This window comes from Pseudophryne corroboree, chromosome 8, assembly GCF_028390025.1.
Source record: "Pseudophryne corroboree isolate aPseCor3 chromosome 8, aPseCor3.hap2, whole genome shotgun sequence".
Classification (NCBI taxonomy): Eukaryota; Metazoa; Chordata; class Amphibia; order Anura; family Myobatrachidae; genus Pseudophryne; species Pseudophryne corroboree.
In genome coordinates this window covers 165,566,256-165,634,454 of record NC_086451.1, presented here as the reverse complement: position 1 = coordinate 165,634,454, position 68,199 = coordinate 165,566,256, and the positions used below count along the sequence as shown (strand labels likewise).

Sequence of the window (68,199 nt, the reverse complement as noted above, 5' to 3'; positions counted from 1 at the left end):
GGACTATTAGTAATGTTCTGTAGTATACTGAGCACCACAATGCAGCACAAGACAATGAGCAGTGATACTGAGCACTGATGAGGATACTAGAACTGACACTGAGCAGCAAGATGCAGCACTGGACTATTAGTAATGTACTCTAGTATACTGAGCACCACAATGCAGCACAAGACAATGAGCAGTGATACTGAGCACTGATGAGGATACTACTGAGAACTGACACTGAGCAGGAGAGACACACTACAATTTCATCTTGCGCCTCTTTTTTAATTTATCTTTGCATCATGTGCTGTTTGGGGCTATTTTTTTAAGTGCCATCCTGTCTGACACTGCAGTGCCACTCCTAGATGGGCCAGGTGTTTGTGCTGCCCACTTGGGTCGCTTAGCTTAGTCATCCAGGGACCTTGGTGCAAATTTTAGGACTAAAAATAATATTGGGAGGTGTGAGGTGTTCAGAATAGACTGGAAAGGAGTAGAAATTATGGTTATTGAGCTTAATACTATAGGATCAAAATGACCCCCAAATTCTATGATTTTAGCTGTTTGAGGTTTTAAAAAAAAATCACCCAAATCCAAAACACGAAAGGGTAGTTTTGCCAAAACGCGTCCGTATCCAAAACACAACTGCGGATCCGAAACCAAAACATGAAACACGAAAAATGCCCGCTGCACATCTCTAGTTAGGGGAGAAGCATGTAGCCTTGTAGACTATGCACAGCTATATCTAGAAAAATATACGATCTAATCTTTAACCAACCAATGCAAGAAAGTATTTAATGTGAAAATACGAAACACTAGACTAATTGGAGGTGCGCCCTAAAGCAAATTACAATGTTAGGATTAGGGGGTTCGGAAAGACCTCTAGTGTATACACTACTATATACATTTTAAGATAGGAAGGTACAAATTACATATTCACATTGCATCTATGGGCTGGATTCAAATGTCCCTTTCCTCCCTCAATCGTGCCCGTCAGCAGCTATTCTAATGTTGCTGCCAACGGGTGCGACATGTTTATTTCAGCTCGCTACCCCCAGGGGAAACAAGCTGAAATGTGAGCAAAGAGACCCATTTGGGCAACCAAACGGTGTCTTTTCACGATCGCGCCCATTACTTTATTCAGGTTTAGGTGCTTTGTGCACCTAAACCAGAGTGTAATGGGCGCAATAATTGAGGGCATTTGAATTTCCCTTATATGTGTGTGTGTGATATACACACAGACACACATACTGTATTTCTTTATATAATGGACACCTCAGTTTCTATTCATTCATGTCCTGCCCCCTACTCTGTCAGACCCCTTCCCCTCTACTTTTCTGACCCCAAACGCCACTCATTCTTGTTGAGTGCTGGTGGGCCCATTCAGAATTTTGCTATGGGGCCCACAAAGGTCTAGTTACGCCACTGGGCAGGGTTATAGAGGAGGCGGTGCAAGGCATCCTGGGAACAGTCAAAGCTTTAGCCTGTTGGTGCCTTGGATCAACATCCAACTCTACACCCCGATGTTAGTGTAGTGCCTTTTGGGGTTAAGGTTTTACAGAAAGTTACAGGTTTTTTTAATTTAGTAAAATATGCCCCATTTTAAAGATAGGGCATTTAAATTTGTTGCACCTGTGCAGTACATAGCAGCCTGCAGGGCATGTACAGTGGCTTCATTTGGGTGCACATACATTGCCGGCTCCTGGTCGCAAACTGAAATTATTGTGTGTAAGTGGAATTAGCGGTGTTTATGTCATACAGGGGGGTGGGGGAGGTTTGTGGTTGGCGGGGGGCACGCTGTGCGATTATTATCCTGCATCTATACATACATGCGCTAACACCTGGACATACACTGATGTACCCACACCTAATATCCATACATACACGCCCTGACACCTGGACATACACCAACATTCCCACACCTGCATCTATACATACACATGCTGACACCTGGACATACACCAACATACAAGCACCTGCATCTATATATACACGCGCTGACAAATGGACATACACCGACGTACCCACACTTGCATCTATACATACATGCACTGACATCTGGACATACAAGCACCTGCATCTATACATACACGCGCTGACACCTGAACCTACACTGACGTTCCCACACCTGCATCTATACATACACATTCTGACACCTGGACATACACAGACGTACCCACACCTGCATCTATACATACACGCGTTGACACCTGGACGTACACTGACGTACACACTGTGTGTTATAAAGAATTCGGCAGTTATAATCATTAACTATGGTGGAGATAGGAACACGTGGAGCTGAATGGATTAGGTGAAAAAAGATAATAATTTATTAAAATACATGTAATGTATAGATAAAATTAATAACAAATGGAAATGATAAAATTGCAGCAGAACAGAATCACCATGGAGCTACCTTAATTACACTTATCCGTATTTCTTAATTTATGTGGACTTATTGTTGATATTGGAATTAGGTAAACTTTTTAGCACAGTCCTAATGGCTGCAATGCCACAGTATATTACCGCTGGAGGAGGGGGTTCTCTGGATAGCGTCCCTTTTAGTGGGTAGAACCAAAACACTCTTATATCCTCACCAGTGTGCGGAGTCCTCAATGCTGAGTAGTAGGGCTGTGTTACCAATTGGCAAGTTGTTCACCTGTTCCTTTTGGCGTAGTTCGTATAAGTCCACTAAAGATCCGGATATGGTAAGTGTAGCAGAACCTGCAGCTAAATAAAAAGTAAAAAATAATAAAAAATAAAAAATAAAAAATAAAAAACAAAAAATTAAAAATAAATAATAAAATTAAAAATAAAAATCAAAAGATGAGATCTCTAAAGCTCAAAAATATATTTATATAAAAAAGGGAGAGTCGAATATTCAATTACTAGGAGAATATATCAAAATTGATTAGTATTATTATCTACTGTTGGGATCTGGATGAATGTAGGATACTGTAGAATTATAGTACTCAGTGAGAGTCATAAAGATTAAACTGTAGACATTTAAAATGATAAAGGTTGTCCAGTGAAATTATATCTTAAATATCTCATGCCCCGGTTTTTGTGAGCCAAGTCTGGAGAATTATGCAGACATCACAGTTCAAAATACCAGGCGACCAATTGTTTATATGGTTGCCAGGTTACATATCGAGTGGTTGGTCTGTGTGCGGAAGTGACATGGTCCGGCCAGGCTGCCTTCATTAGACACAGACACGGATGTGCCGTGTTTATATGGTTGCTAGGTAACGGACCGGGGATTTGGTCCGTACGCGGAAGTGACGTGTTCTGTGCCCGAGGTCTGTTTATTAGACACGGACACAGATACGTCGTAAATGATCGGCTTCACTCTCTATATAAGAGCCGGGGTTACTTAACAGGCGGGAGATAATTGATTAACTAGCAATGGTTAAATGAATTTTAGATCTCTGTGCTAATGAGATCTTTAGAAAAGTCCCTGAAATGGAGGTTGCTAAGCAACAGTATGGTTTGACCCGGAAGGGATTTAAGATCCTGAAGTCATAGGAAGTCTGTGATTAGTAAGAAATAGATTAACCTGGAAATAATTGATATGAATGAAATTGTTTTATTTCTCAGTTTTAGATATATTATGAATTAAACCATATAGTTTGACTGAGTCTGTCTTGTACTAAATTATACACATATTCTGTACGCATTATGTGGAGGAGATTGACCATTTTTTGGAGCTGAATGGATTAACAGGTGGAGCCAATCAGCAGCCATCTTAGGGTATAAAAATAGAAGCCCTCACACTGTTTAGATCATCTTTGAGAAAGCTGCAGGTTCTGCAGCGAAACGCGTCAGCTGTTTTGAATTCTGGATCACCTTCATCAACTGGGAGCTACACTTACCATATCCGGATCTTTAGTGGACTTATACGAACTACGCCAAAAGGAACAGGTGAACAACTTGCCAATTGGTAACACAGCCCTACTACTCAGCATTGAGGACTCCGCACACTGGTGAGGATATAAGAGTGTTTTGGTTCTACCCACTAAAAGGGACGCTATCCAGAGAACCCCCTCCTCCAGCGGTAATATACTGTGGCATTGCAGCCATTAGGACTGTGCTAAAAAGTTTACCTAATTCCAATATCAACAATAAGTCCACATAAATTAAGAAATACGGATAAGTGTAATTAAGGTAGCTCCATGGTGATTCTGTTCTGCTGCAATTTTATCATTTTCATTTGTTATTAATTTTATCTATACATTACATGTATTTTAATAAATTATTATCTTTTTTCACCTAATCCATTCAGCTCCACGTGTTCCTATCTCCACCATAGTTAATGATTATAACTGCCGAATTCTTTATAACACACAGCGCTGCTATCTTTGTTTGTTGTCTATCGTCTACAGTGTTCACAGGATTGACTATACCTGTTATATAGCAGCTGCTACAATTAGAACACCAGCCCAACTTGCGCCCGATTCTTTAACTTCGGTTAAAGTTTTCCCATTTCTACTGACGTACACACACCTACATCTATATATGCATGGATGCAAATGTGGTTACGTCTGTATACGTCCAGTTGTTAGCATGTGTATGTATAGATGTTAGGTGTGGGTACATCAGTGTATGTCCAGGTGTCAGCACATGTATGTATAGATTCACATGTGGGTACATTGGTGTACGTTTAGGGGTCAGCGTGTTTATGTATAGATGTTGGTGTGTGTATGTCAGTGTACGTACAGATATAGGTGTGTGTATGTATGTATGTATGTATGTATGTATGTATTGTAACACTGTAGGGGTGCAAGGTGCCTTTTCCTGGGGAATATGGCAGCACGCAGCAGCTGAGGAACAACACAAGTCCAGTTTCTGGTACAACTGACCCCGGCCAGTTTTATTGAAACAGAAAATAAAACAAACCCCAAAATAAAAATACCTTGCCTGTCCGGCACTAACTAAACATAAGACGTTCCTAACTGTCACTAAACAAAACACAGAGTTCTTCAGTACATACTGTATAGCTTACTTGCATCAGAAAGCGTGTCTCTCACACACAGATCCTGCAGCCTTCCCAGGCAGTCTGCCCATACTAATCAGGTTAGAAGCACTATATCACTCTTACACAGCTGAAACCCTGATTAGCCCTCTGTGAGGCCAAAGACCCGAACTGGGCCCAATGTCTAGAACTCGCCTTATCTCTCTCTCAGAGCCTTTACCCAGCTTTTACAGCAAACTGAAAAGGTTCAGACAAAACAAAAAGCATTTTTCCTAGAAGTTATCATTTTCTAAAACATGTAAGACAAGAACCTGGGACAAATATACCTGCCCTCAAACACTATCCCAGTGTTCTTGTCACATATCCCCCTCCCCTGTTTCGACCTAGGGGCCGGAACACTTGTAGCCCCCAAACAGAAGATGCGAGACAATGCATCTGCGTTGGCCAATTGTGTTCCCGGTCTATGTTCGACAGTAAATTTAAAGTCCTGCAACGCTAGAAACCATCTAGTTACACGAGCATTCTTGCCTCTATTTACATACATCCATTTTAAAGGGGCATGGTCTGTCACTAGTCTGAATTGTCTACCCAAGAGGTAATATCTCAAGGTATCTAGTGCCCACTTAATGGCCAAAGCCTCCTTTTCCACAATGGCATACCTTTTTTCATGCTCATTGAGTTTCCTACTCAAATAAATGATAGGGTGTTCGTCCCCATCTCTGGTTTGGGACAGCACAGCACCTATCCCTACCTCTGAGGCATCTGTCTGTACCACAAATTCTTTTGAAAAATCTGGTGTTATCAACACCGGTTGTGAACACAAAGCCACTTTTAACGCTTGGAACGCCTTTTCTGCATCAGGGTTCCATTTCACCACATTTGACTGCTTCCCTTTGGTAAGGTCTGACAACGGCACCGCTGTGGTCGCAAAATTAGGAATAAACCGTCTATAGTACCCAGTAATTCCCAAAAAAGCCCTTACCTGTTTTTTATTCACTGGACGAGGCCAGTTTTGAATAGCATCAACTTTATTCAATTGGGGCCTAATCAGACCTCTGCCTATGGTGAAGCCCAAGTATTTGACCTCCTCCATTGCGAGGCAGCACTTCTTTGGGTTAGCAGTTAACCCTGCCTCTCTGATTGAGTCCAGTACTGCTTGTACTTTAACCAAATGTGACCCCCAGTCTGTACTGTGAATTACCACATCATCCAAATAGGCAGCTGCATATTTTCTATGGGGCCTCAAAATTTTATCCATCGCCCGTTGAAAGGTTGCTGGAGCCCCATGCAACCCAAAGGGTAACATCTTATACTGGTACAGCCCCTCCGGAACCGAAAAGGCTGTTTTTTCTTTGGCGCTATCAGATAAAGGTATTTGCCAGTAACCTTTGGTCAGGTCCAATGTGGTGAGAAACCTGGCTGTTCCCAGCCTTTCTACAAGCTCATCCACACGGGGCATGGGGTATGCGTCAAACTTGGACACCTCATTTAACTTACGAAAGTCATTACAGAAGCGTATGCTACCGTCGGGCTTCGGGATGAGCACTATGGGACTGGACCACTCACTGTTAGACTCCTCTATGACTCCAAGTTCTAACATGGTTTTAACTTCCTTAGAAATAGCTTCTCGCTGAGCTTCAGGAATCCTATATGGCTTTAAATGAACCCTGACCCCTGGTTCTGTGACAATGTCATGTTTTATTATGGTCGTTCGGCCAGGCAGCTCTGAAAATACCTCCCTATTTTGGATGAGAAATTCTTTAACCTGATTGTTCTGATCAGCTGATAATGTCTCTGACACCTTCACTGCGGGAAGCAACCGGGGTGAAGACACCGAAGGGCAAGGCTCCGCTGACAGAGACAACCTATCTTTCCAGGGTTTGATTAAGTTAACATGGTAGATCTGTTCGGGTTTTCTCTTTCCCGGCTGGTATACTTTGTAATTAACCTCATTCATTTTTTCCCTAATCTCAAATGGACCCTGCCATTTAGCTAGGAATTTGCTTTCCACAGTGGGTACCAAAACAAGAACTCTATCTCCAGGAGCAAATTCCCGTATCTTGGCACTCCGGTTATAGACCCTCTGTTGAGCACTTTGGGCCTGTTCCATGTGCTCTCTGACAACAGGTACCACGGCTGCAATCCTATCCTGCATTTGTGTTACATGCTCAATAACGCTTCTATAAGGAGTGGGCTGTCCTTCCCACGTCTCTTTGGCAACATCCAACAGCCCTCTGGGGTGTCTACCATACAACAAATCAAATGGAGAAAACCCCGTAGAGGACTGAGGAACTTCTCTGATGGCCATTAACAAGTAGGGCAACAAACAATCCCAGTTTTTCCCATCTCTCTCAACAACCTTTTTTAACATACTTTTTAATGTTTTATTAAACCTTTCCACCAACCCGTCAGTTTGGGGATGGTAGATGGACGTCCTGAGGTGAGTGACCTTAAATAACTTGCACAATTCTTTCATGATCCTTGACATAAATGGAGTACCTTGGTCAGTCAAAATTTCTTTTGGTATTCCCACTCTACTAAATACCTGCACCAGCTCCCTAGCTATCGCCTTGGTTGTGATAGTGCGTAAAGGGACTGCCTCAGGATATCGAGTGGCATAGTCCATAATTACCAGGATATACTGATGGCCCCGAGCAGACTTTAACAAGGGCCCCACGAGATCCATGGCTATTCTGTCAAACGGGACCTCTATAATAGGCATGGGAACTAGTGGGCTCCTGAAATGGGGTCTAGGGGCATGATACTGGCATTCAGGACAGGAAGAACAATATTCAGACACTTCTTTATAAACCCCTGACCAAAAGAACCTTTGTAAAACTCTTTCAGTGGTTTTTTCTGCCCCTAAATGTCCTGCGGTAACGTGACTATGAGCTAAATCTAGTACCGTTCTCCGATAAGGCTGGGGAACTACCAGCTGTTCCACCACATCCTCACCCCTTTTGACAATGTGGTACAAGAGCTCATTACAGATGGCCATGTGGGGATACTTAACCCTGTCACCTGGTACCACAGGTTCCCCATTAACAATCTTAACATTCTCTCTAGCCTTTATTAAGGTAGGATCCTTTAACTGTTCAGACACAAACAGATCCTTCTTTACCTCCAGGTCAGGCACGCTTTCAGTTCTAACTACTATGTCTCTGTTCCCGGCAAGAGGGTCCTCACTGGACTCCCCATCTGTCACTTCCCCAGCCAAACTAGCAAAAGGCAAAGGGCCAGAAAGTTCCGAAGACCCACGTACATCCATAAAATCACCGGTATTATCAACTGGCTTTTTACTTCTCACATCTGTTGATAACCGTGATTCCCACAGTTTCCAAAAATGAGGAAAATCCCTCCCTATTATGGCCTCATGCACCAAGGTAGGGACCAGTCCCACTTTAACCATTGCTGACCCACAACAAGTTTCTATATTCACCTCAGCAGTGGCATAATGTTGGGTATCCCCATGTATGCAAGTTACCCCAATAGGTATTTGCTGGACCTTTAAGGGGTTCACTAACCCAGCTTTCACGAGGGTAACTAAACTTCCTGAATCTAGCAAGGCCTCTACCCGGTTACCTTCTAAGAACACATCACACATTTGTTTTTCCAGCTCAGGTGAAGGTACCACAGTACAGGCTAACCTAGCAAAGAAAGACATTCTGCGACATTCAAAGGCAGCATCACATTGCATGGGTTCTTGCGTGACTGGGCAATTGGCAATAACATGACCTGGCATACCACACCTAAAACATTTAACCACACGATTATCAACCCATTTGGGCAGCATAGACCGTTCTAGCCCCATTGGCCTGTTTCCAGGGCCAGTGTTTACAGTCTCTCCAGCCTTGCGTTCTCTTAACCGCCCAGCAACGTTTTCCCACGGAACAGTCTTACCAGTCTTTACTGAAGGGCGCTGTCGAGGATCTATGGGTTGCTGGGTGGTCATCAGTAGTTCCTCTGCTGCCAAATACCTCTCTACCATGTCCACTAATTGGTCAGCAGTACCCGGGTTTCCATGGCTCACCCACTTGCGCAGGACCATGGGCAAAGATCTCAAGTAGCGGTCCATGACGACTCTTTCCACCATCTGGGGACCAGTTAATGTCTCTGGCTGTAGCCATTTTTTTGTTAGCTGAATAAGGTCGTGCATCTGGGAGCACGGAGGCTTCTCCATGGCGTACAGCCAACGGTGCACCCGTTGTGCTCGTACTGACAGCGTGACTCCCAGGCGGGTCAGGATCTCAGTCTTTAGTTTATCATAGTCCCGAGCCTCAGCAGGGCTTAAATCAAAGTAAGCTTTTTGGGGCTCACCTGACAGTAAAAGGTGCCAGCAGACTGGCCCACTGTGCTTTCGGCCAGTTCTCACGCTCGGCAGTCCTTTCAAACGTGGTCAGATAGGCCTCCACATCATCAGCCTCTGTCATTTTCTGCAGGAAGTGACTGGCTCGTATAGAACTAGAGCTGGTTGGAGCACTGACGGCCACATCTCCAACCCGAGCTGCAAGTCTCTGCACCACTTCTGCTAAGGCCTCTCTATCCTGACGCTGTTGCCTGTAAAGTTCATCAACAACTGCCTGCTGTTGTCTCTTATTTTCCTCCATTGCCACCTGCTGCTGTCTGTTGGCCTCCTGCTGTAGTCTCCAATTTTCCTCCATTGCCACCTGCTGCTGTCGGTTGGCCTCCTGCTGAGCCGCTGTAGCTTGCAGCAAGGCTTTAAGCAGATCCTCCATGTCAACAGATTTTTCAGGCGGCTTTGCAGCTGCTTTCACCCAGGACATATATCAAACCCTCAGGGGTGAGTCTCAGTAACTTCACACTGGGCTGTATCTGCATAAACCACCGTTTTCTGCAGGCCTCACAAAGCTGCTGCTTTCACTTATGCGCAGAACGGCCTGCTCGCATTCTCCACCAAGTTGTAACACTGTAGGGGTGCAAGGTGCCTTTTCCTGGGGAATATGGCAGCACGCAGCAGCTGAGGAACAACACAAGTCCAGTTTCTGGTACAACTGACCCCGGCCAGTTTTATTGAAACAGAAAATAAAACAAACCCCAAAATAAAAATACCTTGCCTGTCCGGCACTAACTAAACATAAGACGTTCCTAACTGTCACTAAACAAAACACAGAGTTCTTCAGTACATACTGTATAGCTTACTTGCATCAGAAAGCGTGTCTCTCACACACAGATCCTGCAGCCTTCCCAGGCAGTCTGCCCATACTAATCAGGTTAGAAGCACTATATCACTCTTACACAGCTGAAACCCTGATTAGCCCTCTGTGAGGCCAAAGACCCGAACTGGGCCCAATGTCTAGAACTCGCCTTATCTCTCTCTCAGAGCCTTTACCCAGCTTTTACAGCAAACTGAAAAGGTTCAGACAAAACAAAAAGCATTTTTCCTAGAAGTTAACATTTTCTAAAACATGTAAGACAAGAACCTGGGACAAATATACCTGCCCTCAAACACTATCCCAGTGTTCTTGTCACAGTATGTATATGTATAGAGGAAGGTGTGATACATACATATAACACATACATGATAGATACATACATATATCACACACACGATAGATAGATAGATAGATAGATAGATAGAACACATACATACAAGATAGATACATACATACATGATAGATACATATATACACACACATACGATAGATAGATAGATAGATAGATAGATATCACAAACATATATGATTCATACATATATCACACACACATACATGATACATACATGAGAAAGACCTGGGATGGTGATGAGGCCCGGGCCCCCTGCTGATGTTGCGTTGAGGAAGGCAGTGTTCCAGGGCGGATGCCAGTCGGGGAGAGCGCCGCGCAGCCCGGGAAAAATACTGCTGAGGAGCTACATCTGGAAGAGCCCCAGGGAGGGAGAGTGTCACATGCCCCATCCTGCGCGGCACACTCTGCAGGCCTGCACATGGGAAGGGAGGTCTCTGGCCACACATACTCACCCTGCTGCTGAAGCCCCGCTGCTGTCCCCATCAGCGCTCTCCAGCGGGGAGCGGGGCCAGGATGAACCTCAACCTGTGAGAACTATCTTCATGATCAAGAGATCTCATATGCAAGATAAGTATGTGTTGGGAAAGGGCTGGGGAGGGCGGCTGCTCGGGCACACCCTCGTCAAGTTAAGGAGATTTAACTGAGGAAGCACAAGGGAACTCTCGTCTGAGGACAACAACTGCAGGGAGACCACATCTTTTCAGATGAACATGGGAGGGCGGAAGGCTGCCTAATACTGAAGCACCCTCAGACATTAAACCATATGCAACAACTATTGCAAGCATTCCAGGGGGAAGGTCTGCAGCAGACGGATTTGCATTCGGTGATGTCATCCAAGCAGTGGGCCAAAGTTGGCTGGAACCCTCATCTGTATATGAAAAGAGAAAAGGGGCATGCGGGGCATGGCGGTCTTTTGCGGCGCTTGGATAACCCCAAGTTTGCATTAAACACCCCCACCCTCCTTCGGTGTGGGGCTCATGTTGGCCATGCCCAAGCCCCTGAAGCATTCAAGCTGATTTCTTGCAGCAGCTGGGCACTGTAACAGCTTCAGAGCTGCTCTACAAGACAAGTAAAAGGGTGTGGGCCCTGCAGCCCCACCGGTAGTTTGCATACACACATATATAGGACAGCATCTCTTATATGCCCCAGGGTCAATAAAATAGTATCCTTGTCTAGGCTATCCATCCCCTCAGATAAGGCATTTGTCCATGCCGCTACAGCACTACACACCCAGGTCGACGCAATTGCCGGTCTGAGTAAGGTACCTGAATGTGTATAAATGGACTTCAGGGTAATCTCCTGTTTGCGGTCAGCACACTCTTTGAGGGTAGCCGTATCCTGGGACGGGAGGGCTACCTTCTTGGATAAGCGTGTTAATGCTTTGTCCACCCTAGGGGAGGATTCCCATCGTAACCTATCCGTTGATGGGAAAGGATACGCCATAAGAATCCTTTTGGAAATCTGCAGTCTTTTATCTGGAGATTTCCAAGCTTTTTCACATAACTCGTTCAGCTCGTGTGAGGGGGGAAAGGTTACCTCAGGCTTCTTTCCCTTGTACATATGTACCCTCTTGTCAGCGACAGGGGGTTACTCTGTGATGTGCAAAACATCTTTTATTGCCATAATCATAAATCGAATGGATTTTGCCAATTTTGGCTGTAACTTTGCATCATCGTAATCGACACTGGAGTCAGAATCCGTGTCGGTATCTGTGTCAACAAACTGGGATAGTGGGCGCTTATGAGACCCTGACAGTCCCTGCAACATAGGATCAGGCATGGGTTGAGACCCTGACTGTCCCAAAGCTTCTGCCTTGTCTAATCTTTTGTGCAATGAGTTTACACTAGCATTTAAAACATTCCACATATCCATCCAATCAGCTGTCGGCGGAGACACCATATTCATTTGCTCCCGCTCCTCTCTAATATAGCCTTCTTCCTCAGACATGTCGACACACGTGTACCGACACACCACACACACAGGGAATGCTTTTTCTGAAGACAGTTTCCCCACAAGGCCCTTTGGAGAGACAGAGAGGGAGTATGCCAGCACACACCCCAGCGCTATATAACCCAGGAATAAAACAGTAACTTAATGTTTGCCCAGTAGTGCTGCTGTATGTAATTTGCGAATTATGTGCCCCCCCCCCCCCCCCTCTTTTCAACCCTCTTGTCTAACGTGGTATAAGCAGGGTAGAGTCCGGGGAGCTTCCTCTCAGCGGTGCTGTGGAGAAAAAATGGCGCTGGTGAGTGCTGAGGGAGAAGCCCCGCCCCCTTGGAGGCGGGCTTCTGTCCCGCTTAAACTGTAAAATTGGTGGGGGCTCATACATTTATACAGTGCCCAGCTGTATATATGTTATATTTTTGCGAAAGAGGTTTATATTGCTGCCCAGGGCGCCCCCCCTGCGCCCTGCACCCTTACAGTGACCGGAGTATGTGAGGTGTATGGGAGCAAAGGCACACAGCTGCAGTGCTGTGCGTTACCTCAGTGAAGATCATGAAGTCTTCTGCCGCCTCTGAAGTCTTCTTTTCTTCTCATACTCACCCGGCTTCTATCTTCCGGCTCTGCGAGGGGGACGGAGGCGCGGCTCTGGGACGGACGGCGAGGGTGAGATCCTGCGTACCAATCCCTCTGGAGCTAATGGTGTCCAGTAGCCTAAGAAGCAGGACCTTGCAACTCAGAGAGTAGGGCTGCTTCTCTCCCCTCAGTCCCTCGATGAGGGAGTCTGTTGCCAGCAGTGCTCCCTGAAAATTAAAAACCTAACAAAATACTTTCTGTCAGAAAGCTCAGGAGAGCTCCTGAAAAGCACCCAGTCTCCACTGGGCACAGTATCAAACTGAGGTCTGGAGGAGGGGCATAGAGGGAGGAGCCAGTGCACACCCAGAACTAAAGTCTTTCTTAAAGTGCCCATGTCTCCTGCGGAGCCCGTCTATCCCCATGGTCCTTACGGAGTCCCCAGCATCCTCTAGGACTTTAGAGAAAATAGGATTTTAATACCTACTGGTAAATCCTTTTCTCTTAGTCCGTAGAGGATGCTGGGCACCCGTCCCAGTGCGTACTGTGTCTGCAGTTATTAAATGGCCCTTAACTCCAGAACATTTATGTGGAGACAACTTTCCTGACTTGACCATCTTCCTTGGATGTTTTCCCCCTGTGTGACTGCTCCCCAGCCTCGGAGGGTTGCATCCGTGGTCCCTAGGATCCCGTCCTGGATCCCAAACCATCGCCCCTCTAGGTGGTGAGAACTGTGCAGCCACCAATGGAGTGAGATTCTGGTCTTGGAAGACAGGATTATCCTCCGGTGCATGTGTAGGTGGGATCCGGACCACTTGTCCAACAGGTCCCACTGGAACACTCTGGCATGGAGCCTGCCAAACTGAATGGCCTCGTAGGCCGCAACCATCTTCCCCAGCAACCGAATGCATTGATGGATTAACACTCTTGCTGGTTTCAGAATTTGTTTGACCAGACTCTGGATCTCCAGAGCCATTCCACTAGAAAAAAACCTCTTCTGTGTCCAGTATCACTCCCAAAAACAACAACCGCGTCATTAGGACCAACTGCGATTTTGGCAAGTTTAGGAGCCAACCATGTTGTTAAAGAACTGTCAGGGAGAGTAGATGTTTTGCACCAACTGGTACCGGGATCTCGCCTTTATCAGGAGATCATCCAAGTACGGGATAATTGTGACTCCTTGCTTGCGAAGGAGAACCATCATTTCCGCCATCACCCTGGTGAAAATCCTCGGAGCCGTGGACAGACCAAACGGCAACGTCTGAAATTGGTAATGACAATCCTGAATTGCAAACCTCAGGTAGCTTGATGCAGTGGCTAAATGGGAACATGTAAGTAGGCATCCTTTATGTCTACCAAAACCATGAAATCTCCTTTATCCCCCGGACTGGAGATCACTACCCTGAAAGATTCCATCTTGAAATTGAATTTCTTTAGGTAGAAATTAAGGGATTTCAGATTTAAGATTGGTCTGACTGAGCCGTCCGGCTTCGGGACCACGAAGAGGCTTGAATAAAAACCTTCTCCCTGCTGACTAAGGCTGATTTGAACAATCGGTGAGGGGGAACTTCTTGAAACCCCAGTTTGTACCCTTGGGACACTATTTGTAAAACCCACGAGTCCAGGTCCGAATGAATCCAGAACTGACTGAAGAGTTTTAGACGTGCCCCCCAGTGGCGGAACTAGCGAGCAGTTGGCCCATGTGCGACAAAATGGCTTGGGCCCCCCCCCCCATCCCATCCCATCCAAGTCCACCCCCTCACCCCTGGAGAGGATCTGGTGAGGGGGGCCTGCTCAGGGAAGTGGATACCTAGCAACAGTGCCGTAACTAGACATTTTAGCAGTGTGTGCAAGAAACGGCATTGGAGCCCCACCCCTGCATGCAAAACAGGGGCAGTGCGCGCCGTAGGCGCGCGCAAAAAAACATAGTGGCGTGGCTTCGTGGTTAAGGGGTGTGGCCACAAAATAATACCAATTCATAAAACGGTGCACAGTAGTCTCCATTATTCAAATTACGCCGCACAGTAGCACCACTACACCAGGTAGAGACCCTTTTACACCTTACGGCGGACAGATTCCTCTTTTTACACATTACAGCAGACAGCGTCCTCTTTTTACACATTACAGCAGACAGCGTCCCCTTTTTACACATTACGGCAGACAGCATCCCCCTTTTTTACACAACGGCAGACAGTGTGCCCTTGTTACACATAGCGGCAGACAGCGTACATTTTTTTCACATAACGGCAGACAGCCTGCCCTTGTTAAACATAGTGGCAGACAGCGTACACTTTTTACACATAACGGCAGACAGCCTGCCCTTGTTAAACATAGCGGCAGACAGCGTACACTTTTTTCACATAACAGCAGTCAGCCTGCCCTTGTTACACATAATGGCAGACATCGTACACTTTTTACACATTACAGCAGACTGCTTGCCCTTGTTACACATTACAGCAGACAGCTTGCCCTTGTTACACATTATGGCAGACAGCGTGCCCTTGTTACACATTACGGCAGACAGCATCCCCCTTGTTACACATTACGGCAGGCAGATTCCCCCTTGTTACACATTGCGGCAAGCAGATTCCCCCTTTTTACACATTGCGGCAAGCAGCTTCCCCCTTTTTACACATTGCGGCAGGCAGATTCCCCCTTTTTACACATTGCGGCAGGCAGTCCCCCTTTTTACACATAGCTGCAGGCAGATTCCCCCTTTTTACACATAGCGGCAGGCAGATTCCCCCTTTTTACACATTGCGGCAGGCAGTCCCCCTTTTTACACATAGCTGCAGGCAGATTCCCCCTTTTAACACATAGCTGCAGGCAGATTCCCCCCTTTTACACATAGCTGCAGGCAGATTCCCCCTTTTTACACATAGCGGCAGGCAGATTCCCCCTTTTTACACATAGCGGCAGGCAGATTCCCCCTTTTTACACATAGCGGCAGGCAGATTCCCCCTTTTTACACATAGCGGCAGGCAGTCCCAACAAAGAAAGAAAGAGACGAAAGAAAGAAAGAAAGAAAGAAAGAAAGAAAGAAAGAAAGAAAGAAAGAAAGAAAGAAAGAAAGAAAGAAAGAAAGAAAGAAAGAAAGAAAGAAGAATTATACTTACCCTCTCCGCTGGCTCAGGCTCCTCGTGCAGCTTGACGATTCCCGGGCAGTAGAGAAGGAGGAGGAGGGAGGTGGAGGAGGGAGCCGCAGCAGCGCTGTGTTATTGGTGGAGGCGCTGCTGCTGCTGCCCCTCTGCTTCACTATAGGCTGTTCTCGGAAGACAGCCTATAGTGAAGCAGAGGGGCAGCAGCAGCGCCTCCACCAGTAACAAAGCGCTGCTGCGGCTCCTTCCTTCACCTCCCTCCTCCTCCTCCTCCCCCCCGTGCCGCTGCTCCTCTCATCTCCAAGCGACCCTCCTCCCTCTTCGTGTGTTACAGAGGTGGCAGCGTGTCTGGTGCTGCGGCTGCTGCCCGTAGTGCCCTAGCCTGATCTGTTCGTTACGACGGGCGGGCGGCGGGAGTCGCAGGACGCAGACCCGACGGGAGCGCTGGTGTGCGGCTGCGGCATGATACAATGAGTCATTGTGACTCATTGTAATGCCGGCGGCTGTGGGCCCTTGAGTGCGGCGGGGCCCCAGTGCAATGCACTGCCTGCCCTGCCAGTAGTTCCGCCCCTGGTGCCCCCCACTGGTGTGGGCTCCTGCAAGAGAGCCCCAGCGTCACGCAGTGGATTTGGCAGAAGCAGAGGACTCTGCTCCTGCGATCTTGAAGAGGCTTCTTGGAGTCAGCATCAGCATTCCCTTGGTGAATCCACAATGCCCTCCTATCCGAGACTGCCATGAAATTGGCCCGTGAGCACTTGTGCCCGGTGTAGGATTTTTAAATATGTGTAGTTTACTGTATGCAAGGGTTTAAAACCTTTTAGGAACTGATATCTAAGGTGTATTACATGTAGTTTAAAAAAAACAAAAAAGGTTTATTTTATGGCAGTAGTTTCCAAACTGGGGTTCTTGCACTGGTAGCATAGTTTGGTGGTCCAGGACCAATTAAAATTATTTATACTTTATTAAATTGGCAAAACCATTCCCTCACAACATAACTGAACCTGAGGATGACATGCTATAAACACAATTTACTTAATTTTATATTTTTTTCTGAATTTCTCAATAAAAAAAACTTTGGCCTAGGGGTGCTGTGAAACAAATTTTGATACTATTTATTTATATAGTGCTCTTTCTCCAACAGGACTCAAGGCGCTTGAGATATGGCTTCTGGAACTGAACACAGGATTCTAAATGTGGCTGTACCAAGGACCTATACAGTGGCATTACAGGTTGAGTATCACTTATCCAAAATGCTTGGGACCAGAGGAATTTTGGATATCGGATTTTTCTGTATTTTGGAATAATTGCATACCATAACGAGATATTATGGTGATGGGACCTAAATCTAAGCACAGAATGCATTTATGTTTCATATATACCATATACACACAGCCTGAAGGTCATTTTAGCCAATATTTTTTATAACTTTGTGCATTAAACAAAGTGTGTGTACATTCACAGAATTCATTTATGTGTCATATACACCTTATACACACAGTCTGAAGTTCATTTAATACAATATTTTTAATAACTTTGAGTATTAAACAAAGTTTGTGTACACTGAGCCATCAAAAAACAAAGGTTTCACTATCTCAGTCTCACTCAAAAAAGTCCGTATTTCGGAATATTCCGTATTTCGGAATATTTGGATATGGGATACTCAACCTGTATTACTTTTTTCTGCTACTGGTTCTTTACCTATGCAAACAAGCATCTGACTTGCCTTTCCTATTGCTTTGTTACATTGCTCACCTGAAATAGTAATACTTAGATAGCTTTCCTCTTGCCATTATAATGCCCTTAATATTATAGTTAGCCTTTGTATTTTTGAGACGTGTATGATTTTGCATTTTTTGGCATTAAATGTTGCCATGTTCTTGACCATTCCTCTAGTGCAGGGGCGGAACTGCCAGAGACAACGGAGTCAGTTGCCGCCGGGCTCCAGCCCTAAAGGGGCTTCCTCCATTGCCCTCCGGCTGTTACGTGCCCTTCCTACTAAATAGACAAAGGCGCTACCAGCAGGGTCTCGCAGTTTGTACATTCCATGCCGTAACACCCTTCTTTCCACCTTTTTAAAGACCCAGCCCAGCAGCCTCGCCGCTGCCACCACCGCTAGCTGCAGCACTGCCAGCGGTGGGGTGCCCCTGCTTCTTCTCACACCACAGATAGCTGGGCAGCACTGCAACTGCCTGCCTGATTGCTCCGCCCCCTTCCGGCTCCCAAGCACCTCTGCTGCCCAGTGATCCAGGAGCCTGCTGCTAGGAAGAAGTGGCCGAGCTTCAGCAAGCGAGTCTGGACACTGGCGGAGGAAGCCATGATAACCAGATAATGGGGAGTGGAGAGCCAGTTCCAAGGTAATACTTTATACAGCTGGTTGAGATCCTGGTCGGTGGATATGGATTCCAAGAAAACCCTGGAGGTGCTTCCTTTCAAGGGAGACACTCTCTTTGGAGAAGACCTCAATAAGATTGTAGCTGATCTGGCTACTGCTAAAACAGCTTGCCTACCTAGTATGACTCCTACCACGCAGAAGGCTAAAAGTACTTTCCCTTGGCCCTTTCATCCTCAAGGTAAAGCGTACCCAAGGTCAGGCATACCCAAAGCAAGCTCATGCTTCCAGACCTGCCAAGCCCAGACTGAAGCAAGCCTGGGCTGCCCATCAGCCTGCTTCCAAAACGGACAAGCCTGCCGCATGACGGTGCAGGCCTCCCTCTGGGGGATCCCAGGGTGGGGGGCCCGACTTCTAGGTTTGGCATAATTCTAAGCTAGAGAATTCTGTTTGGAGCTCACCTTGTACTTTGTGAAGAAATAATCAGCATTGTGGCTGAGCAGATACATGTAGTGTGTGGCTGCAAACTGCATGGATCTGCTGCGTTGTAATGCTGATACTTTTTTTTTCAAAGTACCAATAGCTTCATATAATGTTCACAATTTTTATGCAGGATCAAATAGCTCAATAGGTAGGGTGTTTGATTAGAATTCAACAGGTTATAGGTTTGAATCCTGGGTATGGTAGTTTGAGATGTGTTATTTAATAAAGTATGTTGTTCTGACTGCCGGCATCCTATCACCTGGGATATCATACTAAATAAATGGAGTTGATCAATTTTTTTAAATTTTTTTTTTAAACTAGGGACAATTTCCAGATACTTTTCTTTATAACTGAGATTGCCCCCTGGAACTTCACATCAGTTGACAACTATGCATGAGTGGGCAGTGCTTGCTCTGGATCTGCCCACCCATTTATGTGCCGTCATAAAAGAAAGCACAACTGACAGTTATCCTGGGCGTACACTACACAATTATCTGTCAGGCTATCTATCCAGTCTGGATGGATGGAATGAAAATCTGGTAATGTATAGGAGCAAATGTCAATTAACCATTTGCTCCCAAACACTAGAAAAGTGGTCAAAAATGGTCATTACACAAATTGGTTAAACCCAAAATTTAACCAATTTGTTTAGGGGACCATTTTTGTCCATTTTCTAGTGTTTGAGAGTAAATCGTTGATGGTCATTTGCTCACATAGATAACCGGATTTCTATTCCAACCAGCCAGTGTTGGAGATATGGTCTGCCAGATTACATAATGCATACCAGAGCCATAACTAGACTTTTTGGTGCCCTGTGACAGATAATTATATGCCCCCCCCCCCTCCCCATTTTTGCAATATGGACAAAAGGCGCATGCCTTGTGGGGAAGGGGCATAACAAGATTGGTCTCAGAGAAAGCACATGAGATATGAAGATATATCTAGTATACTTGACACTCAATGGTTTGTGGTATTGCCGGGGTGCCCTCCTTAAATGCATATACAGTCACACATGGCGTGTTTGTGCAAATGGCATATCAGCAGTCAGCACTAACTGGTGACATGCCATTTGTACAAGTAAGCCATGTGTGACTAGTATATAAACATACTTTATTAAATAACACCTCAAACTATCATACCCAGGATTCAAACCTATAACCTGTTGAATTCTAATCAAATACCCTACCCATTGAGCTACTTGATCCTGCATCTATTCTAACCTCCAAAAACAGATTCAATTGCATTTTCCAGCGTGTTTTGTTTGCGCCTTTGCAAATGTCTTACATCGACAAACTTATTTAGTACTATTTTGCAAATAGGGTTACATTGTCGCAACATTGTGTTCCCTAATTGCTTGATTTTTTTAAATGCAACAATTGATAAAGACACCTGATAATTGCTCTGTGGAGTCTTATTTTGTGTCTACTTCTTATCTACATTTAATTCCCTACCTCTAATCAAGGCATTTTTAAATGCTGGGGGCTGCCAGGACGTGAGGCCTACCTAGACTTTAGATCTGAATTTGAATGTACTTGTGAACTAACTTAATTTCCTACTTCTAAATTCATTCCTAAATTCACTACTTACATTAATCCTGTAGTTGGGCATTTTGAGCCTTCAATTGTGGGCATTGTTTTGTGTCCAAATCAGCAGCTGGTGGTGTGCATTTGCTGGAAAGGCATCGAAGACCTCCGATATGCTGCATCTCCTGATGTGTGTCTCCCTCAAGTGGCTGTCAGCAAATGCATGCTAGACACCCCATTCCAAGCTGATTGTGACATCACGGAACATGCATCATAGAACAGGCATGCTAGAATATGGGTCTTCAACCTGCGACCCTCCAGCTGCTGTGGAACTACATATACCAGCATGCCCTGCCTCAGTTTTAGCATACCTTAATAGCAAAACTGTGGCAGGGCATGCTGGGATGTGTAGTTTCACAGCAGCTGGAGGGCCACAGGATGAAGACCCATGTGCTAGAGCCAAGCCGCAGGTACATTGAATGCTAGCAAGCTGAATGTTTAAATCATTTTTGTTCCGCAGCATTCCAATGCGGAAGATTCCATGGAACCAGAGATTATTCCATTGAGAAGGACATGCTGCCTGGATGACTGCACTGTGCAAATTAAATCACGGAGCCAGTTGGCTTGTGGGTGGCTCTGGTGACTGGGTGGTTGGGTGGGCGGTGTGTCGGAGGTGGAGCACATGCAAATGAATGTGTATCATCCAGCTAGTGAGAGTGAAAACTCATGCAGGAGTGTGCCTGCTTGTCAGTGGGTTATGCACCTTGCCAGGCGTCAAATCTACATGGAGCAGCTGGAGGGGACAAGAGCAGGTTTGCAAAATATAGATAGAAGAGCATATATGCTGGCGCATTCTCCATGATTGTGTCAGCTTATGTTTTGGTGCACTGCACTTTCCTTCACTAAGTTTTAGCCATTTTGGTTAAATGCAAGTGTAGTTGCTTCTCGCCCTTTTGGCTGTGATCTTGTATCGTGGTTGAAGAGTCTGCTGGAGGGATTGTTTTCTTCATTGGCGAGAGACTGAAGATATTCCAGGATGGAAGGCTTGGGAACACTATCCGTTTTTCAGTTGTGGAAGAGTTGAAAGACCGGATTGGACTACATTCTATAGTAAAGGATACCTTTCTATTTATTGCCCCTCCCCTTATATGTGTCTGTGTTACAATAAAGCTTCGGTCTTGTGATTCCCTCACCCTCTTACACTCCACACACATAGCCTTATTAACTGTTGTATTATTGTATAGTTTAAATGTATAGTGCAGTTCATGATTTATAGTGTAGGCTGGCCTGTGCTGTAGTTCTTGAACTGTACTATACCGACAGCATTTTTATTGTGTTTTGGCTGTGCTGCAACACAGTACTTATGTGTGTAATGTTTATGTATGTTTTTTTGCTTCTTTATGTCAATAAAGACTGCTTTTTCAATCCAATATCTGAAAACAATCAATGTTTATCTTTGATGGCAATAGAAGTGGTATGATATTTGCTGCTTTTGAAAGGCAATATCTGATATGTCCCCTATCTGGGAACCATATATTAAATGGCTTTTCAGAAAAGGAAGATGGTAGAAGAGCTTTCAGTACTTGTTGGACCGATGCACATTTCCTATTCTAGCCTCCAAAAACAGATTCAGTTGCATTTTCCAGTGTGTTTTAAATGCGCCTTTGCAAATGTCTTACATCGACAAACTTATTTAGTACTATTTTGCAAATAGGGTTACATTGTTGCAACATTGTGTTCCCTAATTGCTTGATTTTTTAAATGCAACAATTGATAAAGACACCTGATAACTGCTCTGTGGAGTCTTATTTTGCGTCTACTTCTTATCTACATTTAATTCCCTACCTCTAATCAAGGCATTTTTAAATGCTGGGGGCTGCCAGGACGTGAGGCCTACCTAGACTTTAGATCTGAATTTGAATGTACTTGTGAACTAACTTAATTTCCTACTTCTAAATTCATTCCTAAATTCACTACTTACATGAATCCTGTAGTTGGGCATTTTGGGACTTCGATTGTGGGCATTGTTTTGTGTCCAGACTAGCAGCAGGTGGTGTGCATTTGCTGGAAAGGCATCGAAGACCTCCGATATGCTGCATCTCCTGATGTGTGTCTACCTCAAGTGGCTGTCAGTAAATGCCTGCTAGATACCCCATTCCAAGCTGATTGTGACATCACGGAACATGCATCATAGAACAGGCATGCTAGAACATGGGTCTTCAACCTGCGACCCTCCAGCTGCTGTGGAACTACACATCCCAGCATGCCCTGCCTCAGTTTTAGCATACCTTAATAGCAAAACTGTGGCAGGGCATGCTGGGATGTGTAGTTTCACAGCAGCTGGAGGGCCACAGGATGAAGACCCATGTGCTAGAGCCAAGCCGCAGGTACATTGAATGCTAGCAAGCTGAATGTTTAAATCCTTTTTGTTCCGCAGCATTCCAATGCGGAAGATTCCATGGAACCAGAGATTATTCCATTGAGAAGGACATGCTGCCTGGATGACTGCACTGTGCAAATTAAGTCACGGAGCCAGTTGGCTTGTGGGTGGCTCTGGTGACTGGGTGGTTGGGTGGGCGGTGTGTCGGAGGTGGAGCACATGCAAATGAATGTGTATCATCCAGCTAGTGAGAGTGAAAACTCATGCAGGAGTGTGCCTGCTTGTCAGTGGGTTATGCACCTTGCCAGAAGTTAAATCTACATGGAGCAGCTGGAGGGGACAAGAGCAGGTTTGCAAAATATAGATAGAAGAGCATATATGCTGGCGCATTCTCCATGATTGTGTCAGCTTATGTTTTGGTGCACTGCACTTTCCTCCACTAAGTTTTAGCTATTTTGGTTAAACGCAAGTGTAGTTGCTTCTCGCCCTTTTGGCTGTGATCTTGTATCGTGGTTAAAGAGTCTGCTGGAGGGATTGTTTTCTTCATTGGCGAGAGACTGAAGATATTCCAGGATGGAAGGCTTGGGAACACTATCCGTTTTTAAGTTGTGGAAGAGTTGAAAGACCGGATTGGACTACATTCTATAGTAAAGGATATCTTTGTATTTATTAATCCTCCCTTTATATGTGTCTGTCTTTCAATAAAGCTTCGGGCTTGTGATTCCCTCACCCTCTTACACTCCACACCCATAGCCTTATTAACTGTTGTATTATTGTATTGTTTAAATGTATAGTGCAGTTCATGATTTATAGTGTAGGCTGGCCTGTGCTGTAGTTCTTGAACTGTACTATACCGACAGCATTTGTATTGTGTTTTATCTGTGCTGCAACACAGTACTTATGTGTGTAATGTTTATGTATGTTTTTTTGCTTCTTTATGTCAATAAAGACTGCTTTTTCAATCCAATATCTGAAAACAATCAATGTTTATCTTTGATGGCAATAGAAGTGGTATGATATTTGCTGCTTTTGAAAGGCAATATCTGATATGTCCCCTATCTGGGAACCATATATTAAATGGCTTTTCAGAAAAGGGAGATGGTAGAAGAGCTTTCAGTACTGGTAGGACCGATGCACATTTCCTATTCTAACCTCCAAAAACAGATTCAGTTGCATTTTCCAGCGTGTTTTGGATGCGCCTTTGCAAATGTCTTACATCGACAAACTTATTTAGTACTATTTTGCAAATAGGGTTACATTGTTGCAACATTGTGTTCCCTAATTGCTTGATTTTTTAAATGCAACAATTGATAAAGACACCTGATAACTGCTCTGTGGAGTCTTATTTTGTGTCTACTTTTTATCTACAGTTAATTCTCTACCTCTAATCAAGGCATTTTTAAGTGCTGGGGGCTGCCAGGACGTGAGGCCTACCTAGACTTTAGATCTGAATTTGAATGTACTTGTGAACTAACTTAATTTCCTACTTCTAAATTCATTCCTAAATTCACTACTTACATGAATCCTGTAGTTGGGCATTTTGGGACTTCGATTGTGGGCATTGTTTTGTGTCCAGACCAGCAGCAGGTGGTGTGCATTTGCTGGAAAGGCATCGAAGACCTCCGATATGCTGCATCTCCTGATGTGTGTCTCCCTCAAGTGGCTGTCAGCAAATGCCTGCTAGACACCCCATTCCAAGCTGATTGTGACATCACGGTACATGCATCATAGAACAGGCATGCTAGAACATGGGTCTTCAACCTGCGACCCTCCAGATGCTGTGGAACTACACATCCCAGCATGCCCTGCCTCAGTTTTAGCATACCTTAATAGCAAAACTGTGGCAGGGCATGCTGGGATGTGTAGTTTCACAGCAGCTGGAAGGCCACAGGATGAAGACCCATGTGCTAAAGCCAAGCCGCAGGTACATTGAATGCTAGCAAGCTGAATATTTAAATCCTTTTTATTCCGCAGCATTCCAATGTGGAAGATTCCATGGAACCAGAGATCCTTCCATTGAGAAGGACATGCTGCCTGGATGACTACACTGTGCAAATTAAATCACGGAGCCAGTTGGCTTGTGGGTGGCTCTGGTCACTGGGTGGTTGGGTGGGTGGTGTGTCGGAGGTGGAGCACATGCAAATGATTGTGTATCATCCAGCTAGTGAGAGAGAAAACTCATGCAGGAGTGTGCCTGCTTGTCAGTGGGTTATGCACCTTGCCAGACGTCAAATCTACATGGAGCAGCTGGAGAGGACAAGAGCAGGTTTGCAAAATATAGACAGAAGAGCTCTCCAGCCTAGTTTGCTGTCTGTTTCCACTTCTCTTTTCTTGAGCCGCTCCCTTCTATGCCCTTGCGCACTATCCTGACTTCTCCCATCTGCTTACTTTGTGCCTTCCAGCGCACAATGCGAACTACAGGTAGTGCTGCAGGGCCCACACCCTTTTACTTGCCATACAGAGCAGCTCTGGAGCTGTTACAGTGCCCAGCTTCTGCAAGAAATCAGCTTGAATGCTTCAGGGGCTGGGGCATAGCCAACATGAGCCCCACACCGAAGGAGCGTGGAGGTGTTTAATGCGAACTAGGGGTCATCCAAGCGCTGCAAAAGGCCGACATGCCCTGCACGCCCCTTTTCTCTTTACATATGCAGACGAGGGTTGAAGCCAACTTTGACCCACTGCTTGGATTACATCACCATATGCAAATCCATCTGCTGCAGGCCTTCCCCCAGGAATGCTTGCACTAGTTGTTGCATTTGGTTTGTTGTTTGGGGGTGCTTCAGTATTAGGCAGCCTTCTGCCCTCCCATGTTCATCTGAAAATATGTGTTCTCCCTGCAGTTGTTGTCCCCAGATGAGAGTTCCCTTGTGCTGCCTCAGTTGAATCTTCTTTACTTGACAGAGATGTGCCTGAGCAGCGGCCCTCCCCAGCCCTATCCCAAATCATACTTATTTTGCATAGGAGATACCATGGTCATGAAGATTGTTCTCCCAGGGTGAGGTTCATTCATTGCATTCTGGGTATGCTGACCCCTGTGATTTCCCCAAATGTGGGAAACTTGACTGCATTATTTGTGGTAGTGGGGGACTGTGTTTGTGCTTTCCTCTGGTCAGCTCTGGTAAAAGTCAGATTTCTTTGTCTCAGATCTTCCTCTAGCCTTGTTCTTCTTTCGAGAGTTCCCTTGTGCTGCCTCAGTTGGATCTCCTTTACTTGACAGGGGGGTGCCCAAGCAGCGACCCTCCCCAGCTCTAGCCCAACTCCTACTTACCTGCCAGGTGAGATACTATGATCATGAAGGTGCTTCTCCCAGGGCAAGGCTCACCCATTGCACTCTGGGTGTGCTGCCCCTGTGATTTCCCCAAATGTGGGAAACTTGACTGCATAATTTGTGTTTCCACTGGTCGGCTTTCATATAATTCAGATCTCTTTGTCTCAGGTCTCTCTCCAGCCTAGTTTGCAGTCTGTTTCCACTTCTTTTTTTTTGAGCCCCTCCCTTCTATACCCTTGTGCACTATCCTGACTTCTCCTCCTGTCTGCTTACTTTGTGCCTTCCAATGCACAATGCAAACTACAGGTAGTGCTGCAGGGCCCACAAACTTTTACTTGCATTACAGAGCAGCTCTGGAGCTGTTACAGTGCCAAGCTGCTGCAAGAAATCAGCTTGAATGCTTCAGGGGCTGGGGCATTGCCAACATGAGCCCCACACCGAAGGAGGGTGGGGGTGTTTAATGCGAACTAAGGGTCATCCAAGCGCCGCAAAAGGCCGCCATTCCCTGCATACCCCTTTTCTCTTTTCATATGCAGATGAGGGTTCCAGCCAACTTTGGCCCACTGCTTGGATGACATCACTGTATGCAAATCCGTCTTCTGCAGACCTTCCCCCAGGAATGCTTGTACTAGTTGTTGCATTTGGTTTGTTGTTTGGGGGTGCTTCAGTATTAGGCAGCCTTCTGCCCTCCCATGTTCATCTGAAAATATGTGTTCTCCCTGCAGTTGTTGTCCCCAGATGAGAGTTCCCTTGTGCTGCCTCAGTTGAATCTCCTTTACTTGACAGAGATGTGCCTGAGCAGCGGCCCTCCCCAGACCTATCCCAAATCATACTTATTTTGCATAGGAGATATCATGGTAATGAAGACTGTTATCCCAGGGTGAGGTTCATTCATTGCATTCTGGGTATGCTGACCCCTGTGATTTCCCCAAATGTGGGAAACTCGACTTCATTATTTGTGGTAGTGGGGGACTGTGTTTGTGCTTTCCTCTGGTCAGCTCTGGTAAAAGTCAGATTTATTTGTCTCAGATCTTCCTCTAGCCTTGTTCTTCTTTCGAGAGTTCCCTTGTGCTGACTCAGTTGGATCTCCTTCACTTGACAGGGAAGTGCCCGAGCAGCGACCCTACCCAGCTCTAGCCTAACTCCTACTTACCTGCCAGGTGAGATACTATGATCATGAAGGTGCTTCTCCCAGGGCAAGGCTCACCCATTGCACTCTGGGTGTGCTGCTCTTGCGATTTCCCCAAATGTGGGAAACTTGACTGCATAATTTGTGTTTCCCCTGGTCGGCTCTCGTATAATTCAGATCTCTTTGTCTCAGGTCTCTCTCCAGCCTAGTTTGCTGTCTGTTTCCACTTCTCTTTTCTTGAGCCGCTCCCTTCTATGCCCTTGCGCACTATTATGACCTCTCCTGTCTGCTTACTTTGTGCCTTCCAACGTCAATGCAAACTACAGGTAGTGCTGCAGGGCCCTCACCCTTTTACATGCTTTACAGAGCAGCTCTGGAGCTGTTACAGTGCCCAGCTGCTGCAAGAAATTAGCTTGAATGCTTCAGGGGCTGGGGCATAGCCAACATGAGCCCCACACCGAAGGAGGGTGGAGGTGTTTAATGTGAATTAGGGGTCATCCAAGCGCCGCAAAAGGCCGCCATGCCCTGCACATCCCGTTTTTCTTTTCATATGCAGACGAGGGTTGAAGCCAACTTTGACCCACTGCTTGGATTACATCACCATATGCAAATCCATCTGCTGCAGGCCTTCCCCCAGGAATGCTTGCACTAGTTGTTGCATTTGGTTTGTTGTTTGGGGGTGCTTCAGTATTAGGCAGCCTTCTGCCCTCCCATGTTCATCTGAAAATATGTGTTCTCCCTGCAGTTGTTGTCCCCAGATGAGAGTTCCCTTGTGCTGCCTCAGTTGAATCTCCTTTACTTGACAGAGATGTGCCTGAGCAGCGGCCCTCCCCAGCTCTATCCCAAATCATACTTATTTTGCATAGGAGATACCATGGTCATGAAGATTGTTCTCCCAGGTTGAGGTTCATTCATTGCATTCTGGGTATGCTGACCCCTGTGATTTCCCCAAATGTGGGAAACTTGACTGCATTATTTGTGGTAGTGGGGGACTGTGTTTGTGCTTTCCTCTGGTCTGCTCTGGTAAAAGTCAGATTTCTTTGTCTCAGATCTTCCTCTAGCCTTGTTCTTCTTTTGAGAGTTCCCTTGTGCTGCCTCAGTTGGATCTCCTTCACTTGACAGGGGGGTGCCCGAGCTGCGACCCTCCCCAGCTCTAGCCCAACTCCTACTTACCTGCCAGGTGAGATACTATGATCATGTAGGTGCTTCTCCCAGGGCAAGGCTCACCCATTGCACTCTGGGTGTGCTGCCCCTGTGATTTCCCCAAATGTGGGAAACTTGACTGCATAATTTGTGTTTCCCCTGGTCGGCTCTCGTATAATTCAGATCTCTTTGTCTCAGGTCTCTCTCCAGCCTAGTTTGCTGTCTGTTTCCACTTCTCTTTTCTTGAGCCGCTCCCTTCTATGCCCTTGCGCACTATTCTGACCTCCCCTGTCTGCTTACTTTGTGCCTTCCAACGCACAATGCAAACTACAGGTAGTGCTGCAGGGCCCACACCCTTTTACATGCTTTACAGAGCAGCTCTGGAGCTGTTACAGTGCCCAGCTGCTGCAAGAAATCAGCTTGAATGCTTCAGGGGCTGGGGCATAGCCAACATGAGCCCCACACCGAAGGAGGGTGGAGATGTTTAATGCGAATTAGGGGTCATCCAAGCGCCGCAAAAGGCCGCCATTCCCTGCACATCCCTTTTTTCTTTTCATATGCAGACGAGGGTTGAAGCCAACTTTGACCCACTGCTTGGATGACATCACCATATGCAAATCCATCTGCTGCAGGCCTTCCCCAGGAATGCTTGCACTAGTTGTTGCATTTGGTTTGTTGTTTGGGGGTGCTTCAGTATTAGGCAGCCTTCTGCCCTCCCATGTTCATCTGAAAATATGTGTTCTCCCTGCAGTTGTTGTCCCAAGATGAGAGTTCCCTTGTGCTGCCTCAGTTGAATCGCCTTTACTTGACAGAGATGTGCCTGAGCAGCGGCCCTCCCCAGCCCTGTCCCAAATCATACTTATTTTGCATAGGAGATACCATGGTCATGAAGATTGTTCTCCCAGGGTGAGGTTCATTCATTGCATTCTGGGTATGCTGACCCCTGTGATTTCCCCAAATGTTGGAAACTCGACTGCATTATTTGTGGTAGTGGGGGGCTGTGTTTGTGCTTTCCTCTGGTCAGCTCTGGTAAAAGTCAGATTTCTTTGTCTCAGATCTTCCTCTAGCCTTGTTCTTCTTTCGAGAGTTCCCTTGTGCTGCCTCAGTTGGATCTCCTTCACTTGACAGGGGGGTGCCCGAGCAGCGACCCTCCCCAGCTCTAGCCTAACTCCTACTTACCTGCCAGGTGAGATACTATGATCATGTAGGTGCTTCTCCCAGGGCAAGGCTCACCCATCGCACTCTTGGTGTGCTGCCCCTGTGATTTCCCTAAATGTGGGAAACTTGACTGCATAATTTGTGTTTCCCCTGGTCGGCTCTCGTATAATTCAGATGTCTTTGTCTCAGGTCTCTCTCCAGCCTTGTTTGCTGTCTGTTTCCACTTCTCTTTTCTTGAGCTGCTCCCTTCTATGCCCTTGCGCACTATCCTGACTTCTCCCGTCTGCTTACTTTGTGCCTTCCAACGCACAATGCGAACTACAGGTAGTGCTGCAGGGCCCACACCCTTTGACTTGCCTTACAGAGCAGCTCTGGAGCTGTTACAGTGCCCAGCTGCTGCAAGAAATCAGCTTGAATGCTTCAGGGGCTGGGGCATAGCCAACATGAGCCCCACACCGAAGGAGGGTGGAGGTGTTTAATGCGAACTAGGGGTCATCCAAGCGCCGCAAAAGGCCGCCATGCCCTGCACGCCCCTCTTCTCTATTCATATGCAGATGAGTGTTGAAGCCAACTTTGACCCACTGCTTGGATGACATCACCATATGCAAATCCATCTGCTGCAGGCCTTCCCCCAGGAATGCTTGCACTAGTTGTTGCATTTGGTTTGTTGTTTGGGGGTGCTTCAGTATTAGGCAGCCTTCTGCCCTCCCATGTTCATCTGAAAATTTGTGTTCTCCCTGCAGTTGTTGTCCCCCGATGAGAGTTCCCTTGTGCTGCCTCAGTTGAATCTCCTTTACTTGACAGAGATGTGCCTGAGCAGCGGCCCTCCCCAGCTCTATCCCAAATCATACTTATTTTGCATAGGAGATACCATGGTCATGAAGATTGTTTTCCCAGGGTGAGGTTCATTTATTGCATTCTGGGTATGCTGACCCCTGTGATTTCCCCAAATGTGGGAAACTGGACTGCATTATTTGTGGTAGTGAGGGACTGTGTTTGTGCTTTCCTCTGGTCAGCTCTGGTAAAAGTCAGATTTCTTTGTCTCAGATCTTCCTCTAGCCTTGTTCTTCTTTCGAGAGTTCCCTTGTGCTGCCTCAGTTGGATCTCCTTCACTTGACAGGGGGGTGCCCGAGCAGCGACCCTCCCCAGCTCTAGCCCAGCTCCTACTTACCTGCCAGGTGAGATACTATGATCATGAAGGTGCTTCTCCCAGGGCAAGGCTCACCCATTGCACTCTGGGTGTGCTACTCCTGCGGTTTCCCCAAATGTTGGACACTTGACTGCATAATTTGTGTTTCACCTGGTCGGCTCTCGTATAATTCAGATCTCTTTGTCTCAGGTCTCTCTCCAGCCTAATTTGCAGTCTGTTTCCACTTCTCTTTTCTTGAGTTGCTCCCTTCTATGCCCTTGCGCACTATCCTGACTTCTCCCGTCTGCTTACTTTGTGCCTTCCAACGCACAATGCAAACTACAGGTAGTGCTGCAGGGCCCACACCCTTTTACTTGCCTTACAGAGCAGCTCTGGAGCTGTTACAGTGCCCAGATGCTGCAAGAAATCAGCTTGAATGCTTCAGGGGCTGGGGCATAGCCATCATGAGCCCCACATCGAAGGAGGGTGGAGGTGTTTAATGCGAACTAGGGGTCATCCAAGCACCGCAAAAGGCCGCCATGCCCTGCATGCCAATTTTATCTTTTCATATGCAGACGAGGGTTGAAGCCAACTTTGACCCACTGCTTGGATGACATCACCATATGCAAATCCATCTGCTGCAGGCCTTTCCCCAGGAATGCTTGCACTAGTTGTTGCATTTGGTTTGTTGTTTGGGGGTGCTTCAGTATTAGGCAGCCTTCTGCCCTCCCATGTTCATCTGAAAATATGTGTACCTCCTGCAGTTGTTGTCCCCAGATGAGAGTTCCCTTGTGCTGCCTCAGTTGAATCTCCTATACTTGACAGAGATGTGCCTGAGCAGCGGCCCTCTCCAGCCCTATCCCAAATCATACTTATTTTGCATAGGAGATACCATGGTCATGAAGATTGTTCTCCCAGGGTGAGGTTCATTCATTGCATTCTGGGTATGCTGACCCCTGTTATTTCCCCAAATGTGGTAAACTTGACAGCATTATTTGTGGTAGTGGGGGACTGTGTTTGTGCTTTCCTCTGGTCAGCTCTGGTAAAAGTCAGATTTCTTTGTCTCAGATCTTCCTCTAGCCTTGTTCTTCTTTCGAGAGTTCCCTTGTGCTGCCTCAGTTGGATCTCCTTCACTTGACAGGGGGGTGCCCGAGCAGCGACCCTCCCCAGCTCTAGCCCAACTCCTACTTACCTGCTAGGTGAGATACTATGATCATGAAGGTGCTTCTCCCAGGGCAAGGCTCATAAATTGCACTCTGGGTGTGCTGCTCCTGCGATATCCCCAAATGTGGGAAACTTGACTGCATAATTTGTGTTTCCCCTGGTCGGCTCTCGTATAATTCAGATCTCTTTGTCTCATGTCTCTCTCCAGCCTAGTTTGCTGTCTGTTTACACTTCTCTTTTCTTGAGCCACTCCCTTCTATGCCCTTGCGCACTATCTTGACTTCTCCCGTCTGCTTACTTTGTGCCTTCCAACGCACAATGCGAACTACAGGTAGTGCTGCAGGGCCCACACCCTTTTAGTTGCCTTACAGAGCAGCTCTGGAGCTATTACAGTGCCCAGCTGCTGCAAGTAATCAGCTTGAATGCTTCAGGGGCTGGGGCATAGCCAACATGAGCCCCACACCGAAGTAGGGTGGAGGTGTTTAATGCGAACTAGGGGTCATCCAAGCGCCGCAAAAGGCCGCCATGCCCTGCACGCCCCTTTTCTCTTTTCATATGCAGACGAGGGTTGAAGCCAACTTTGACCCACTGCTTGGATGACATCACCATATACAAATCCATCTGCTGCAGGCCTTCCCCCAGGAATGCTTGTACTAGTTGTTGCATTTGGTTTGTTGTTTGGGGGTGCTTCAGTATTAGGCAGCCTTCTGCCCTCCCATGTTCATCTGAAAATATGTGTTCTCCCTGCAGTTGTTGTCCCCAGATGAGAGTTCCCTTGTGCTGCCTCAGTTGAATCTCCTTTACTTGACAAGGGAGGCATTTTGGATTTTTTCTTTGGGTACCCTTACACCTGATGGTCTGAATGAGAGCATCGAACTGAACAACATTGGCAGTCTCTGAAGATTTTATCTATTGATTTACCTAATATATTATTTATTGAATATCCATTTATTGTATGTTTAATAAATAAACAAAATTATTAGAAGTAGCTATTTTGGAAACAGCTTTCCTCTTAGGATGAAACTGTATAATCCTGTTGTGTGTGTTCCTTTAAAGTTCTTTAGTAAAATCCACTAGTAATGATGAACATCAGATTTCTTCCTCCATCCTCTTTTTACACTTTCTCTTGGTTCTATATATATATATTTTTCTATTTTTATTTTTTTCCCCTCCTTCTCCCAAAAGGCCCCCCTCCCTCCCCCCCCCCCTCCCTGTTTTAAATTTTAAAATCTTTAAATATTTAAATCTTCGAATCCTTAAATTGTCTGTTTAATATTTATTTTTTCTTCAATTCTTTTTGTTGTTTAAACAGCAATGTAGTTATTCCAGGGGTTAAAATAATGAAATATAGAAATAATATTAACAAAAATTAAAGGTAAAAATGAATTGATAGAATGATCCCATTAAAAGTAAATAAATAATATGGATGTTAAGCTGAGCAGGTTGGATTCGAACATGGGACTAGCTGCATAGAGTGCAGATGATGTTTCCCCTGCGCCACAAGAACTGCTTTAGTAGTGGCATGGATTTATGTTACCCTAAAAGGTTTTATATAAGTAAATGGGGATCCTTAGTGCTGAGTCTCTGAATTATGTATATGTGATTATAGATATGAGGTATTGATTGAAAGATTATAGGTTAATCTGTATATAGATTATATATGTTCTGTTATTTTTTAAACCACCTTGTTGCTTATTTTATTATTATTTTTAATCACCATGTTGCTTATTTTTATATTATGAAATGCCTTTATATGTGCAATTGCAATTAGAAAGTTGTTCCATATGTGAGTCATTACATGTATGCATCCAATTAGTACATGTATGTATCCAATCAACTAATTAGTAATGCTATTGGTCCGGTGCATTTTAAAAAGAGCCTGCTAGGCTGCTGATGTATCCTCTGACGAAACCGCTCTTGGATAACAGCGGAGAAACGCGTAAGTAAGGTGATTACCGGACACTCTGATTGCTGAGATATAAGCCCGTTCATGAACGAGCTACATCACGGCGGACGTCTGATGTAAAGACAGCGGTGAAGGGGAAAAAGCAATTTGAGACCGAGCAAAAGGAGGTCTCTACCCCACGGCAGGGAGAAATATCCCGACCGCGAGTGCCAATAAGATCCAGCCACGGTTAACGGGGGTCGTAGCATACCGCTGTGTTTCACCAACCATCACAGCGCTCTCCCCCTGTTTTCTTTCATTACTCACGTGAGTTACATATGAACTTTAACTGCAGTAAATAAGAGGCGTTGGTTACAACTGTTGCTGTTCATCCACAAGAAGGAATTTAATGTATCATTTACAATTGGAAAGTAACGATTAAATTACAACAGCTGTATCCAGGAGGATTTTTTGGACACTTTAATAAACATTCCGTTGTCATCAAGGGCAATATGAAATAGATCCTGATTACATTTAGATATGGATAGTGGTGCCTATATATGTTGACTCCATTGTATTTTATTGAATGTGGGTTTCTTCTGTCTATATATATTTTTTAAAAATAAAGAGCTTGTATATTTTATTTTTTGCGCTCCCTTGATAACAAGTGTGATTATCTTTAAAATTTGGTTTATTATTGGTAGAACAGTACTACCTATGGGAGCAGCATTTTATAATATATGGTGAAAATTAATAGATGTATAAAGATTAAATAAGCAACAAATTGGTGAAATAGATACGTTTTGATAGGAGCGCTGGGTTCTATATATATATATATTGACATTTGGTTATATATATGTATAGACTTTATAAATTCTTGACAGAGATGTGCCTGAGCAGCGGCCCTCCCCAGCCCTATCCCAAATCATACTTATTTTGCATAGGAGATACCATGGTCATGAAGATTGTTCTCCCAGGGTGAGGTTCATTCATTGCATTCTGGGTATGCTGACCCCTGTGATTTCCCCAAATGTGGGAAACTCGACTGCATTATTTGTGGTAGTGGGGGACTGTGTTTGTGCTTTCCTCTGGTCAGCTCTGGTAAAAGTCAGATTTATTTGTCTCAGATCTTCCTCTAGCCTTGTTCTTCTTTCGAGAGTTTCCATGTGCTGCCTCAGTTGGATCTCCTTCACTTGACAGGGGGGTGCCCGAGCAGCGACCCTCCCCAGCTCTAGCCCAACTCCTACTTACCTGCCAGGTGAGATACTATGATCATGAAGGTGCTTCTCCCAGGGCAAGGCTCACCCATTGCACTCTGGGTGTGCTGCTCCTGCGGTTTCCCCAAATGTTGGACACTTGACTGCATAATTTGTGTTTCCCCTGGTCGGCTCTCGTATAATTCAGATCTCTTTGTCTCAGGTCTCTCTCCATCCTAGTTTGCTGTCTGTTTCCACTTCTCTTTTCTTGAGTTGCTCCCTTCTATGCCCTTGCGCACTATCCTGACTTCTCCCGTCTGCTTACTTTGTGCCTTCCAACGCACAATGCAAACTACAGGTAGTGCTGCAGGGCCCACACCCTTTTACTTGCCTTACAGAGCAGCTCTGGAGCTGTTACAGTGCCCAGCTGCTGCAAGAAATCAGCTTGAATGCTTCAGGGGCTGGGGCATAGCCCAACACCGAAGGAGGGTGGAGGTGTTTAATGCGAACTAGGGGTCATCCAAGCGCCGCAAAAGGCCGCCATGCCCTGCACGCCCCTTTTCTCTTTTCATATGCAGACGAGGGTTGAAGCCAACTTTGACCCACTGCTTGGATGACATCACCATATGCAAATCCATCTGCTGCAGGCCTTCCCCCAGGAATGCTTGCACTAGTTGTTGCATTTGGTTTGTTGTTTGGGGGTGCTTCAGTATTAGGCAGCCTTCTGCCCTCCCATGTTCATCTGAAAATATGTGTTCTCCCTGCAGTTGTTGTCCCCAGATGAGAGTTCCCTTGTGCTGCCTCAGTTGAATCTCCTTTACTTGACAGAGATGTGCCTGAGCAGCGGCCCTCCCCAGCCCTATCCCAAGTCATACTTATTTTGCATAGGAGATACCATGGTCATGAAGATTGTTCTCCCAGGGTGAGGTTCATTCATTGCATTCTGGGTATGCTGACCCCTATGATTTCCCCAAATGTGGGAAACTCGACTGCATTATTTGTGGTAGTGGGGGACTGTGTTTGTTCTTTCCTCTGGTCAGCTCTGGTAAAAGTCAGATTTATTTGTCTCAGATCTTCCTCTAGCCTTGTTCTTCTATCGAGAGTTTCCTTGTGCTGCCTCAGTTGGATCTACTTCACTTGACAGGGGGGTGCCCGAGCAGCGACCCTCCCCAGCTCTATCCCAAATCCTACTTACCTGCCAGGTGAGATACTATGATCATGAAGGTGCTTCTCCCAGGGCAAGTCTCACCCATTGCACTCTGGGTGTGCTGCTCCTGCGATTTCCCCAAATGTGGGAAACTTGACTGCATAATTTGTGTTTCCCCTGGTCGGCTCTGATTTCCCCAAATGTGGGAAACTTGACTGCATTATTTGTGGTAGTGAGTGACTGTGTTTGTGCTTTCCTCTGGTCAGCTCTGGTAAAAGTCAGATTTCTTTGTCTCAGATCTTCCTCTAGCCTTGTTCTTCTTTCGAGAGTTTCCTTGTGCTGCCTCAGTTGGATCTCCTTCACTTGACAGGGGGGTGCCCGAGCAGCGACCCTCCCCAGCTCTAGCCCAACTCCTACTTACCTGCCAGGTAAGATACTATGATCATGAAGGTGCTTCTCCCAGGGCAAGGCTCACCCATTGCACTCTGGGTGTGCTGCTCCTGCGATTTCCCCAAATGTGGGAAACTTGACTGCATAATTTGTGTTTCCCCTGGTCGGCTCTCGTATAATTCAGATCTCTTTGTCTCAGGTCACTCTCCAGCCTAGTTTGCTGTCTGTTTCCACTTCTCTTTTCTTGAGCCGCTCCCTTCTATGCCCTTGCGCACTATCCTGACTTCTCCCGTCTGCTTACTTTTTGCCTTCCAACGCACAATGCGAACTACAGGTAGTGCTGCAGGTCCCACACCCTTTTATTTGCCTTACAGAGCAGCTCTGGAGCTGTTACAGGGCCCAGCTGCTGCAAGAAATCAGCTTGAATGCTTCAGGGGCTGGGGCATAGCCAACATGAGCCCCACACTGAAGGAGGGTGGAGGTGTTTAATGCGAGCTAGGGGTCATCCAAGCGCCGCAAAAGGCTGCCATGCCCTGCACGCCCCTTTTCTCTTTTCATATGCAGACGAGGGTTGAAGCCAACTTTGACCCACTGCTTGGATGACATCACCATATGCAAATCCATCTGCTGCAGGCCTTCCCCCAGGAATGCCTGCACTAGTTGTTGCATTTTGTTTGTTGTTTTGGGGTGCTTCAGTATTAGGTAGCCTTCTGCCCTCCCATGTTCATCTGAAAATATGTGTTCTCCCTGCAGTTGTTGTCCCCAGATGAGAGTTCCCTTGTGCTGCCTCAGTTGAATCTCCTTTACTTGACAGAGATGTGCCTGAGCAGCGGCCCTCCCCAGCCCTATCCCAAATCATACTTATTTTGCATAGGAGATACCATGGTCATGAAGATTGTTCTCCCAGGGTGAGGTTCATTCATTGCATTCTGGGTATGCTGACCCCTGTGATTTCCACAAATGTGGGAAACTCGACTGCATTATTTGTGATAGTGGGGGACTGTGTTTGTGCTTTCCTCTGGTCAGCTCTGGTAAAAGTCAGATTTCTTTGTCTCAGATTTTCCTCTAACCTTGTTCTTCTTTCGAGAGTTCCCTTGTGCTGCCTCAGTTGGATCTCCTTCACTTGACAGGGGGCTGCCCGAGCAGCGACCCTCCCCAGCTCTAGCCCAACTCCTACTTACCTGCCAGGTGAGATACTATGATCATGAAGTTGCTTCTCCCTGGGCAAGGATCACCCATTGCACTCTGGGTGTGCTGCCCCTGTGATTTCCCCAAATGTGGGAAACTTGACTGCGTAATTTGTGTTTCCCCTGGTCGGCTCTCATATAATTCAGATCTCTTTGTCTCAGGTCTCTCTCCAGCCTAGTTTGCTGTCTGTTTCCACTTCTTTTTTCTTGAGCCCCTCCCTTCTATACCCTTGTGCACTATCCTGACTTCTCCTCCCGTCTGCTTACTTTGTGCCTTACAATGCACAATGCAAACTACAGGTAGTGCTGCAGGGCCCACACCCTTTTACTTGCCTTACAGAGCAGCTCTGGAGCTGTTACAGTGCCCAGCTGCTGCAAGAAATCAGCTTGAATGCTTCAGGGGCTGGGGCATGGCCAACATGAGCCCCACACAGAAGGAGGGTGGGGGTATTTAATGCGAACTAGGGGTCATCCAAGCGCCGCAAAAGGCCGCCATGCCCTGCATACCCCTTTTCTCTTTTCATATGCAGATGAGGGTTCCAGCCAACTTTGGCCCACTGCTTGGATGACATCACCGTATGCAAATCCGTCTTCTGCAGACCTTCCCCCAGGAATGCTTGTACTAGTTGTTGCATTTGGTTTGTTGTTTGGGGGTGCTTCAGTATTAGGCAGCCTTCTGCCCTCCCATGTTCATCTGAAAATATGTGTTCTCCCTGCAGTTGTTGTCCCCAGATGAGAGTTCCCTTGTGCTGCCTCAGTTGAATCTCCTTTACTTGACAGAGATGTGCCTGAGCAGCGGCCCTCCCCAGCCCTATCCCAAATCATACTTATTTTGCATAGGAGATACCATGGTCATGAAGATTGTTCTCCCAGGGTGAGGTTCATTCATTGCATTCTGGGTATGCTGACCCCTGTGATTTCCCCAAACGTGGGAAACTTGACTGCATTATTTGTGGTAGTGAGTGACTGTGTTTGTGCTTTCCTCTGGTCAGCTCTGGTAAAAGACAGATTTCTTTGTCTCAGATCTTCCTCTAGCCTTGTTCTTCTTTCGAGAGTTTCCTTGTGCTGCCTCAGTTGGATCTCCTTCACTTGACAGGGGGGTGCCCGAGCAGCGACCCTCCCCAGCTCTAGCCCAACTCCTACTTACCTGCCAGGTGAGATACTATGATCATGAAGGTGCTTCTCCCAGGGCAAGGCTCACCCATTGCACTCTGGGTGTGCTGCTCCTGCGATTTCCCCAAATGTGGGAAACTTGACTGCATAATTTGTGTTTCCCCTGGTCGGCTCTCGTATAATTCAGATCTCTTTGTCTCAGGTCTCTCTCCAGCCTAGTTTGCTGTCTGTTTCCACTTCTCTTTTCTTGAGCCGCTCCCTTCTATGCCCTTGCGCACTATCCCAGGATAATTATTGTAGCTGGTCTGCGGGTAACAGCTCTCAGATCCACTTCTAGAAAAAATGCAACAATGTAATTTGAGTGACAAACTGCAGAGATGAACCCTTTCTGTGACTGCTGCACAGGGATCACACAAACTCTATTCATAGGGCTGACTTCACTTAGGGGAGATGTTCTCGCCCCGCAAAGAAGTGCGAGTATATACCGCACTTACGGTACCATTGGATTTACAGATATTTTCTTGCAATACACTATGGGGGTCATTCTGAGTTGATTGCTCGCTAGCAGTTTTTAGCAGCCTTAAAACGGTGGAGTTAACATATCTCACGTGGAAGGTGGTCATGTTATTAGCCTTGGCTTCGGCTAGGCGAGTGTCGGAATTAGCGGCTTTGTCACATAAAAGCCCATATTTGGTGTTCCATGTGGATAGAGCGGAATTGCGGACCCATCCTCAATTCCTACCAAAAGTGGTCTCATCTTTTCATATGAACCAATCTATTGTGGTGCCTTTGGCTACGCGTGACTTGGAGGATTCCGAGTTACTTGATGTGGTCAGGGCTTTGAAAATTTACGTGGCCAGGACGGCTAGAGTCAGGAAAACTGAAGCGCTGTTTGTCCTGTATGCAACCAACAAGATTGGTGCCCCTGCTTCAAAGCAGGCTATTGCTCGCTGGATTTGTAACACGATTCAGCAAGCGCATTCTATGGCTGGATTGCAGTTACCGAAATCGGTCTAGGCCCATTCCACGAGGAAAGTGGGCTCTTCTTGGGCGGCTGCCCGAGGGGTCTCGGCACTACAGCTGTGTCGAGCTGCTACTTGGTCAGGTTCAAACACCTTTTCAAAATACTATAAGTTTGATACCCTGGCTGAGGAGGAACTCATGTTTGCTCAATCGGTGCTGCAGAGTTATCCGCACTCTCCCGCCCGTTTTGGAGCTTTGGTATAATCCCCATGGTCCTTACGGAGTCCCCAGCATCCTCTAGGACGTTAGAGAAAATAAGATTTTAAACCTACCGGTAAATCTTTTTCTCGTAGTCCGTAGAGGATGCTGGGCGCCCGTCCCAAGTGCGGACTACTTCTGCAATACTTGTATATAGTTATTGCTTCAATAAGGGTTATGTTATAGTTGCATCGGTCCTGCACTGATGCTACAGTATGTTGTTTTTTCGTACTCATAACTGGGTAGTTTATCACAAGTTATACGGTGTGATTGGTGTGGCTGGTATGAATCTTGCCCTGGATTAACAAAATCCTTTCCTCATACTGTCAGTCTCCTCTGGGCACAGTTTCTCTAACTGTGGCATAGAGGCGCATAGAGGGAGGAGCCAGTGCACACCCAGAACTAAAGTCTTTCTTAAAGTGCCCATGTCTCCTGCGGAGCCCGTCTATCCCCATGGTCCTTACGGAGTCCCCAGCACCCTCTACGGACTACGAGAAAAAGATTTACCGGTAGGTTTAAAATCTTATTTTCTACTTTATTCTTTTCTATCCTAGTTTATTACGACCAACTCTCATCCAAGGAGTTTGATTTTCTACTACCTGCATGCAATTTAAATTGCTTAAATTGTTTATATGGTTGATTTGTCCTTCACAACCCATAATCTGCAACTTGGATGTACTTGTGTCATTGAAAATCTTATAATAAAAATGTTTATATATTGAAAAAAAAAGTTATAAGACATATGCATTCAATATTTGAAGAAACAAAATAAAATAAAGCTATGTATTGGGTTTCACTAACAAGCACATTGGAAGACTTGACTACTGTTAAAAGACATGCATTACATGGTATAGAGCCACAAACCACAATGTAGTAAAATAAAAACAAACTTACATGTGCTAGAGCTGGGGAGGGTCGCTGCTCGGGCAGCCCCCTGTCAAGTGAAGGAGATCCAACTGAGGCAGCACAAGGGAACTCTCGAAAGAAGAACAAGGCTAGAGGAAAATCTGAGACAAAGAAATCTGACTTTTACCAGAGCTGACCAGAGGAAAGCACAAACACAGTCCCCCACTACCACAAATAATGCAGTCGAGTTTCCCACATTTGTGGAAATCACAGGGGTCAGCATACCCAGAATGCAATGAATGAACCTCACCCTGGGAGAACAATCTTCATGACCATGGTATCTCCTATGCAAAATAAGTATGATTTGGGATAGGGCTGGGGAGGGCCGCTGCTCAGGCACATCTCTGTCAAGTAAAGGAGATTCAACTGAGGCAGCACAAGGGAACTCTCATCTGGGGACAACAACTGCAGGGAGAACACATATTTTCAGATGAACATGGGAGGGCAGAAGGCTACCTAATACTGAAGCACCCCCAAACAACAAACAAAATGCAACAACTAGTGCAAGCATTCCTGGGGGAAGGCCTGCAGCAGATGGATTTGCATATGGTGATGTCATCCAAGCAGTGGGTCAAAGTTGGCTTCAACCCTCGTCTGCATATGAAAAGAGAAAAGGGGCGTGCAGGGCATGGCAGCCTTTTGCTGCGCTTGGATGACCTCTAGCTCGCATTAAACACCTCCACCCTCCTTCGGTGTGGGGCTCATGTTGGCTATGCCCCAGCCCCTGAAGCATTCAAGCTGATTTCTTGCAGCAGTTGGCACTGTAACAGCTCCAGAGCTGCTCTGTAAGGCAAATAAAAGGGTGTGGGACCTGCAGCACTACCTGTAGTTCGCATTGTGCGTTGGAAGGCAAAAAGTAAGCAGACGGGAGAGGACAGGATAGTGCGCAAGGGCATAGAAGGGAGCGGCTCAAGAAAAGAGAAGTGGAAACAGACAGCAAACTAGGCTGGAGAGAGACCTGAGACAAAGAGATCTGAATTATACGAGAGCCGACCAGGGGAAACACAAATTATGCAGTCAAGTTTCCCACATTTGGGGAAATCGCAGGAGCAGCACACCCAGAGTGCAATGGGTGAGCCTTGCCCTGGGAGAAGCACCTTCATGATCATAGTATCTCACCTGGCAGGTAAGTAGGAGTTGGGCTAGAGCTGGGGAGGGTCGCTGCTCGGGCACCCCCCTGTCAAGTGAAGGAGATCCAACTGAGGCAGCACAAGGAAACTCTCGAAAGAAGAACAAGGCTAGAGGAAGATCTGAGACAAAGAAATCTGACTTTTACCAGAGCTGACCAGAGGAAAGCACAAACACAGTCACTCACTACCACAAATAATGCAGTCAAGTTTCCCACATTTGGAGAAATCACAGGGGTCAGCATACCCAGAATGCAATGAATGAACCTCACCCTGGGAGAACAATCTTCATGACCATGGTATCTCCTATGCAAAATAAGTATGATTTGGGATAGGGCTGGGGAGGGCCGCTGCTCAGGCACATCTCTGTCAAGTAAAGGAGATTCAACTGAGGCAGCACAAGGGAACTCTCATCTGGGGACAACAACTGCAGGGAGAACACATATTTTCAGATGAACATGGGAGGGCAGAAGGCTGCCTAATACTGAAGCACCCCCAAACAACAAACCAAATGCAACAACTAGTACAAGCATTCCTGGGGGAAGGTCTGCAGAAGACGGATTTGCATACGGTGATGTCATCCAAGCAGTGGGCCAAAGTTGGCTGGAACCCTCATCTGCATATGAAAAGAGAAAAGGGGTATGCAGGGCATGGCGGCCTTTTGCAGCGCTTGGATGACCCCTAGTTCGCATTAAATACCTCCACCCTCCTTCTGTGTGGGGCTCATGTTGGCCATGCCCCAGCCCCTGAAGCATTCAAGCTGATTTCTTGCAGCAGCTAGGCACTGTAACAGCTCCAGAGCTGCTCTGTAAGGCAAGTAAAAGGGCGTGGGCCCTGCAGCACTACCTGTAGTTCGCATTGTGCATTGGAAGGCACAAATTAAGCAGACGGGAGAAGTCAGGATAGTGCGCAAGGGCATAGAAGGGAGCGGCTCAAGAAAAGAGAAGTGTAAACAGACAGCAAACTAGGCTGGAGAGAGACATGAGACAAAGAGATCTGAATTATACGAGAGCCGACCAGGGGAAACACAAATTATGCAGTCAAGTTTCCCACATTTGGGGAAATCGCAGGAGCAGCACACCCAGAGTGCAATTGGTGAGCCTTGCCCTGGGAGAAGCACCTTCATGATCATAGTATCTTACCTAGCAGGTAAGAAGGAGTTCGGCTAGAGCTGGGGAGGGTCGCTGCTCGGGCACCCCCCTGTCAAGTGAAGGAGATCCAACTGAGGCAGCACAAGGGAACTCTCGAAAGAAGAACAAGGCTAGAGGAAGATCTGAGACAAAGAAATCTGACTTTTACCAGAGCTGACCAGAGGAAAGCACAAACACAGTCCCCCACTACCACAAATAATGCTGTCAAGTTTACCACATTTGGGGAAATAACAGGGGTCAGCATACCCAGAATGCAATGAATGAACCTCACCCTGGGAGAACAATCTTCATGACCATGGTATCTCCTATGCAAAATAAGTATGATTTGGGATAGGGCTGGGGAGGGCCGCTGCTCAGGCACATCTCTGTCAAGTAAAGGAGATTCAACTGAGGCAGCACAAGGGAACTCTCATCTGGGGACAACAACTGCAGGAGGTACACATATTTTCAGATGAACATGGGAGGGCAGAAGGCTGCCTAATACTAAAGCACCCCCAAACAACAAACCAAATGCAACAACTAGTGCAAGCATTCCTGGGGGAAGGCCTGCAGCAGATGGATTTGCATATGGTGATGTCATCCAAGCAGTGGGTCAAAGTTGGCTTCAACCCTCGTCTGCATATGAAAAGAGAAAATTGGCATGCAGGGCATGGCGGCCTTTTGCGGTGCTTGGATGACCCCTAGTTCGCATTAAACACCTCCACCCTCCTTCGGTGTGGGGCTCATGATGGCTATGCCTCAGCCCCTGAAGCATTTAAGCTGATTTCTTGCAGCAGCTGGGCACTGTAACAGCTCCAGAGCTGCTCTGTAAGGCAAGTAAAAGGGTGTGGGCCCTGCAGCACTACCTGTAGTTTGCATTGTGCGTTGGAAGGCACAAAGTAAGCAGACGGGAGAAGTCAGGATAGTGCGCAAGGGCATAGAAGGGAGCAACTCAAGAAAAGAGAAGTGGAAACAGACTGCAAATTAGGCTGGAGAGTGACCTGAGACAAAGAGATCTGAATTATACGAGAGCCGACCAGGTGAAACACAAATTATGCAGTCAAGTGTCCAACATTTGGGGAAACCGCAGGAGTAGCACACCCAGAGTGCAATGGGTGAGCCTTGCCCTGGGAGAAGCACCTTCATGATCATAGTATCTCACCTGGCAGGTAAGTAGGAGTTGGGCTAGAGCTGGGGAGGGTCGCTGCTCGGGCACCCCCCTGTCAAGTGAAGTAGATCCAACTGAGGCAGCACAAGGAAACTCTCGATAGAAGAACAAGGCTAGAGGAAGATCTGAGACAAAGAAATCTGACTTTTACCAGAGCTGACCAGAGGAAAGAACAAACACAGTCCCCCACTACCACAAATAATGCAGTCGAGTTCCCCACATTTGTGGAAATCACAGGGGTCAGCATACCCAGAATGCAATGAATGAACCTCACCCTGGGAGAACAATCTTCATGACCATGGTATCTCCTATGCAAAATAAGTATGACTTGGGATAGGGCTGGGGAGGGCCGCTGCTCAGGCACATCTCTGTCATGTAAAGGAGATTCAACTGAGGCAGCACAAGGGAACTCTCATCTGGGGACAACAACTGCAGGGAGAACACATATTTTCAGATGAACATGGTAGGGCAGAAGGCTGCCTAATACTGAAGCACCCCCAAACAACAAACCAAATGCAACAACTAGTGCAAGCATTCCTGGGGGAAGGCCTGCAGCAGATGGATTTGCATATGGTGATGTCATCCAAGCAGTGGGTCAAAGTTGGCTTCAACCCTCGTCTACATATGAAAAGAGAAAAGGGGCGTGCAGGGCATGGCGGCCTTTTGCGGCACTTGGATGACCCCTAGTTCGCATTAAACACCTCCACCCACCTTCGGTGTGGGGCTATGCCCCAGCCCCTGAAGCATTCAAGCTGATTTCTTGCAGCAGCTGGGCACTGTAACAGCTCCAGAGCTGCTCTGTAAGGCAAGTAAAAGGGTGTGGGCCCTGCAGCACTACCTGTAGTTTGCATTATGCGTTGGAAGGCACAAAGTAAGCAGACGGGAGAAGTCAGGATAGTGAGCAAGGGCATAGAAGGGAGCAACTCAAGAAAAGAGAAGTGGAAACAGACAGCAAACTAGGCTGGAGAGAGACCTGAGACAAAGAGATCTGAATTATACGAGAGCCGACCAGGGGAAACACAAATTATGCAGTCAAGTGTCCAACATTTGGGGAAACCGCAGAAGCAGCACACCCAGAGTGCAATGGGTGAGCCTTGCCCTGGGAGAAGCACCTTCATGATCATAATATCTCACCTGGCAGGTAAGTAGGAGTTGGGCTAGAGCTGGGGAGGGTCGCTGCTCGGGCACCCCCCTGTCAAGTGAAGGAGATCCAACTGAGGCAGCACAAGGGAACTCTCGAAAGAAGAACAAGGCTAGAGGAAGATCTGAGACAAAGAAATCTGACTTTTACCAGAGCTGACCAGAGGAAAGCACAAACACAGTCCCCCACTACCACAAATAATGCTGTCAAGTTTACCACATTTGGGGAAATAACAGGGGTCAGCATACCCAGAATGCAATGAATGAACCTCACCCTGGGAGAACAATCTTCATGACCATGGTATCTCCTATGCAAAATAAGTATGATTTGGGATAGGGCTGGGGAGGGCTCAGGCACATCTCTGTCAAGAATTTATAAAGTCTATACATATATATAACCAAATGTCAATATATATATATAGAACCCAGCGCTCCTATCAAAACTTATCTATTTCACCAATTTGTTGCTTATTTAATCTTTATACATCTATTAATTTTCACCATATATTATAAAATGCTGCTCCCATAGGTAGTACTGTTCTACCAATAATAAACCAAATTTTAAAGATAATCACACTTGTTATCAAGGGAGCGCAAAAAATAAAATATACAAGCTCTTTATTTTTAAAAAATATATATAGACAGAAGAAACACACATTCAATAAATTACAATGGAGTCAACATATATAGGCACCACTATCCATATCTAAATGTAATCAGGATCTATTTCATATTGCCCTTGATGACAACGGAATGTTTATTAAAGTGTCCAAAAAATCCTCCTGGATACAGCTGTTGTAATTTAATCGTTACTTTCCAATTGTAATTGATACATTAAATTCCTTCTTGTGGATGAACAGCAACAGTTGTAACCAACGCCTCTTATTTACTGCAGTTAAAGTTCATATGTAACTCACGTGAGTAATGAAAGAAAACAGGGGGAGAGCGCTGTGATGGTTGGTGAAACACAGCGGTATGCTACGACCCCCGTTAACCGTGGCTGGATCTTATTGGCACTCGCGGTCGGGATATTTCTCCCTGCCGTGGGGTAGAGACCTCCTTTTGCTCGGTCTCAAATTGCTTTTTCCCCTTCACCGCTGTCTTTACATCAGACGTCCGCCGTGATGTAGCTCGTTCATGAACGGGCTTATATCTCAGCAATCAGAGTGTCCGGTAATCACCTTCCTTACGCGTTTCTCCGCTGTTATCCAAGAGCGGTTTCGTCAGAGGATACATCAGCAGCCTAGCAGGCTCTTTTTAAAATGCACCGGACCAATAGTATTACTAATTAGTTGATTGGATACATACATGTACTAATTGGATGCATACATGTAATGACTCACATATGGAACAACTTTCTAATTGCAATTGCACATATAAAGGCATTTCATAATATAAAAATAAGCAACATGGTGATTAAAAATAATAATAAAATAAGCAACAAGGTGGTTTAAAAAATAACAGAAAATATATAATCTATATACAGATTAACCTATAATCTTTCAATCAATACCTCATATCTATAATCACATATACATAATTCAGAGACTCAGCACTAAGGATCCCCATTTACTTATATAAAACCTTTTAGGGTAACATAAATCCATGCCACTACTAAAGCAGTTCTTGTGGCGCAGGGGAAACATCACCTGCACTCTATGCAACTAGTCCCATGTTCGAATCCAACCTGCTCAGCTTAACATCCATATTATTTATTTACTTTTAATGGGATCATTCTATCAATTCATTTTTACCTTTAATTTTTGTTAATATTATTTCTATATTTCATTATTTTAACCCCTGGAATAATTACATTGCTGTTTAAACAACAAAAAGAATTGAAGAAAAAATAAATATTAAACAGACAATTTAAGGATTCGAAGATTTAAATATTTAAAGATTTTAAAATTTAAAACAGGGAGGGGGGGGGGGAGAGAGGGGGGCCTTTTGGGAGAAGGAGGGGAAAAAAATAAAAATAGAAAAAAAAATATATATATAGAACCAAGAGAAAGTGTAAAAAGAGGATGGAGGAAGAAATCTGATGTTCATCATTACTAGTGGATTTTACTAAGGAACTTTAAAGGAATACACACAACAGGATTATACAGTTTCATCCTAAGAGGAAAGCTGTTTCCAAAATAGCTACTTCTAATAATTTTGTTTATTTATTAAACATACAATAAATGGATATTCAATAAATAATATATTAGGTAAATCAATAGATAAAATCTTCAGAGACTGCCAATGTTGTTCAGTTCGATGCTCTCATTCAGACCATCAGGTGTAAGGGTACCCAAAGAAAAAATCCAAAATGCCTCCCTTGTCAAGTAAAGGAGATTCAACTGAGGCAGCACAAGGGAACTCTCATCTGGGGACAACAACTGCAGGGAGAACACATATTTTCAGATGAACATGGGAGGGCAGAAGGCTGCCTAATACTGAAGCACCCCCAAACAACAAACCAAATGCAACAACTAGTACAAGCATTCCTGGGGGAAGGCCTGCAGCAGATGGATTTGCATATGGTGATGTCATCCAAGCAGTGGGTCAAAGTTGGCTTCAACCCTCGTCTGCATATGAAAAGAGAAAAGGGGCGTGCAGGGCATGGCGGCCTTTTGCGGCGCTTGGATGACCCCTAGTTCGCATTAAACACCTCCACCCTACTTCGGTGTGGGGCTCATGTTGGCTATGCCCCAGCCCCTGAAGCATTCAAGCTGATTACTTGCAGCAGCTGGGCACTGTAATAGCTCCAGAGCTGCTCTGTAAGGCAACTAAAAGGGTGTGGGCCCTGCAGCACTACCTGTAGTTCGCATTGTGCGTTGGAAGGCACAAAGTAAGCAGACGGGAGAAGTCAAGATAGTGCGCAAGGGCATAGAAGGGAGTGGCTCAAGAAAAGAGAAGTGTAAACAGACAGCAAACTAGGCTGGAGAGAGACATGAGACAAATAGATCTGAATTATACGAGAGCCGACCAGGGGAAACACAAATTATGCAGTCAAGTTTCCCACATTTGGGGAAATCGCAGGAGCAGCACACCCAGAGTGCAATTGGTGAGCCTTGCCCTGGGAGAAGCACCTTCATGATCATAGTATCTTACCTAGCAGGTAAGAAGGAGTTGGGCTAGAGCTGGGGAGGGTCGCTGCTCGGGCACCCCCCTGTCAAGTGAAGGAGATCCAACTGAGGCAGCACAAGGGAACTCTCGAAAGAAGAACAAGGCTAGAGGAAGATCTGAGACAAAGAAATCTGACTTTTACCAGAGCTGACCAGAGGAAAGCACAAACACAGTCCCCCACTACCACAAATAATGCTGTCAAGTTTACCACATTTGGGGAAATAACAGGGGTCAGCATACCCAGAATGCAATGAATGAACCTCACCCTGGGAGAACAATCTTCATGACCATGGTATCTCCTATGCAAAATAAGTATGATTTGGGATAGGGCTGGGGAGGGCCGCTGCTCAGGCACATCTCTGTCAAGTAAAGGAGATTCAACTGAGGCAGCACAAGGGAACTCTCATCTGGGGACAACAACTGCAGGAGGTACACATATTTTCAGATGAACATGGGAGGGCAGACGGCTGCCTAATACTGAAGCACCCCCAAACAACAAACCAAATGCAACAACTAGTGCAAGCATTCCTGGGGGAAGGCCTGCAGCAGATGGATTTGCATATGGTGATATCATCCAAGCAGTGGGTCAAAGTTGGCTTCAACCCTCGTCTGCATATGAAAAGAGAAAATTGGCATGCAGGGCATGGCGGCCTTTTGCGGCGCTTGGATGACCCCTAGTTCGCATTAAACACCTCCACCCTCCTTCGGTGTGGGGCTCATGTTGGCTATGCCCCAGCCCCTGAAGCATTCAAGCTGATTTCTTGCAGCAGCTGGGCACTGTAACAGCTCCAGAGCTGCTCTGTAAGGCAAGTAAAAGGATGTGGGCCCTGCAGCACTACCTGTAGTTCGCATTGTGCGTTGGAAGGCAAAAAGTAAGCAGACGGGAGAAGTCAGGATAGTGCGCAAGGGCATAGAAGGGAGCGGCTCAAGAAAAGAGAAGTGGAAACAGACAGCAAACTAGGCTGGAGAGAGACCTGAGACAAAGACATCTGAATTATACGAGAGCCGACCAGGGGAAACACAAATTATGCAGTCAAGTTTCCCGCATTTGGGGAAATCACAGGGGCAGCACACCCAGAGTGCGATGGGTGAGCCTTGCCCTGGGAGAAGCACCTACATGATCATAGTATCTCACCTGGCAGGTAAGTAGGAGTTGGGCTAGAGCTGGGGAGGGTCGCTGCTCGGGCACCCCCCTGTCAAGTGAAGGAGATCCAACTGAGGCAGCACAAGGGAACTCTCGAAAGAAGAACAAGGCTAGAGGAAGATCTGAGACAAAGAAATCTGTCTTTTACCAGAGCTGACCAGAGGAAAGCACAAACACAGTCCCCCACTACCACAAATAATGCAGTCGAGTTTCCAACATTTGGGGAAATCACAGGGGTCAGCATACCCAGAATGCAATGAATGAACCTCACCCTGGGAGAACAATCTTCATGACCATGGTATCTCCTATGCAAAATAAGTATGATTTGGGATAGGGCTGGGGAGGGCCGCTGCTCAGGCACATCTCTGTCAAGTAAAGGCGATTCAACTGAGGCAGCACAAGGGAACTCTCATCTGGGGACAACAACTGCAGGGAGAACACATATTTTCAGATGAACATGGGAGGGCAGAAGGCTGCCTAATACTGAAGCACCCCCAAACAACAAACCAAATGCAACAACTAGTGCAAGCATTCCTGGGGAAGGCCTGCAGCAGATGGATTTGCATATGGTGATGTCATCCAAGCAGTGGGTCAAAGTTGGCTTCAACCCTCGTCTGCATATGAAAAGAAAAAAGGGATGTGCAGGGCATGGCGGCCTTTTGCGGCGCTTGGATGACCCCTAATTCGCATTAAACATCTCCACCCTCCTTCGGTGTGGGGCTCATGTTGGCTATGCCCCAGCCCCTGAAGCATTCAAGCTGATTTCTTGCAGCAGCTGGGCACTGTAACAGCTCCAGAGCTGCTCTGTAAAGCATGTAAAAGGGTGTGGGCCCTGCAGCACTACCTGTAGTTTGCATTGTGCGTTGGAAGGCACAAAGTAAGCAGACAGGAGAGGTCAGAATAGTGCGCAAGGGCATAGAAGGGAGCGGCTCAAGAAAAGAGAAGTGGAAACAGACAGCAAACTAGGCTGGAGAGAGACCTGAGACAAAGAGATCTGAATTATACGAGAGCCGACCAGGGGAAACACAAATTATGCAGTCAAGTGTCCCACATTTGGGGAAATCGCAGGAGCAGCACACCCAGAGTGCAATGGGTGAGCCTTGCCCTGGGAGAAGCACCTACATGATCATAGTATCTCACCTGGCAGGTAAGTAGGAGTTGGGCTAGAGCTGGGGAGGGTCGCTGCTCGGGCACCCCCCTGTCAAGTGAAGGAGATCCAACTGAGGCAGCACAAGGGAACTCTCGAAAGAAGAACAAGGCTAGAGGAAGAAATGAGACAAAGAAATCTGACTTCTACCAGAGCTGACCAGAGGAAAGCACAAACACAGTCCCCCACTACTACAAATAATGCAGTCAAGTTTCCCACATTTGGGGAAATCACAGGGGTCAGCATACCCAGAATGCAATGAATGAACCTCACCCTGGGATAACAATCTTCATGACCATGGTATCTCCTATGCACGATAAGTATGATTTGGGATAGGGCTGGAGAGGGCCGCTGCTCAGGCACATCTCTGTCAAGTAAAGGAGATTCAACTGAGGCAGCACAAGGGAACTCTCATCTGGGGACAACAACTGCAGGGAGAACACATATTTCCAGATGAACATGGGAGGGCAGAAGGCTGCCTAATACTGAAGCACCCCCAAACAACAAACCAAATGCAACAACTAGTGCAAGCATTCCTGGGGGAAGGCCTGCAGCAGATTGATTTGCATATGGTAATGCCATCCAAGCAGTGGGTCAAAGTTGGCTTTAACCCTCGTCTGCATATGAAAAGAGAAAAGGGGCGTGCAGGGCATGGCGGCCTTTTGCGGCGCTTGGATGACCTCTAGTTCGCATTAAACACCTCCACCCTCCTTCGGTGTGGGGCTCATGTTGGCTATGCCCCAGCCCCTGAAGCATTCAAGCTGATTTCTTGCAGCAGCTGGGCACTGTAACAGCTCCAGAGCTGCTCTGTAAGGCAAGTAAAAGGGTGTGGGCCCTGCAGCACTACCTGTAGTTTGCATTGTGCATTGGAAGGCACAAAGTAAGCAGACGGGAGAAGTCAGGATAGTGCGCAAGGGCATAGAAGGGAGCGGCTCAAGAAAAGAGAAGTGGAAACAGACAGCAAACTAGGCTGGAGAGCTCTTCTGTCTATATTTTGCAAACCTGCTCTTGTCCTCTCCAGCTGCTCCATGTAGATTTGACGTCTGGAAAGGTGCATAACCTACTGACAAGCAGGCACACTCCTGCATGAGTTTTCTCTCTCACTAGCTGGATGATACACAATCATTTGCATGTGCTCCACCTCCGACACACGACCCACCCAACCACCCAGTGACCAGAGCCACCCACAAGCCAACTGGCTCCGTGGCTTAATTTGCACAGTGCAGTCATCCAGGCAGCATGTCCTTCTCAATGGAATAATCTCTGGTTCCATGGAATCTTCCGCATTGGAATGCTGCGGAACAAAAAGGATTTAAACATTCAGCTTGCTAGCATTCAATGTACCTGCGGCTTGGCTCTAGCACATGGGTCTTCATCCTGTGGCCCTCCAGCTGCTGTGAAACTACACATCCCAGCATGCCCTGCCACAGTTTTGCTATTAAGGTATGCTAAAACTGAGGCAGGGCATGCTGGGATGTGTAGTTCCACAGCAGCTGGAGGGTCGCAGGTTGAAGACCCATGTTCTAGCATGCCTGTTCTATGATGCATGTTCCGTGATGTCACAATCAGCTTGGAATGGGGTATCTAGCAGGCATTTGCTGACAGCCACTTGAGAGAGACACACATCAGGAGATGCAGCATATCGGAGGTCATCGATGCCTTTCCAGCAAATGCACACCACCTGCTGCTGGTCTGGACACAAAACAATGCCCACAATCGAAGTCCCAAAATGCCCAACTACAGGATTCATGTAAGTAGTGAATTTAGGAATGAATTTAGAAGTAGGAAATTAAGTTAGTTCACAAGTACATTCAAATTCAGATCTAAAGTCTAGGTAGGCCTCACGTCCTGGCAGCCCCCAGCTTTTAAAAATGCCTTGATTAGAGGTAGGGAATTAAATGGAGATAAGAAGTAGACGCAAAATAAGACTCCACAGAGCAGTTATCAGGTGTCTTTATCAATTGTTGCATTTAAAAAATCAAGCAATTAGGGAACACAATGTTGCAACAATGTAACCCTATTTGCAAAATAGTACTAAATAAGTTTGTCGATGTAAGACATTTGCAAAGGCACATTTAAAACACGCTGGAAAATGCAACTGAATCTGTTTTTGGAGGCTAGAATAGGAAATGTGCATCGGTCCAACAAGAACTGAAAGCTCTTCTACCATCTTCCTTTTCTGAAAAGCCATTTAATATATGGTTCCCAGATAGGGGACATATCAGATATTGCCTTTCAAAAGCAGCAAATATCATACCACTTCTATTGCCATCAAAGATAAACATTGATTGTTTTCAGATATTGGATTGAAAAAGCAGTCTTTATTGACATAAAGAAGCAAAAAAACATACATAAACATTACACACATAAGTACTGTGTTGCAGCACAGATAAAACACAATACAAATGCTGTCGGTATAGTACAGTTCAAGAACTACAGCACAGGCCAGTCTACACTATAAATCATGAACTGCACTATACATTTAAACTATACAATAATACAACAGTTAATAAGGCTATGTGTGTGGAGTGTAAGAGGGTGAGGGAATCACAAGCCCGAAGCTTTATTGAAAGACAGACACATATAAAGGGAGGATTAATAAATACAAAGATATCCTTTACTATAGAATGTAGTCCAATCCGGTCTTTCAACTCTTCCACAACTGAAAAACGGATAGTGTTCCCAAGCCTTCCATCCTGGAATATCTTCAGTCTCTCGCCAATGAAGAAAACAATCCCTCCAGCAGACTCTTCAACCACGATACAAGATCACAGCCAAAAGTGCGAGAAGCAACTACACTTGCGTTTAACCAAAATGGCTAAAACTTAGTGAAGGAAAGTGCAGTGCACCAAAACATAAGCTGACACAATCATGGAGAATGCGCCAGCATATATGCTCTTCTATCTATATTTTGCAAACCTGCTCTTGTCCCCTCCAGCTGCTCCATGTAGATTTGACGCCTGGCAAGGTGCATAACCCACTGACAAGCAGGCACACTCCTGCATGAGTTTTCACTCTCACTAGCTGGATGATACACATTCATTTGCATGTGCTCCACCTCCGACACACCGCCCACCCAACCCCCCAGTCACCAGAGCCACCCACAAGCCAACTGGCTCCGTGATTTAATTTGCACAGTGCAGTCATCCAGGCAGCATGTCCTTCTCAATGGAATAATCTCTGGTTCCATGGAATCTTCCGCATTGGAATGCTGCGGAACAAAAATGATTTAAACATTCAGCTTGCTAGCATTCAATGTACCTGCGGCTTGGCTCTAGCACATGGGTCTTCATCCTGTGGCCCTCCAGCTGCTGTGAAACTACACATCCCAGCATGCCCTGCCACAGTTTTGCTATTAAGGTATGCTAAAACTGAGGCAGGGCATGCTGGTATATGTAGTTCCACAGCAGCTGGAGGGTCGCAGGTTGAAGACCCATATTCTAGCATGCCTGTTCTATGATGCATGTTCCGTGATGTCACAATCAGCTTGGAATGGGGTGTCTAGCATGCATTTGCTGACAGCCACTTGAGGGAGACACACATCAGGAGATGCAGCATATCGGAGGTCTTCGATGCCTTTCCAGCAAATGCACACCACCAGCTGCTGGTCTGGACACAAAACAATGCCCACAATTGAAGGCTCAAAATGCCCAACTACAGGATTAATGTAAGTAGTGAATTTAGGAATGAATTTAGAAGTAGGAAATTAAGTTAGTTCACAAGTACTTTCAAATTCAGATCTAAAGTCTAGGTAGGCCTCACGTCCTGGCAGCCCCCAGCATTTAAAAATGCCTTGATTAGAGGTAGGGAATTAAATGTAGATAAGAAGTAGACACAAAATAAGACTCCACAGAGCAATTATCAGGTGTCTTTATCAATTGTTGCATTTAAAAAAATCAAGCAATTAGGGAACACAATGTTGCGACAATGTAACCCTATTTGCAAAATAGTACTAAATAAGTTTGTCGATGTAAGACATTTGCAAAGGCGCAAACAAAACACGCTGGAAAATGCAACTGAATCTGTTTTTGGAGGTTAGAATAGATGCAGGATCAAGTAGCTCAATGGGTAGGGTATTTGATTAGAATTCAACAGGTTATAGGTTTGAATCCTGGGTATGATAGTTTGAGGTGTTATTTAATAAAGTATGTTTATATATTAGTCACACATGGCTTACTTGTACAAATGGCATGTCACCAGTTAGTGCTGACTGCTGATATGCCATTTGCACAAACACGCCATGTGTGACTGTATATGCATTTAAGGAGGGCACCCCGGCAATACCACAAACCATTGAGTGTCAAGTATACTAGATATATCTTCATATCTCATGTGCTTTCTCTGAGACCAATCTTGTTATGCCCCTTCCCCACAAGGCATGCGCCTTTTGTCCATATTGCAAAAATGGGGAGGGGGGGGGGGCATATAATTATCTGTCACAGGGCACCAAAAAGTCTAGTTATGGCTCTGGTATGCATTATGTAATCTGGCAGACCATATCTCCAACACTGGCTGGTTGGAATAGAAATCCGGTTATCTATGTGAGCAAATGACCATCAACGATTTACTCTCAAACACTAGAAAATGGACAAAAATGGTCCCTCAAACAAATTGGTTAAATTTTGGGTTTAACCAATTTGTGTAATGACCATTTTTGACCACTTTTCTAGTGTTTGGGAGCAAATGGTTAATTGACATTTGCTTCTATACATTACCAGATTTTCATTCCATCCATCCAGACTGGATAGATAGCCTGACAGATAATTGTGTAGTGTACGCCCAGGATAACTGTCAGTTGTGCTTTCTTTTATGACGGCACATCCAGAGCAAGCACTGCCCACTCATGCATAGTTGTCAACTGATGTGAAGTTCCAGGGGGCAATCTCAGTTATAAAGAAAAGTATCTGGAAATTGTCCCTAGTTTAAAAAAAAAATAAAAAAAAATTGATCAACTCCATTTATTTAGTATGATATCCCAGGTGATAGGATGCCGGCAGTCAGAACAACTATACCATACCCAGGATTCAAACCTATAACTACCATACCCAGGATTCAAACCTATAACCTGTTGAATTCTAATCAAACACCCTACCTATTGAGCTATTTGATCCTGCATAAAAATTGTGAACATTATATGAAGCTATTGGTACTTTGAAAAAAAAAGTATCAGCATTACAACGCAGCAGATCCATGCAGTTTGCAGCCACACACTACATGTATCTGCTCAGCCACAATGCTGATTATTTCTTCACAAAGTACAAGGTGAGCTCCAAACAGAATTCTCTAGCTTAGAATTATGCCAAACCTAGAAGTCGGGCCCCCCACCCTGGGATCCCCCAGAGGGAGGCCTGCACCGTCATGCGGCAGGCTTGTCCGTTTTGGAAGCAGGCTGATGGGCAGCCCAGGCTTGCTTCAGTCTGGGCTTGTCAGGTCTGGAAGCATGAGCTTGCTTTGGGTATGCCTGACCTTGGGTACGCTTTACCTTGAGGATGAAAGGGCCAAGGGAAAGTACTTTTAGCCTTCTGCGTGGTAGGAGTCATACTAGGTAGGCAAGCTGTTTTAGCAGTAGCCAGATCAGCTACAATCTTATTGAGGTCTTCTCCAAAGAGAGTGTCTCCCTTGAAAGGAAGCACCTCCAGGGTTTTCTTGGAATCCATATCCACCGACCAGGATCTCAACCAGCTGTATAAAGTATTACCTTGGAACTGGCTCTCCACTCCCCATTATCTGGTTATCATGGCTTCCTCCGCCAGTGTCCAGACTCGCTTGCTGAAGCTCGGCCACTTCTTCCTAGCAGCAGGCTCCTGGATCACTGGGCAGCAGAGGTGCTTGGGAGCCGGAAGGGGGCGGAGCAATCAGGCAGGCAGTTGCAGTGCTGCCCAGCTATCTGTGGTGTGAGAAGAAGCAGGGGCACCCCACCGCTGGCAGTGCTGCAGCTAGCGGTGGTGGCAGCGGCGAGGCTGCTGGGCTGGGTCTTTAAAAAGGTGGAAAGAAGGGTGTTACGGCATGGAATGTACAAACTGCGAGACCCTGCTGGTAGCGCCTTTGTCTATTTAGTAGGAAGGGCACGTAACAGCCGGAGGGCAATGGAGGAAGCCCCTTTAGGGCTGGAGCCCGGCGGCAACTGACTCCGTTGTCTCTGGCAGTTCCGCCCCTGCACTAGAGGAATGGTCAAGAACATGGCAACATTTAATGCCAAAAAATGCAAAATCATACACGTCTCAAAAATACAAAGGCTAACTATAATATTAAGGGCATTATAATGGCAAGAGGAAAGCTATCTAAGTATTACTATTTCAGGTGAGCAATGTAACAAAGCAATAGGAAAGGCAAGTCAGATGCTTGTTTGCATAGGTAAAGAACCAGTAGCAGAAAAAAGTAATACAGGTTGAGTATCCCATATCCAAATATTCCGAAATACGGAATATTCCGAAATACGGACTTTTTTGAGTGAGACTGAGATAGTGAAACCTTTGTTTTTTGATGGCTCAGTGTACACAAACTTTGTTTAATACTCAAAGTTATTAAAAATATTGTATTAAATGAACTTCAGACTGTGTGTATAAGGTGTATATGACACATAAATGAATTCTGTGAATGTACACACACTTTGTTTAATGCACAAAGTTATAAAAAATATTGGCTAAAATGACCTTCAGGCTGTGTGTATATGGTATATATGAAACATAAATGCATTCTGTGCTTAGATTTAGGTCCCATCACCATAATATCTCGTTATGGTATGCAATTATTCCAAAATACAGAAAAATCCGATATCCAAAATTCCTCTGGTCCCAAGCATTTTGGATAAGGGATACTCAACCTGTAATGCCACTGTATAGGTCCTTGGTACAGCCACATTTAGAATCCTGTGTTCAGTTCCAGAAGCCATATCTCAAGCGCCTTGAGTCCTGTTGGAGAAAGAGCACTATATAAATAAATAGTATCAAAATTTGTTTCACGGCACCCCTAGGCCAAAGTTTTTTTTATTGAGAAATTCAGAAAAAAATATAAAATTAAGTAAATTGTGTTTATAGCATGTCATTCTCAGGTTCAGTTATGTTGTGAGGGAATGGTTTTGCCAATTTAATAAAGTATAAATAATTTTAATTGGTCCTGGACCACCAAACTATGCTACCAGTGCAAGAACCCCAGTTTGGAAACTACTGCCATAAAATAAACCTTTTTTGTTTTTTTTAAACTACATGTAATACACCTTAGATCTCAGTTCCTAAAAGGTTTTAAACCCTTGCATACAGTAAACTACACATATTTAAAAATCCTACACCGGGCACAAGTGCTCACGGGCCAATTTCATGGCAGTCTCGGATAGGAGGGCATTGTGGATTCACCAAGGGAATGCTGATGCTGACTCCAAGAAGCCTCTTCAAGATCGCAGGAGCAGAGTCCTCTGCTTCTGCCAAATCCACTGCATGACGCTGGGGCTCTCTTGCAGGAGCCCACACCAGTGGGGGGCACCAGGGGCGGAACTACTGGCAGGGCAGGCAGTGCATTGCACTGGGGCCCCGCCGCACTCAAGGGCCCACAGCCGCCGGCATTACAATGAGTCACAATGACTCATTGTATCATGCCGCAGCCGCACACCAGCGCTCCCGTCGGGTCTGCGTCCTGCGACTCCCGCCGCCCGCCCGTCGTAACGAACAGATCAGGCCAGGGCACTACGGGCAGCAGTCGCAGCACCAGACACGCTGCCGCCTCTGTAACACACGAAGAGGGAGGAGGGTCGCTTGGAGATGAGAGGAGCAGCGGCACGGGGGGGAGGAGGAGGAGGAGGGAGGTGAAGGAAGGAGCCGCAGCAGCGCTTTGTTACTGGTGGAGGCGCTGCTGCTGCTGCCCCTCTGCTTCACTATAGGCTGTCTTCCGAGAACAGCCTATAGTGAAGCAGAGGGGCAGCAGCAGCAGCGCCTCCACCAATAACACAGCGCTGCTGCGGCTCCCTCCTCCACCTCCCTTCTCCTCCTTCTCTACTGCCCGGGAATCGTCAAGCTGCACGAGGAGCCTGAGCCAGCGGAGAGGGTAAGTATAATTCTTCTTTCTTTCTTTCTTTCTTTCTTTCTTTCTTTCTTTCTTTCTTTCTTTCTTTCTTTCTTTCTTTCGTCTCTTTCTTTCTTTGTTGGGACTGCCTGCCGCTATGTGTAAAAAGGGGGAATCTGCCTGCCGCTATGTGTAAAAAGGGGGAATCTGCCTGCCGCTATGTGTAAAAAGGGGGAATCTGCCTGCCGCTTTTTGTGTAAAAAGGGGGAATCTGCCTGCAGCTATGTGTAAAAGGGGGGAATCTGCCTGCAGCTATGTGTTAAAAGGGGGAATCTGCCTGCAGCTATGTGTAAAAAGGGGGACTGCCTGCCGCAATGTGTAAAAAGGGGGAATCTGCCTGCCGCTATGTGTAAAAAGGGGGAATCTGCCTGCAGCTATGTGTAAAAAGGGGGACTGCCTGCCGTAATGTGTAAAAAGGGGGAATCTGCCTGCCGCAATGTGTAAAAAGGGGGAAGCTGCTTGCCGCAATGTGTAAAAAGGGGGAATCTGCTTGCCGCAATGTGTAACAAGGGGGAATCTGCCTGCCGTAATGTGTAACAAGGGGGATGCTGTCTGCTGTAATGTGTAACAAGGGCACGCTGTCTGCCATAATGTGTAACAAGGGCAAGCTGTCTGCTGTAATGTGTAACAAGGGCAAGCTGTCTGCTGTAATGTGTAAAAAGTGTACGATGTCTGCCATTATGTATAACAAGGGCAGGCTGACTGCTGTTATGTGAAAAAAGTGTACGCTGTCTGCAGCTATGTTTAACAAGGGCAGGCTGTCTGCCGTTATGTGTAAAAAGTGTACGCTGTCTGCCGCTATGTTTAACAAGGGCAGGCTGTCTGCCGTTATGTGAAAAAAATGTACGCTGTCTGCCGCTATGTGTAACAAGGGCACGCTGTCTGCCGTTGTGTAAAAAAGGGGGATGCTGTCTGCCGTAATGTGTAAAAAGGGGACGCTGTCTGCTGTAATGTGTAAAAAGAGGACGCTGTCTGCTGTAATGTGTAAAAAGAGGAATCTGTCCGCCGTAAGGTGTAAAAGGGTCTCTACCTGGTGTAGTGGTGCTACTGTGCGGCGTAATTTGAATAATGGAGACTACTGTGCACCGTTTTATGAATTGGTATTATTTTGTGGCCACACCCCTTAACCACGAAGCCACGCCACTATGTTTTTTTGCGCGCGCCTACGGCGCGCACTGCCCCTGTTTTGCATGCAGGGGTGGGGCTCCAATGCCGTTTCTTGCACACACTGCTAAAATGTCTAGTTACGGCACTGTTGCTAGGTATCCACTTCCCTGAGCAGGCCCCCCTCACCAGATCCTCTCCAGGGGTGAGGGGGTGGACTTGGATGGGATGGGATGGGGGGGGGGGCCCAAGCCATTTTGTCGCACATGGGCCCACTGCTCGCTAGTTCCGCCACTGGGGGGCACGTCTAAAACTCTTCAGTCAGTTCTGGATTCATTCGGACCTGGACTCGTGGGTTTTACAAATAGTGTCCCAAGGGTACAAACTGGGGTTTCAAGAAGTTCCCCCTCACCAATTGTTCAAATCAGCCTTAGTCAGCAGGGAGAAGGTTTTTATTCAAGCCTCTTCGTGGTCCCGAAGCCGGACAGCTCAGTCAGACCAATCTTAAATCTGAAATCCCTTAATTTCTACCTAAAGAAATTCAATTTCAAGATGGAATCTCTCAGGGTAGTGATCTCCAGTCCGGGGGATAAAGGAGATTTCATGGTTTTGGTAGACATAAAGGATGCCTACTTACATGTTCCCATTTAGCCACTGCCTCAAGCTACCTGAGGTTTGCAATTCAGGATTGTCATTACCAATTTCAGACGTTGCCGTTTGGTCTGTCCACGGCTCCGAGGATTTTCACCAGGGTGATGGCGGAAATGATGGTTCTCCTTCGCAAGCAAGGAGTCACAATTATCCCGTACTTGGATGATCTCCTGATAAAGGACGCGATCCCGGTACCAGTTGGTGCAAAACATCTACTCTCCCTGACAGTTCTTTAACAACATGGTTGGCTCCTAAACTTGCCAAAATCGCAGTTGGTCCTAATGACGCGGTTGTTGTTTTTGGGAGTGATACTGGACACAGAAGAGGTTTTCTTCTAGTGGAATGGCTCTGGAGATCCAGAGTCTGGTCAAACAAATTCTGAAACCAGCAAGAGTGTTAATCCATCAATGCATTCGGTTGCTGGGGAAGATGGTTGCGGCCTACGAGGCCATTCAGTTTGGCAGGCTCCATGCCAGAGTGTTCCAGTGGGACCTGTTGGACAAGTGGTCCGGATCCCACCTACACATGCACCGGAGGATAATCCTGTCTTCCAAGACCAGAATCTCACTCCATTGGTGGCTGCACAGTTCTCACCACCTAGAGGGGCGATGGTTTGGGATCCAGGACGGGATCCTAGGGACCACGGATGCAACCCTCCGAGGCTGGGGAGCAGTCACACAGGGGGAAAACATCCAAGGAAGATGGTCAAGTCAGGAAAGTTGTCTCCACATAAATGTTCTGGAGTTAAGGGCCATTTAATAACTGCAGACACAGTACGCACTGGGACGGGTGCCCAGCATCCTCTACGGAATAAGAGAAAAGGATTTACCAGTAGGTATTAAAATCCTATTTTCTCTAACGTCCTAGAGGATGCTGGGGACTCCGTAAGGACCATGGGGATAGACGGGCTCCGCAGGAGACATGGGCACTTTAAGAAAGACTTTAGTTCTGGGTGTGCACTGGCTCCTCCCTCTATGCCCCTCCTCCAGACCTCAGTTTGATACTGTGCCCAGTGGAGACTGGGTGCTTTTCAGGAGCTCTCCTGAGCTTTCTGACAGAAAGTATTTTGTTAGGTTTTTAATTTTCAGGGAGCACTGCTGGCAACAGACTCCCTCATCGAGGGACTGAGGGGAGAGAAGCAGCCCTACTCTCTGAGTTGCAAGGTCCTGCTTCTTAGGCTACTGGACACCATTAGCTCCAGAGGGATTGGTACGCAGGATCTCACCCTCGCCGTCCGTCCCAGAGCCGCGCCGCCGTCCCCCTCGCAGAGCCGGAAGATAGAAGCCGGGTGAGTATGAGAAGAAAAGAAGACTTCAGAGGCTGCAGAAGACTTCATGATCTTCACTGAGGTAACGCACAGCACTGTGTGCCTTTGCTCCCATACACCTCACATACTCCGGTCACTGTAAGGGTGCAGGGCGCAGGGGGGGCGCCCTGGGCAGCAATATAAACCTCTTTCGCAAAAATATAACATATATACAGCTGGGCACTGTATAAATGTATGAGCCCCCACCAATTTTACAGTTTAAGCGGGACAGAAGCCCGCCTCCGAGGGGGCGGGGCTTCTCCCTTAGCACTCACCAGCGCCTTTTTTTCTCCACAGCACCGCTGAGAGGAAGCTCCCCGGACTCTACCCTGCTTATACCACGTTAGACAAGAGGGTTGAAAAGAGGGGGGGGGGCACATAATTCGCAAATTACATACAGCAGCACTACTGGGCAAACATTAAGTTACTGTTTTATTCCTGGGTTATATAGCGCTGGGGTGTGTGCTGGCATACTCCCTCTCTGTCTCTCCAAAGGGCCTTGTGGGGAAACTGTCTTCAGAAAAAGCATTCCCTGTGTGTGTGGTGTGTCGGTACACGTGTGTCGACATGTCTGAGGAAGAAGGCTATATTAGAGAGGAGCGGGAGCAAATGAATGTGGTTTCTCTGCCGACAGCTGATTGGATGGATATGTGGAATGTTTTAAATGCTAGTGTAAACTCATTGCACAAAAGATTAGACAAGGCAGAAGCTTTGGGACAGTCAGGGTCTCAACCCATGCCTGATCCTATGTTGCAGGGACTGTCAGGGTCTCATAAGCGCCCACTATCCCAGTTTGTTGACACAGATACCGACACGGATTCTGACTCCAGTGTCGATTACGATGATGCAAAGTTACAGCCAAAATTGGCAAAATCCATTCGATTTATGATTATGGCAATAAAAGATGTTTTGCACATCACAGAGTAACCCCCTGTCGCTGACAAGAGGGTACATATGTACAAGGGAAAGAAGCCTGAGGTAACCTTTCCCCCCTCACACGAGCTGAACGAGTTATGTAAAAAAGCTTGGAAATCTCCAGATAAAAGACTGCAGATTTCCAAAAGGATTCTTATGGCGTATCCTTTCCCATCAACGGATAGGTTACGATGGGAATCCTCCCCTAGGGTGGACAAAGCATTAACACGCTTATCCAAGAAGGTAGCCCTCCCGTCCCAGGATACGGCTACCCTCAAAGAGTGTGCTGACCGCAAACAGGAGATTACCCTGAAGTCCATTTATACACATTCAGGTACCTTACTCAGACCGGCAATTGCGTCGACCTGGGTGTGTAGTGCTGTAGCGGCATGGACAAATGCCTTATCTGAGGGGATGGATAGCCTAGACAAGGATACTATTTTATTGACCCTGGGGCATATAAGAGATGCTGTCCTATATATGTGTGTATGCAAACTACCGGTGGTGCTGCAGGGCCCACACCCTTTTACTTGTCTTGTAGAGCCCAGCTGCTGCAAGAAATCAGCTTGAATGCTTCAGGGGCTTGGGCATGGCCAACATGAGCCCCACACCGAAGGAGGGTGGGGGTGTTTAATGCAAACTTGGGGTTATCCAAGCGCCGCAAAAGACCGCCATGCCCCGCATGCCCCTTTTCTCTTTTCATATACAGATGAGGGTTCCAGCCAACTTTGGCCCACTGCTTGGATGACATCACTGAATGCAAATCCGTCTGCTGCAGACCTTCCCCCAGGAATGCTTGCAATAGTTGTTGCATATGGTTTAATGTCTGAGGGTGCTTCAGTATTAGGCAGCCTTCCGCCCTCCCATGTTCATCTGAAAAGATGTGGTCTCCCTGCAGTTGTTGTCCCCAGACGAGAGTTCCCTTGTGCTTCCTCAGTTAAATCTCCTTAACTTGACGAGGGTGTGCCCGAGCAGCCGCCCTCCCCAGCCCTTTCCCAACACATACTTATCTTGCATATGAGATCTCTTGATCATGAAGATAGTTCTCACAGGTTGAGGTTCATCCTGGCCCCGCTCCCCGCTGGAGAGCGCTGATGGGGACAGCAGCGGGGCTTCAGCAGCAGGGTGAGTATGTGTGGCCAGAGACCTCCCTTCCCATGTGCAGGCCTGCAGAGTGTGCCGCGCAGGATGGGGCATGTGACACTCTCCCTCCCTGGTGCTCTTCCAGATGTAGCTCCTCAGCAGTATTTTTCCCGGGCTGCGCGGCGCTCTCCCCGACTGGCATCCGCCCTGGAACACTGCCTTCCTCAACGCAACATCAGCAGGGGGCCCGGGCCTCATCACCTTCCCAGGTCTTTCTCATGTATGTATCATGTATGTGTGTGTGATATATGTATGAATCATATATGTTTGTGATATATATATATATATATGTATCTATCTATCTATCTATCTATCTATCTATCTATCTATCTATCGTATGTGTGTGTATATATGTATCTATCATGTATGTATGTATGTATCTATCTTGTATGTATGTGTTCTATCTATCTATCTATCTATCTATCGTGTGTGTGATATATGTATGTATCTATCATGTATGTGTTATATGTATGTATCACACCTTCCTCTATACATATACATACATACATACATACATACATACATACACACACCTATATCTGTACGTACACTGACATACACACACCAACATCTATACATAAACACGCTGACCCCTAAACGTACACCAACGTACCCACATGTGAATCTATACATACATGTGCTGACACCTGGACATACACTGATGTACCCACACCTAACATCTATACATACACATGCTAACAACTGGACGTATACAGTCGTACCCACATTTGCATCCATGCATATATAGATGTAGGTGTGTGTACGTCAGTGTACGTCCAGGTGTCAACGCGTGTATGTATAGATGCAGGTGTGGGTACGTCTGTGTATGTCCAGGTGTCAGAATGTGTATGTATAGATGCAGGTGTGGGAACGTCAGTGTAGGTTCAGGTGTCAGCGCGTGTATGTATAGATGCAGGTGCTTGTATGTCCAGATGTCAGTGCATGTATGTATAGATGCAAGTGTGGGTACGTCGGTGTATGTCCATTTGTCAGCGCGTGTATATATAGATGCAGGTGCTTGAATGTTGGTGTATGTCCAGGTGTCAGCATGTGTATGTATAGATGCAGGTGTGGGAATGTTGGTGTATGTCCAGGTGTCAGGGCGTGTATGTATGGATATTAGGTGTGGGTACATCAGTGTATGTCCAGGTTTTAGCGCATGTATGTATAGATGCAGGATAATAATCGCACAGCGTGCCCCCCGCCAACCACAAACCTCCCCCACCCCCCTGTATGACATAAACACCGCTAATTCCACTTACACACAATAATTTCAGTTTGCGACCAGGAGCCGGCAATGTATGTGCACCCAAATGAAGCCACTGTACATGCCCTGCAGGCTGCTATGTACTGCACAGGTGCAACAAATTTAAATGCCCTATCTTTAAAATGGGGCATATTTTACTAAATTAAAAAAACCTGTAACTTTCTGTAAAACCTTAACCCCAAAAGGCACTACACTAACATCGGGGTGTAGAGTTGGATGTTGATCCAAGGCACCAACAGGCTAAAGCTTTGACTGTTCCCAGGATGCCTTGCACCGCCTCCTCTATAACCCTGCCCAGTGGCGTAACTAGACCTTTGTGGGCCCCATAGCAAAATTCTGAATGGGCCCACCAGCACTCAACAAGAATGAGTGGCGTTTGGGGTCAGAAAAGTAGAGGGGAAGGGGTCTGACAGAGTAGGGGGCAGGACATGAATGAATAGAAACTGAGGTGTCCATTATATAAAGAAATACAGTATGTGTGTCTGTGTGTATATCACACACACACATATAAGGGAAATTCAAATGCCCTCAATTATTGCGCCCATTACACTCTGGTTTAGGTGCACAAAGCACCTAAACCTGAATAAAGTAATGGGCGCGATCGTGAAAAGACACCGTTTGGTTGCCCAAATGGGTCTCTTTGCACACATTTCAGCTTGTTTCCCCTGGGGGTAGCGAGCTGAAATAAACATGTCGCACCCGTTGGCAGCAACATTAGAATAGCTGCTGACGGGCACGATTGAGGGAGGAAAGGGACATTTGAATCCAGCCCATAGATGCAATGTGAATATGTAATTTGTACCTTCCTACCTTAAAATGTATATAGTAGTGTATACACTAGAGGTCTTTCCGAACCCCCTAATCCTAACATTGTCATTTGCTTTAGGGCGCACCTCCAATTAGTCTAGTGTTTCGTATTTTCACATTAAATACTTTCTTGCATTGGTTGGTTAAAGATTAGATCGTATATTTTTCTAGATATAGCTGTGCATAGTCTACAAGGCTACATGCTTCTCCCCTAACTAGAGATGTGCAGCGGGCATTTTTCGTGTTTCATGTTTTGGTTTTGGTTTCGGATCCGCAGTTGTGTTTTGGATACGGACGCGTTTTGGCAAAACCACCCTTTCGGGTTTTGGATTCGGGTGATTTTTTTTTAAAACCTCAAACAGCTAAAATCATAGAATTTGGGGGTAATTTTGATCCTATAGTATTAAGCTCAATAACCATAATTTCTACTCCTTTCCAGTCTATTCTGAACACCTCACACCTCCCAATATTATTTTTAGTCCTAAAATTTGCACCAAGGTCCCTGGATGACTAAGCTAAGCGACCCAAGTGGGCAGCACAAACACCTGGCCCATCTAGGAGTGGCACTGCAGTGTCAGACAGGATGGCACTTAAAAAAATAGCCCCAAACAGCACATGATGCAAAGATAAATAAAAAAAGAGGCGCAAGATGAAATTGTAGTGTGTCTCTCCTGCTCAGTGTCAGTTCTCAGTAGTATCCTCATCAGTGCTCAGTATCACTGCTCATTGTCTTGTGCTGCATTGTGGTGCTCAGTATACTAGAGTACATTACTAATAGTCCAGTGCTGCATCTGGCTGCTCAGTGTCAGTTCTAGTAATCTCATCAGTGCTCCGTATCACTGCTCATTGTCTTGTGGTGCTCAGTATACTACAGTACATTACTAATACTCCAGTGTCTTGTGCCGCATATAGCTGCTGTAGGGTGCTGTGGTAGTGTCCTGTCACTGTGCATATGTCATCATTCCAGTCACAGTGATATCTGGTATCTATCTAGTGGTATCTAATTCCAGACATTACCACCGTCTAATTCCAGATATATTACTGGCATATAATTCCACACATTAAAAAATGGAGAACAAAAAGGTGGAGGGTAAAATAGGGAAAGATCAAGATCCGCTTCCACCTAGTGCTGAAGCTGCTGCCACTAGTCAAGGCAGAGACAATTCAATGCCATCAACATTATGTAATGATTATACGATACATTATATATCATATCATTGTATGGTTGTAAAATACAACTTAAAAACTTTAATGAATAAATACATAAAGTAGCTTTTATGTAACCTTTTTAAACCTATTAGCATAGACCGAATCTCATCGTGTGTATAGGCCTTTAGTTCAACAACAGCATGGGACCAGTTAGTGTGTTTTGACCACTGCACAGCACCTGGTGTTATATAGTAAGCACCACTATGGCATAGTATACAGCATTATGGGCCTGATATGAGTGTGACCAGCGGTGATGTGGAATGCAGTAGGAGGTGCTGTTTAGTAAGCACCACTTCTATATTCACCATGCAGTATATTGTGTGAATATAGAAGTGTTGGCTGTGTTATGTATTAGAGTAATTATTGCAGCTCCCAGCTAAAATTGCAACAATGTAATTTAGTGACAAGCTGCAGAGATTAACCCTTTCTGTGGCTGCTGCACAACCTCTATTCATATCGCTGAATTCAATTAGGGAGATGTTCTCACCCCGCGAGCAAGCGCAGGTATATGCCACACTTATGGTAACATTGGATTTGCAGATATTTTCTTGCAGGGGTGTTTCTAAACAATTTGGCTTCAAATGCGTGCCCCCCGCCACCATTGGCATTAAAAATTGTGCCCCTCCCCCATATATATATATATAAAAAAAAATATATTTGCGTGAGCGCTCCGGACGGGATGGGGGGGCGTGACCTCGCAAAAATGGGTATGGTCTCCATAAAATGGGCGTAGCCTTGCAGGCAAAGACTACCTTACACCCCAGTTCTTGACCCTGCACCAACAGACCTCGGCCACCACAGGGAAAAAAGTACAGTAATTTTCACCATGTTAAGCCCCACACATTAATGCCCTTTGGAACATATTATGTCACTCACCACAATATCTGTTATACACTATGCCCTACAGTAAAGCTTCTAATTACTTTTACAAAAAC

At 46.1% G+C, this 68,199-nt stretch overlaps 34 non-coding genes and 2 pseudogenes across 34 annotated transcripts; 21 read left to right on the top strand and 15 right to left on the bottom strand.

Moving 5' to 3' along the window:
• Positions 1-25,748: 25,748 nt before the first annotated feature.
• Positions 25,749-25,912, top strand: LOC134950504 (U1 spliceosomal RNA). The gene has a single exon (XR_010183411.1). It is a non-coding gene; the product is annotated as a U1 spliceosomal RNA (small nuclear RNA).
• Positions 25,913-26,064: 152 nt separating this feature from the next.
• Positions 26,065-26,227, top strand: LOC134952204 (U1 spliceosomal RNA). Its single transcript, XR_010184778.1, has one exon. It is a non-coding gene; the product is annotated as a U1 spliceosomal RNA (small nuclear RNA).
• Positions 26,228-26,901: 674 nt separating this feature from the next.
• Positions 26,902-27,065, top strand: LOC134951869 (U1 spliceosomal RNA). The gene has a single exon (XR_010184528.1). It is a non-coding gene; the product is annotated as a U1 spliceosomal RNA (small nuclear RNA).
• A 152-nt stretch (positions 27,066-27,217) lies between these two features.
• LOC134952274 (U1 spliceosomal RNA) lies at positions 27,218-27,380 on the top strand. The gene has a single exon (XR_010184834.1). It is a non-coding gene; the product is annotated as a U1 spliceosomal RNA (small nuclear RNA).
• Positions 27,381-28,050: 670 nt separating this feature from the next.
• Positions 28,051-28,214, top strand: LOC134951091 (U1 spliceosomal RNA). Its single transcript, XR_010183894.1, has one exon. It is a non-coding gene; the product is annotated as a U1 spliceosomal RNA (small nuclear RNA).
• Positions 28,215-28,366: 152 nt separating this feature from the next.
• On the top strand, positions 28,367-28,529 carry LOC134952525 (U1 spliceosomal RNA). The gene has a single exon (XR_010185030.1). It is a non-coding gene; the product is annotated as a U1 spliceosomal RNA (small nuclear RNA).
• A 670-nt stretch (positions 28,530-29,199) lies between these two features.
• LOC134950920 (U1 spliceosomal RNA) lies at positions 29,200-29,363 on the top strand. The gene has a single exon (XR_010183753.1). It is a non-coding gene; the product is annotated as a U1 spliceosomal RNA (small nuclear RNA).
• Positions 29,364-29,515: 152 nt separating this feature from the next.
• LOC134953532 (U1 spliceosomal RNA) lies at positions 29,516-29,678 on the top strand. Its single transcript, XR_010185619.1, has one exon. It is a non-coding gene; the product is annotated as a U1 spliceosomal RNA (small nuclear RNA).
• A 671-nt stretch (positions 29,679-30,349) lies between these two features.
• LOC134951747 (U1 spliceosomal RNA) lies at positions 30,350-30,513 on the top strand. The gene has a single exon (XR_010184430.1). It is a non-coding gene; the product is annotated as a U1 spliceosomal RNA (small nuclear RNA).
• A 152-nt stretch (positions 30,514-30,665) lies between these two features.
• On the top strand, positions 30,666-30,828 carry LOC134953008 (U1 spliceosomal RNA). Its single transcript, XR_010185358.1, has one exon. It is a non-coding gene; the product is annotated as a U1 spliceosomal RNA (small nuclear RNA).
• Positions 30,829-31,499: 671 nt separating this feature from the next.
• Positions 31,500-31,663, top strand: LOC134951245 (U1 spliceosomal RNA). The gene has a single exon (XR_010184021.1). It is a non-coding gene; the product is annotated as a U1 spliceosomal RNA (small nuclear RNA).
• Positions 31,664-31,815: 152 nt separating this feature from the next.
• LOC134953503 (U1 spliceosomal RNA) lies at positions 31,816-31,978 on the top strand. Its single transcript, XR_010185604.1, has one exon. It is a non-coding gene; the product is annotated as a U1 spliceosomal RNA (small nuclear RNA).
• A 2,629-nt stretch (positions 31,979-34,607) lies between these two features.
• On the top strand, positions 34,608-34,771 carry LOC134950320 (U1 spliceosomal RNA). The gene has a single exon (XR_010183259.1). It is a non-coding gene; the product is annotated as a U1 spliceosomal RNA (small nuclear RNA).
• Positions 34,772-34,923: 152 nt separating this feature from the next.
• LOC134952876 (U1 spliceosomal RNA) lies at positions 34,924-35,086 on the top strand. The gene has a single exon (XR_010185258.1). It is a non-coding gene; the product is annotated as a U1 spliceosomal RNA (small nuclear RNA).
• Positions 35,087-35,747: 661 nt separating this feature from the next.
• LOC134950629 (U1 spliceosomal RNA) lies at positions 35,748-35,911 on the top strand. Its single transcript, XR_010183515.1, has one exon. It is a non-coding gene; the product is annotated as a U1 spliceosomal RNA (small nuclear RNA).
• Positions 35,912-36,063: 152 nt separating this feature from the next.
• On the top strand, positions 36,064-36,284 carry LOC134952126 (U1 spliceosomal RNA; annotated as a pseudogene).
• Positions 36,285-36,436: 152 nt separating this feature from the next.
• LOC134952472 (U1 spliceosomal RNA) lies at positions 36,437-36,599 on the top strand. Its single transcript, XR_010184985.1, has one exon. It is a non-coding gene; the product is annotated as a U1 spliceosomal RNA (small nuclear RNA).
• Positions 36,600-37,270: 671 nt separating this feature from the next.
• Positions 37,271-37,434, top strand: LOC134950862 (U1 spliceosomal RNA). Its single transcript, XR_010183706.1, has one exon. It is a non-coding gene; the product is annotated as a U1 spliceosomal RNA (small nuclear RNA).
• Positions 37,435-37,586: 152 nt separating this feature from the next.
• LOC134953297 (U1 spliceosomal RNA) lies at positions 37,587-37,728 on the top strand (annotated as a pseudogene).
• Positions 37,729-38,423: 695 nt separating this feature from the next.
• Positions 38,424-38,587, top strand: LOC134951333 (U1 spliceosomal RNA). Its single transcript, XR_010184092.1, has one exon. It is a non-coding gene; the product is annotated as a U1 spliceosomal RNA (small nuclear RNA).
• Positions 38,588-38,739: 152 nt separating this feature from the next.
• On the top strand, positions 38,740-38,902 carry LOC134952012 (U1 spliceosomal RNA). The gene has a single exon (XR_010184638.1). It is a non-coding gene; the product is annotated as a U1 spliceosomal RNA (small nuclear RNA).
• A 2,075-nt stretch (positions 38,903-40,977) lies between these two features.
• On the bottom strand, positions 40,978-41,141 carry LOC134950732 (U1 spliceosomal RNA). The gene has a single exon (XR_010183600.1). It is a non-coding gene; the product is annotated as a U1 spliceosomal RNA (small nuclear RNA).
• Positions 41,142-41,811: 670 nt separating this feature from the next.
• LOC134952011 (U1 spliceosomal RNA) lies at positions 41,812-41,974 on the bottom strand. The gene has a single exon (XR_010184637.1). It is a non-coding gene; the product is annotated as a U1 spliceosomal RNA (small nuclear RNA).
• A 152-nt stretch (positions 41,975-42,126) lies between these two features.
• Positions 42,127-42,290, bottom strand: LOC134951723 (U1 spliceosomal RNA). The gene has a single exon (XR_010184410.1). It is a non-coding gene; the product is annotated as a U1 spliceosomal RNA (small nuclear RNA).
• Positions 42,291-42,961: 671 nt separating this feature from the next.
• On the bottom strand, positions 42,962-43,124 carry LOC134953574 (U1 spliceosomal RNA). Its single transcript, XR_010185650.1, has one exon. It is a non-coding gene; the product is annotated as a U1 spliceosomal RNA (small nuclear RNA).
• A 152-nt stretch (positions 43,125-43,276) lies between these two features.
• On the bottom strand, positions 43,277-43,440 carry LOC134951244 (U1 spliceosomal RNA). The gene has a single exon (XR_010184020.1). It is a non-coding gene; the product is annotated as a U1 spliceosomal RNA (small nuclear RNA).
• A 671-nt stretch (positions 43,441-44,111) lies between these two features.
• LOC134953007 (U1 spliceosomal RNA) lies at positions 44,112-44,274 on the bottom strand. The gene has a single exon (XR_010185357.1). It is a non-coding gene; the product is annotated as a U1 spliceosomal RNA (small nuclear RNA).
• Positions 44,275-44,426: 152 nt separating this feature from the next.
• LOC134951061 (U1 spliceosomal RNA) lies at positions 44,427-44,590 on the bottom strand. The gene has a single exon (XR_010183870.1). It is a non-coding gene; the product is annotated as a U1 spliceosomal RNA (small nuclear RNA).
• Positions 44,591-45,251: 661 nt separating this feature from the next.
• Positions 45,252-45,414, bottom strand: LOC134953128 (U1 spliceosomal RNA). Its single transcript, XR_010185443.1, has one exon. It is a non-coding gene; the product is annotated as a U1 spliceosomal RNA (small nuclear RNA).
• A 152-nt stretch (positions 45,415-45,566) lies between these two features.
• On the bottom strand, positions 45,567-45,730 carry LOC134951243 (U1 spliceosomal RNA). Its single transcript, XR_010184019.1, has one exon. It is a non-coding gene; the product is annotated as a U1 spliceosomal RNA (small nuclear RNA).
• Positions 45,731-48,353: 2,623 nt separating this feature from the next.
• Positions 48,354-48,516, bottom strand: LOC134953615 (U1 spliceosomal RNA). The gene has a single exon (XR_010185684.1). It is a non-coding gene; the product is annotated as a U1 spliceosomal RNA (small nuclear RNA).
• Positions 48,517-48,668: 152 nt separating this feature from the next.
• Positions 48,669-48,832, bottom strand: LOC134951241 (U1 spliceosomal RNA). The gene has a single exon (XR_010184018.1). It is a non-coding gene; the product is annotated as a U1 spliceosomal RNA (small nuclear RNA).
• A 671-nt stretch (positions 48,833-49,503) lies between these two features.
• On the bottom strand, positions 49,504-49,666 carry LOC134952971 (U1 spliceosomal RNA). Its single transcript, XR_010185327.1, has one exon. It is a non-coding gene; the product is annotated as a U1 spliceosomal RNA (small nuclear RNA).
• A 152-nt stretch (positions 49,667-49,818) lies between these two features.
• On the bottom strand, positions 49,819-49,982 carry LOC134950793 (U1 spliceosomal RNA). The gene has a single exon (XR_010183650.1). It is a non-coding gene; the product is annotated as a U1 spliceosomal RNA (small nuclear RNA).
• Positions 49,983-50,652: 670 nt separating this feature from the next.
• On the bottom strand, positions 50,653-50,815 carry LOC134952584 (U1 spliceosomal RNA). The gene has a single exon (XR_010185076.1). It is a non-coding gene; the product is annotated as a U1 spliceosomal RNA (small nuclear RNA).
• Positions 50,816-50,967: 152 nt separating this feature from the next.
• On the bottom strand, positions 50,968-51,131 carry LOC134951638 (U1 spliceosomal RNA). Its single transcript, XR_010184341.1, has one exon. It is a non-coding gene; the product is annotated as a U1 spliceosomal RNA (small nuclear RNA).
• Between the last annotated feature and the right edge of the window lie 17,068 nt (positions 51,132-68,199).